Source organism: Cotesia glomerata, linkage group LG7, assembly GCF_020080835.1.
Source record: "Cotesia glomerata isolate CgM1 linkage group LG7, MPM_Cglom_v2.3, whole genome shotgun sequence".
NCBI classification, from domain to species: Eukaryota; Metazoa; Arthropoda; class Insecta; order Hymenoptera; family Braconidae; genus Cotesia; species Cotesia glomerata.
Window position 1 is genome coordinate 11,218,453 of NC_058164.1, and position 52,435 is coordinate 11,270,887.

Here is a 52,435-nt window from a genome sequence, read left to right on the forward strand (position 1 = left end):
AATTTTTCTTCTTGATCTGAAGAGAAAAATTCTTAAACTAAGAAATTTATATTAGTTTAAGTGAATTTTATTTAATTCAAAAATTTTTCGTCTTGATTCAATACAATGAATATCTTTAAAGTTGTAAAAATTTATTGTTTAACGAATATTTGTTAGCAAATGCTAAAATTAAAAATTTATTATTCAACCAAAACAATTACATATCGTCAAAATTGATATGGTCTTTAAAAAAATTAAAATTTAATAATTTACAGTTAAATTTTTAATATTGATAATTTTAAATATTAAAATTTAAAATGAAATATTGAAAATCCACAGAATGATGTACAAAGTCTAGAGTAATATAAGGACTTGACTTTTGCATTTTTTTAAATTAATAACCATGTGTAAAAAATAATTAATTTTCATCAAAACACAATATTAAATAACATAAATAAATATTAAACCATCACACTTCATCATTATATAGATTTAACTTATGCAAATGATGAGATGTACGGCAGCTCATCGGTCGTATAGTGTAGGGGTTAGGCCCTGAATAAAAAAAAGTATTGGAACAAAGAAAAAAGTATTGAAAAGTATCCCATAGAGGAAAGTACCACGGGGCCTAGCTTGGCCCAGCCTTGGCTCAACTATGTAAAACTCTGGGCCAAGCTTGTAAGCCAGGCTTGGCCCAGTCCTGGTTGAAGTCTGGGATGATAACGATGGGCCAAGCCTGGTTACCAGGACTGGCCCACGCCTGGTTACCAGGGCTGAGCCATAGTTAATTTTCAAGTCTGGCCCATGCCATTTGATAAAAAATGATAAAAAAGAATTATTGGAATGTTATTTTTTTATTTTATTTTGTAAGTAAAGTAAATTCAAACCTAACTGTTGCTAATTATAAGAAATAAAGTGTGAAAATCGTATCCGTTCTTCTAATCGAGATTCGAACCCGAGCCGCGCGCTTACCAGACCGATAACTAACCCCTACACTGTACGACCGATAAGTTGATGCACATCTTATGATTCTGATAAGCTAAATCTATATAGTGACGAAGTGTGACGGTTTATTATTTATATAATTTATGTTATTTAATATTGTGTTTCGATGAAAATTAACTATTTTTTACAAATGTTTATTATAGTTAAAAAAAATGAAACAGTCAAGTTGTTATATTCACAGATTCGGTAGAATCTGGCGCCAAGTTCCGTTCAAATCCGTTGTAAACGGAGCGCCAGACTACCGACTATGTTTACTGTAAGCAGAACGGTTTTTTGAGGCTGCGAAATTTTATTTAATTCTACGGTACTTTTTTTACCCAATTTGTTTATCATAACAGTAATTCATAATTTATTTCACCGTATTAATTAATTATATTCACTTATAACAATTTATTTACTTGAAATTATTAAATTTTATCAGCATATACTATAGCTCGCTCACAAATTTCGATCCTGACTTTTTAACTTCCCGCTAAGAAAATCGAAGATTTTCAAAAATCGGGAAGTTATTGTTTTCACCCCGTTTTGCAAAAATCGAGTTTTCATCAGATCTCGACGTTTGAAGGTCACAGGAAGCTTCCCTGACTATCCCCGCGAGGTTGTCACGGTGTCTGTATGTGTGTGTGTGTGTGTGTGTGTGTGTGTGTGTGTGTGTGTGTGTGTGAAAGTATGTGAACCGCTTATAACTTTTGAACGGCTCGACCGATTTCATCGCGGTTGGTGCCATTTGAAAGGGCTTGACCAAACTTAGATTTTGAAAACTATTTGGACCGATTCAGATCAATAGATTTTGAGAAATCTTAAAAAAACTGAAAAAAAATTTTTTTTCAAATGTGGATTTTTTGGAATAACTTTTAAACGGCTTAAAGGTTCAATTCCAAAAACTATTCCGCTCTTGAGTTTGAAAAACCACGTCGATCGCCACCAGTCCGGTCAAAATCGGTTGATTCGTTCGAGAGATATCGTGAACGAAAGAAAACCGAAAAAAGTGTTTTTTCGGAATAACTCCAAAATTCCTAGCGCGATCAATTCAAAATTTAAAATTCTTTGTGAGGCTTGAAAAATTGCGTCGAATGCTTCTAACCGCGTAAAAATCGGTTTATTCACTCAAAAGTTATTGCGGTTTAAAAATTCAAAAAATAGTGTCATCAAATCTCTATCAGACTTTGAGCTCGAAGAGCTTTAAAGCATAGGAAAGTAATCTCTTTGAGCTCGGAGAGCTCAAAATAACCCATAAATTGTATTCGAAGAGCTCAAAAACGTCATTGGTGCAATTTTAAGTGCCTAAGTATGGAATTAGCGGGAAGTTGCAGGGATGGCCTTCAGGGTCAACCGTTTTCCTAATTTTTTTTGATGGAGAAATGTCAGCGCCACAGACTAGATAAACTAAAAATGTGTAGTAATCCTCCTATAGATAAGCAACTACAGTTAAAAAAAGTAATTCACAGCTTACATTTACGGCCGCCAGGGTGCACTGGAATTACATCTACATAAACTGTAGCTTCAAGGGGATAGTTTGCAGTAAAAAATGCAGTCAACACGAGATTTAAGTTGGTACCAATTGTAAATTTTCATTATAATTACAAAAAATACTAAAATCCGAACAAAAACAGTTTCACTGCAAAAAAGTCGCGCCAAGTCCACGTTCATAAGACTATTAGGAAAAAAAAATTTTTTTTTTCTTTACAAAAAGATACAAAATAAAAAAATTAAAAAATCCAAGTAACCGATATGATTATTTATGATTTTCGGAAATTAAAAAAAATTTTATTGTAAATTTAAAAATTTTTAAAAAAATTTTAGAACGTACTTGGTGTGCGTCATTGTGTATTTCAATTTTTTTAAAGTCTTAGTAAATATATTTTACGAATTTCATTCAAAGTAAAATATTTTGCAACCACGCAACGGAAAATTTTTTTTTTCAGTTTAGGTTTCCCAATCTTGGCTTACCCTTGGGTAATCATTGTGGCCGTGACTGGGTGACCCAGTTCTGGCCCAGGCTCGGGTAATAATTGGGCCGACCAAGGCGTGGTTGCCCAGTCTTGGCCCAAGCTTGGGTCACCGATGAATCGCCAAGGCTAGGTTAGCCAGTCTTTGCATAAGCTTGGATAATTATTGGCATGGCCGAGGCTGGGTTAACCAGTCTTGGCCCACGCTTGGGTCGCCAATGAATGGCCAAGGCTGAGTTAGCCAGTCTTGGCCCAAGGTTGGGTAATCATTGGCATGGCCGAGGCTGGGTTAAACAGCCTGGCCCACGCATGGGCCGATACAGGTACGCCGAAGCTAGGTTTCCCAGTACTGGCCCAAGCCTGGCCCCTTTGTCAACTCTGGGGGTTTCCTGCATGGGATTGGATTGACTAGAAAACCAATACTTTTCAATATTTTTTTCTTTGTCTCAATACTTTTTTTTTTATCAGGGGGTATCGGTCTAGCAAGCGCGCGGCTCGGGTTCGAATCTCGGATAGGACGGATGCGATTTTCACTTTATTTCTATGATTAGCGAAAGTTAGGTTTAAATAAGAGTCAAACAGTCTGGATTTGCGTTAGCTCTACATCTAAAATCAAATAAAAAAAAAAGACGTTTAAATATTAATTTTTTTATTACTTCTTATCAAATAGCATGAGGCAGACTTGAAAATTGACTAGGGCACAGTCCTGGTAATCAGGCATGGGCCAGTCGTAGCAACTAAGGGAATTAAAATTAATTAATAAAAAAATAACAATAAAAGAGGACTCAGGGGTTCAAAATCGGATCTAATTTTTATTTTCATCAGGTCCGATTTTGAACCCTAAAGCGCCGAAAACGGAAATTTGTAGCGCTTGTGGGACCAAAACCGGACCTACTTAAACATGGAAACAGGCTCTAGTTTGAGCCCCTAAGTCCGAAATAGATCCGACTTTAGAAGGTTCTAAATGGGCTCTAAATTTCGACTCGGGTGATTCAACAATTGTAAAAAGTTCATTCAATTTCGTGAATGCCTTTCAGGCTGCACTACTGGCAAAAATTCTGAGTTTTTTCTTTGACAAAAATCAAGCTAAAAATTTTTTTTGGTGGGGCTATATTCCTTCAAGTGTCTAGATGAAACTATAATTTATTCAGATTTTTAAATTAATATTAAATGTTATAAGAAAATTATTTTGTGTTGCATACTTTGTTTGGCGGGGACGCCTAGGCACCGAAACGGCCGCGCGGAGCCTAACTTTCAACGTTAAATTAAAATTATAAATAATGGAGCTACAACTCCGGGAGTATAGACTTATTTAACCAAAATTTTCTCCTCTTTTAGGATCTTTTTTCAAATTTCAGATATCTTCAATATTTTTGAAGTTATAGCTAAATAACGGAGACTCCCTTTTAGTCTCTTCATTTTTTGTTAATAACAAATGAAATTTTTAATGGCGGATAAATTAAAAAATACCCATTTCGCAGAATTAAATTCTGAATCCAATGCACCAATCGCCATATTTTTAAGAGTGGAACGACGATTTTTCGCATAAAACTCACTTCTCGACTATACTATTTTGAATTCTGTCTTACCGAATTTAACAAAATATAACAGAATTGCGATTTTCAATTCAGTTGGATTTTGTTTAGCAGAATTCAACAGAATTGAACAGAATTTAAATTTTAATTCTTTTAAATTCTGTTTTACCGAATTTAACAGAATATAACAGAATTGATATTTTTAATTCAGTTGAATTCTGTTCTGCAGAATTCGACAGAATTGAACAGAATTAAAATTTTTAATCCTTTTGAATTCGGTTTTACCGAATTTAACAAAATATAACAGAATTAAAATTTTTAATTCGGTCGAATTCAGTTGTTTAATCAGGGCAGTGTACCTTATTGGCTTTCTATACCTTTCTATACCTTCATGCGCATGAAAAGCACATTCAAGAATGAATATATCAATAATCTATATATATATATAAGAGATTTCCACCTATATATTGACTCATCACGATATCTTTGAAACCATAAAGCGTAGAGACTTGAAATTTGGTAGGAATATTCCTTTCGCCGTGTAAAGGTCAGCTAAGAACGGATTTTACGAAATTCCACCTACAAGGGGGGTTGCGGGGGCGTTGACAATGGAAAATTCCCATTTTTAAACTATAGCTCCTATTGACTCCAAATTTGGCAGGAATCTCCTATATGTGATGTAGAAATGATCTAAGAGCGGATTTTATGACAATCTACTCCCAATATGGATTGCGGGGGTGGGCGTTAACAATGAAAATTTAAAATTTCCGAGCTATAGCTCCTAGAGAATCCTAATTTTGTATGAATTTTTTGTAAGTGATGTAAAAATAATTTATAAACGAATTTAACGATATCCTACTCCACAAGGGGTTGCGGGGGTGGGTGTTAATAATGAAAATTTTAAATTTCCGAGCTGTAGCTCCTATAGGCTCCAAATTTGGTAAGAATCTGCTCTATGTGATGTATAAATGATTCAAGAGTGGATTTAATGACAGCCTACTCCCAATACGGATTGTGGGGGTGGGTATTAACAATGACAATTTTTAATTTTCAAGCTATAGCTCCTACAGACTCCAATTAGGTAGGAATTTTCTCTAAGAGATGTAGAAATAATATACGAACGAATTTTAAGATACCTCACAGGAGTTTGCGGGGGTGGATGTTAACAATTAAAATTTTTAATTTCCAAGCTATAGCTCTTATAGACTCCAAATTTGGTAAGAATCTTCTTCTATGTGATGTAGAAATAATCTAAGAGCGGATTTTACGACGAATTACCCCCAATAAGGATTGCTGGGGTGGGCGTTGACCACAAAAAATCTTAATTTCCAAAATATAGCTTCTAAAAGGCGTAAATTTGGTAGGAATCTTTTATTTGTCATGTAGAGATCATCTCAAAACGGATTTCAATAAATTCTACTTCCGACAGGGGTTGCGGGGTGGGTGTTAGAATTTCAAATTTCCATTTCCAAACTGTAACTTCTACAAACTTGAAATTAGGTATGAATCTTTCATTTGTCATGAGATCATCTCAAAACGGATCCCAAAAAATTCTACTTCCGATAGGGATTGCGGGGGTGGGTGTTAAAATCTAAAATTTTAATTTCCAAACTGTAACTCCTGCAGATTCTAAATTTGGTAGGAATCTTCGTGTACGATGTCAATTTCAGCTGAGAATGGATTTTCTCGAATTCTAATCCCAAAAGGGATGGTGGGGGCGTTAACAATGAAAATTTCTCATTTCCAATCGATAGTTTTTATAGACTCGAAGTTTTGTTGAAATCTTTTATTTATAATGTAGAAATTATCTCGAATAGGATCTTACGAAATTCCTCCCCCACATAGAAGTGTGGGAGTAATAATTGTCAAAAAATTCATATTCTTTAAATACAGTTCCTACAAATATAAAATTTGATAGAATCTGAAGAGAAACAGGCAAATACCGGGATGGCCTCCAAGGTCAACGGATTTAAATATTTTTCTTTCTTAATAGTGATATTTTCTTACAACAATCGTCTCTTTGGCAGCGGCAAAAAAGTCGACTAAGAATTTTACATACATTTTTTTTTTGCTGATCACATAACCGATGAATTGTTCTTATTACGGGATCGCGAAAATGTAACAGATTAAAAGCATTGAATTTTCTAAACACATGAAATATAGAAAAAAAATTTGGCTACTCATTTTAAGAAAATTCGTAAAAAACAAGTACAAATAATTTTCTATGTATAATTGATGTTACGGAAGAAATTTTAATTAACAGCGAAATTCATCACAATTTAAGCTAGGCAGATTTCAACTTCACTTATAAGACCTGCAATTACTTTAACTAAAACTTACAATGCTCATTTAAAATTTTTTTTCTTCGTGTCAATTAATATTCATTTTTGGAAGAAAGCCACGGGAATGTTATAGTGATTGCACATTGAAAGTTACAATGAATTTTAGCTAGAATAATCATGTGGACAAAATATACAGACCAATTTGATGGAATTCGGAATATGTGCAAGTCAAAACAATCTTCCAATTAAATTTCAAATCTAGGCGATCTAAAAATACAATTCTATAAAGCGCCCAGCGGAGCGGGCGGGTAACAGCTAGTAGTGAAATAAATCATCTTTAAATTTTAGTGATAAGAATTTTATTTATTGATCTTTCGATAGTAAAAATTTTATCAATTTCTCACGGTCATTTCATCGGTTATACGTCACGAAATCCAGCAACATTATATCCGCGACGTTGTATCCATGACTACGTCATTGACTTGCCTATATGACAAATTTAAATACAATTTATTTGTTATTTATCGTAAGATGGACGGTGGCGTTTGCTCAGTCAGTATAATAAAACTCAATTTATATTTACCTCCCATTTTTACTCTAGCTTCTTCAATTGTTTTGCATATACAGTCGATGTCTTGGTTATTTTTAGGCACCAACGTGATTAGAGCCTGACGAGCTACATAAAATCAAGATAGTTATAATTACTTATATTTCATTAATTGTAATTAGAAAAATAAATAAACGATACGTGTTTCGTACATATACTTATTAAGAAAATAACTTCAGTCATTTTTAACATCTGGCTAACATCACTCACAGCGAAATCGAAACTTTTTTTCTTCGCCATTTTTGATCCAGACTATCAAGCTACAGACAAGTATTGAACATTGTATTCATACAAATAATAGATTTTCTCTAATAAATCAATAAAACAATTGATGTAAATGTTAGCTTACTCTGTAGTAAAGTAGAGTGTACCTATTCCAATATTTGTTATTTCATCGACTTGATTTTTTTTGTAATAATTAATTGAGATATTGTGGTATACATTGTCCCTAGATATATCAGTTGGAACTTGCAGGGAATGAATATTAGCCATCGTTGAAAATATAAATTTCGAAAATTTTTTGAGTATACAATAAAAATTAAATTATTTTTCAACTATATAATAGCTAAATAATTTGTTTAATCGAGGATCAATAGAATTTTTACTAGTTTTCATTCGATGTAAATTATAATCAACATTAAAAAAAAAAGAAAAACAAAAGAAACTAATTGTCTTACTGTTAATGTGGTCACTTGTCACTTGAAAATACTGATTGTAAGACATTATTCTATTGTTAGAAGTTACCATTTAATTACTTGCAGCCATCAACAAAAAAACAAGTAATTAGAAGCGCTCTATTTAGATATCCTAAAAAAATTTGATTCCATACAACAAGCATTGAAATTTATTGATAATTAATGTTTTCATCAGCATACATAAATGTGTATTCGATATTTAGGGCCAGTTTTTCAATCCGGGATAAAATTTTATCCGAGATAAAAGTACTGTCAATATAATAAAAAAAAAATAAATAAATAATTTAGCGACGTGATATTGCTCTCAGTTAGTTCTCCATGAATTTGGTCATTTATTTAAATAAAAAATAAGTATATCGTAAAAATAATAATAACCTCTCATTGTGTCATTTAAATTATTTGAAATTAATTAATTAATACAATTATAGATTAATAATAGATGTCAAACGCAAGATATGAGCTCGAAGAGCTCAAAAGCATAGAACAGCGACCGCTTTGAGCTCGGAGAGCTCAAAATAATACATAAATTGTAATTTGGAGTTCAAAGAGCTCGATAACGTTACAAGTGCAATTTCAAGCGCTTAGATATGGAATTAGCGGGAAGTTGCAGGGGTGGCCTTCAGGGTCATCTGTTTTCCTAATTTTTATTTTATTTATTTACAATCAGCAAGTCGTCACAGTTGGAGATTAATATTTCTGTGACATACGGCTAATGTTTATTTATTTTAATTAAAAATTAGTGACTGAATTCAGGGAGAACTACTCGTACGCAATATCACTGTGCTGAATTATTTATTTTTATTATTTTATTGGCAGTACTTTCTATCTCGGATAAAATTTTATCTCGGATTGAAAAACTGGCCCTTATTGTATCAATGGATTAAAATATCAGTTTAAACGATTTTCAATTGTTGTTATTATAAATTTTTAATGATTCCCTACTATATTCTCTTATTGAAACTTTTAATGGCACTGTTCATGGTGGTTATCGATTTAACCATGTCACACCTGTAAAGCTGTTATTCACTTACCTAGCATCGACCATCAGTATCTCGGTCATTATTCAAATAACAAAATTTATTTGTGGTGTTAAATTTGTTATTTTTTTGTTGTTAATTAGTTACTCGATTAGATTCCAAGCATTCATTAATTATGTCGGTCAATGCTGAATTCCATCAATGCTAACTTTACGGACGTCATTATGTCAGTCTGTAAACTAAACAATAATTTTATCTGAAAATATATATACAAATCATGATAATTCGCTGATAAAAATCAATGCTTGCCAAAGCGCTGATTTCAAAGATTTAATAACGGGATTACACTCATATGATGTTCTAAACGGTAATTCTAACTTTTAGTACTGTATCACTTTATATTATTTTTTTTCATATTGATTCTAAACCTGAAATTAAATCGTACATATTTTGTATCAATTAGTTTTAATACCTATATTTATATTATATCTATCAAGTAATACTACAAACAAGTTGTCTGTGCTAAATATTTAATCTCATAAGTAGGTAATCCTAAAGAAGTCATAAATAGACTTATACAACATTTATGTTATATTAAATAATAATGATAATCACACAATTTCGGAATTTTTTGAACTGTAGTAAGGTAAATAAATAAAGAAAGCAGAGCAACAATCAACTTGGAAATTCATGCATAAAAATTTTATTTAATCTTTTATATATGATGAGTAAATAAAAAAAGACCATATTAATGTTTATTAGAAATGTATTACTGAGAGTATATCTATCGCTTTATATTATTATTATTATTATTATTATTATTATTATTATTATAAATAATAAACAATGAAAATAATGAGAGTAAAAGTAAACAAAAATAAACTATTTCAATTCGGTTCGGCAGGTAAAATTAAATTGATAATTAAAATAAAAACAATTTTATACATTACTCTCGATTTCTAATGTGATATTAAAACATGAAATTTGATGTTTCATTTAGCAATAGCAAACCCGACACGGTTATTCTCCATATCAAATTCAGTGTAAAATCGACCGATGAAAACATCTCCAAGAATCCACAAGGGTCCATTTGGTGGTGGAATATCAATACCCATGAATCCACTGATGCAGATTGTTTTACCAAATTGACTTACCTATTACAAAATAATTCAACCACAGTAATTAATATATATATACATCTATATAAAAGTACTTATTATTAATTGTTTAATATTTATAAAAAAATTTCCAGCTATACCTTGAGTGTGTAATCTTCACCAGACAAAGAGAATTTCCGACCGCCAAAAACGAAATCAATTTTAGGTAATGAGGGAATCAAACTGCAATTAATCTATTGAAAAAATAGCGTCGATTGATTGATGATATTGTTTATTACTTATTTTATTAGTGGATTAATTAAACTATTTACCACAGCTTCACCACCAGGAAGAGGTAAACTACCGAGCGCTTTGTTAATTGCTTCAATTTCCTTTACTGGACCAGCAATCAAAGAGGTACCAGTGTCTGCAATAGCTTGACAACCGTTTTCACAAACAACTTGGTCTCCAATTTGTATTCTATAATTTTCTCATGAATTATGGAGATGCAATTTTTTTTTACATAATATTAGTTTTAGTATTATTATAGAAAGAATAACAAATACATACTTGTCCATTTTAAATTGCCAATAAGCTTGACGATCAACTGGTACATATGTAAAGTCACCCTCATAGTGATCAGGGTCAGATCCACCAAGAATCATCTCACCTCCAACGTTTGCCTGTGGATCTCTTAAATCCATTTTTTATAATTAAACAACTGAGATAGTTATATTCAAAAGTGATCTTTTTATTTTGAAATTAACTACCTATTCAAGTAGAAACTGAAAATCTTCTTAGAAATTAATCCTTGATTATACATGTTATTGAAAGGAGGCTTAACACCATCGACAGCTATTCGTTCATAAGCCATACCTAAAATACCATCGAATTTAGCAGCGACAAAAGCTAGTCCCGGTTCACTCATAGCTTCAGCAAATGTTTGATCTTTAATATCTATTCCAGCCAACTATAAAAAATTCAATATTATCAGATCACAATGAAAATATGCTCCTAGATGGACTATATAAAATATTCAATAAGTTTTTTTACAGTGACAACGTCTGTTGATAAGAATCCAGAGAGACTACCTGATCCATATCTGATAGCGAATTCAGTACCATTTTGTTTGTAAGTTTGTGATTTCTTGCTATCGTATTTATTGTGTAACACTGGGAAAAAAAAAAAAAAAAAAAAAAAAAAAAATGGAATAAACATAAAAAAAAAGGAAAATCATATATACTGATAGAAAAATTCGCTTGAATCAAGAGAAAAAATCTCGAACCAAAAAAATCATTTTGAAGTGTTTGATCAAAAAGTTTTTCTAGATTCAATTAAATTTTACTTGGTTCAAAATGATTTCTTTAGTTTAATATTTCTTTTTCTTGAATCAAGTTAATATCTTTATCAATATAGTTTATAATTAATAATATGACTAATATTTTTATTACTTACAACAAGCTATGTTGGTGTAATGACATTTCTTTGATGGAATCCATAGATTTGATGATCCAGTATCAAAAACAACGTTGAATTTTTGTGGTGGCTTGCCGATCGTGATTTCTCCATAGTATTGAGCGTCCATGTAGTTGGACAGTGGCTCTGGACTTCCATCATAAAAGCTGCTGGTATATCTTAAACGTACTTGATGAACCTCTGTTCCCACTTCTTTTAAAGTTGTTCTGACGCTTGGAATTTTATGCATAGGAATTCTATGAAAAATTATTCATTATTGATAGTCATTTTTTAACATGAAAAAAAAAATACGATCTAAATTATTATAAATAATCAATATAAATATATTATACAGCTAAACTTGAGTAAATGTTTTGTAATGAAATTAAAGAGCAGGAAATGTATACTAAAATCGATTAATTTGATTATAAATATTTTATGTCAGCAAATATACACTTGTTCATAAAATTAATTATTTTCAAAACAGTACTGTTAGTGTATTTATTTAAAAATGATAATCTTTTTATAAAGCTGATGATTCCTTACATTATTTAATTCGCATAAATGAAAAATTATGAGTCTGATAAGTTAAGAATGACCCTCTTTAATCAAAACAAAGGTCAACTTTATTAATGTAATACTATGTCTAAGATTTAATTAAATACGCGTATTTCATGATACTTTTTATAAATTATTTTTTTTAAAAATAGGAAATTTTTTTATTAATTGCTAATAGTAAATGTTTATCGAATTTTTATTTAATATCCAATTTATGAGAATGGAACAAAAATTAAAATGATTATATATTTATTAATAATTCAATTTAGTATGAAAAATGATGATTTTTAAGAAATGAATACTAGCAACAGTATCATGGATCAAAAATATTAAAAATTAGCTTACCTTAATAACGACGCATTTGATAATGTTAGAATAAAGGCAAGCCATGGCAACAGTCGCCACATTTTAACAAATTAAAATAATTCGGTATTTATAAAAAAGAGATAAATTCTTTTCAGAATTTTGATTGATGTAATAATATTATTGAATAATTTGTAGACAGCTGACTGTGTAGCTTGCAACTAAATGCAGAATGTTATTTTGTCGTAGTTATTATAACGGTTGAAGCGGAAGTACAGTAAATGGTCAAAGTTTTATTTACGTTTTTCGTTGAATCACTGTGCGATCATATGACTAGTCACCAACCAACCACAATATACTATACATTTCAAACGCTTTATCTTCTCATGTTATTAATATGTCTTTATTTGTAAAAACTTTTATTTTTATTTTATTTTCTCCGTTGTATTGAAAGTAAAAATAAAAATAAAAAAAATTATGTTTAGAAGTATATTTCTCTTTATTAAAAAAAATTTTTTTTATCAAATTATTTTTTTTTATACAAAAATTTTGTTCATTTAAAAATTTCATGTAGTTTTTACCCTTACACATTTCATTTTAACTTAAAAATTTTTATGAGTAATAAATAATAATATTTTAAGTAGTAGACATAATTTTTTGGTTTTATTACTGTAAAGATTACTTATCACATTAAAAAAAATGTACTTGGAGATAATTCAAGAGACTATTATGTGCAATTGTTTTAGAGTATTATTTAAAATCAATTAGTAATTCACAAAATAAACAACAAATTTTTGAATACCTGATAATAATACTAAAATTAACATGCTTTTAATAACTTTAAGAGTCTGGAATTAACAGACATTATAATAAAAAAAATAAAAAAAGAAATTCCACTTCTAGATATTTTAAAAAATGATTGATCTAACTTCAAAAAAGTTTTTTTTCGGTAATAATTTATAAGTATGAAAAATAAAAACAGTTGTCAGATATTTGCTAATAATTTCAGTTTCTCAATAAGTTTTAGGTTTTTTTTTTTTTTTTTTTTTTTTTTATAAAAAAAGTATCGTAAAAAATATTTGAAAAAAGGTCGACAAGTGGAAATTTAAAAAAAACTTTAAATGGAATTATTTAGAATATATATTTTTATAATTAATTTATTTTTTTAAAGAGATCAGAAAGTTGTTGGTCGATTTCGGTATCATATTTGATAATTTAAGTATTATGAAAGAAATCATTTGTTTGAGCATAAAATTTTTGATTTTTTTTTATATACTGTGTATAGATAATGTATATGTATATATATAGGTATATAATGTATAGCTATATATTATTTTACTTAAAAATATTTAAGATAAAATTGTATAAAAAATTCTTGGTTCGTTGAGAACACCATAAATATTTAAAAAATTTAAAATTTAATTTTACCAAGAGCAATGGTTCCATTTAAATGAAATTCAGCATAAAATTGCATTAAAAATGCACCTCCAATTTCCCAATAACCCAATCCACTCGTGTCCGGTATAAATGGTGATAAACATAACTGCATTCCATAATAAACCAACTAAAACATAAATAATAAAATTAAATGAACAATAATGAAAGTACAATAAACTTTCATAATAGATTAAAGATTAATGGCCCTACGTGCTGAATATAATACTTTGAGTCGATTTTAAATTCAGTTCCAGCTAGAATAAATGAAACGTGTGGTAATTTAGCAAATGATCGACAGTCAACCTGAAAAAATACAATGTAATAATTAAAATAAATCAATATATTTGATAATTGAATAACATAAAAACTGATGTCTAATTTAAGTGTATGTTACTTTCAAAAATTAACATCAATTTACCATGTATCTGTAAGGCCAAACTTTCATAATTTCTTTTGCACCCAATAAATTATTTATTTTCATTATATCAGCAGGTGGTCCAGATATTGTGTTAACGCTGGTATCAAATATAGCTTTGCATGATGAAGTACAAAATGGAAAAGTTTTGTTTGAGTTATCAATAACGAGTCTAAAATAATATCAATATAATTAAAGGAGATTGTTTAGTGATCAAATTAATTAAAATTATACTAAATACCGGTCAATTTTAATCATCCAATATTTTTTAGTAATTACAGGTAACCATATTAAGCTTCCATTAATTTTATCTCTTTCCATTTCACCAAGAATCAAACTGCCTGCTCTATCAGTAGATGAATCGCTGAAAAAAAATTCATTAATATTAAATTAATTAGTATCTTTTGATTTTTTTTTTTTTTTTTTTTAATACTACCGATTCAGATAAAATGTAAAAACTGGTTTTTTAACAATCTTTTGTCCTAGCATGTTGTAAAAAAATGGTTTTTGGCTGCACTCATTCAACGAAGAAAATCCAAGACCGATAATTCCATCAGCTTTTGTCATCAGAAATGGAATGTTAGACATATGAGTCATCTCGATAAACGATTGACCAACAACTTTGACATGCGAAAGCTGGAATATCAAATATATTATTAAATACTGTCTTATAATTACGCTATTTAATTAACTATATCAAATTTTGCATACATGAAAATCATCAATCGAAACTATGCCTCTCAAGCTTTCAGCTTTGCTTTCAATAACGCATTCAGTTCCATTTTCTTTAAACGTTGATGATTTGGAGCTGTCGTATCGATTATGAATCACTAAAAATTTATTTTATTAGAAACTTGATAAATTTAAACTTTACATATTTTTATAAAAAATTAAGTTACTGCAAGCAATTTCAAAAAGTCCACAGTGTTGAGATGGTACCCAGGAATCAGACCATGTTGTATCAAAAATGACTTTGAATGTTTGAGCTGGTTTTCCAATACTAATAATCCCATAGTATTCCGCCTAAAATAAGAATATCTATAATTTTGCTTAAAACATTAATTCTCAAGTAAAGTTTTTATAATATTCATACATTTAAAAATTTATATAAAGAAACAGTCTCATTAGTCCATTTATTTTTTGAAGCATTAATATGATTCAGAAGTTCATGTTTATCATGGGTCTTATCGCTGAATATATCAATTCTATAGATAAAAATAAAAAAGAAAATTATGTCCTGCTGATTATGATTCATAGAAGATAAAGAAATTATAAATCAAATTTCGACATAAATGTAAAATAATTTTCTATTATAATTAGAATAAAATGTTTTTACTTATGTTAGTTAATTAAAATAATTTACTTACACTATTGCCGCATTTATGTAGTTAAAAATAATTATAATTAATAAGTACTTAATCAAGTTAAACATGATGAATTAAATGTTTTGTTTACTTGTAGGTAATACTTGATCATCAACTTTATTTGAACTTATTTAACTATTATATTTGAACAAAAATCGAATTTACAAATAATAGCAGATTACTTGGGATTCCCACCAAACGAAACTTATGAATGAAAGTGATTCTCAATTCAATTACATATGAACCTTAGCAAAGAAAGTCTTTGGAGGAAGAGATGTACTTAGTTACCAACTGATGTGAAACGATGGTATCGCGTAAAAATATATAAAACGATTATAAAATTCATAAATTTTTCACTAAATTTAAATAATTTATTAAATAATTAGTTATTATAATCTAAAAAATGAAGAAAGAACTCAGAATTAGTTTTGAACACTTTTACTAAATTATACAAACTTTAATCTTAATTTATATAAAGTTGAACACAAAAGAAATAATTTATATCAAATTTATGATATTTTTATTACACATTTTTAAACTCCTGTAATATTATAATATTTATTTCGTCATGTTATAAGTCAAAAATATTATTAAGTCTGTAATCAAGTTATAGTTGCACATTGCACTGTTACGTTATAATTAATAAAATCAAAAATTTACTTTTTTTTCATGAAAGTTATAGTATATAATTGATTAATAAATAGAAAAAATATTATATTCGAAGAAATTATAAGAATTTATGACAACTTTTTTTCTTTTAAAATTTTCTAAGTTTTGAACCTACACATTCCACATTAAACAAGACAAACAACTATAAGTCAAAAATTTGACTGTCAAGGAAAGTCGATATATTTGTTTTTTCTTTTTTTATTCCTCAATACACCGTAGAATATTTTTGGACATTACTAATGAGTCAACATGAAACCTGGTCGTATGAATAAATATAGATATGATTCTACGGTGGATTGAAAATTTCAACTGAATAAAAAAAGAAAAATAAATAAATGTTCATCGGAAGTCAGCGATGCTAGTCTTACACAATTGTTACATAGATATTTGGTATTTTTTTTTACCAAATTGTGATACAGGAATGTATTTAGTCAACAGAAAAATAAGTTTTTTTTTTGCCGTTAATACCGTATAGTTATCTCTGAAAATGCTAAACACAATTTAACATTCTTTTTTTACTTAATTCGGCAATATCTCTAACGAGAATCGTATATTCCACAGCACCGCATTAAAATATTTCCGAATTACAAATATAGTACTTATAACATTATTTGCGTACTTATTTCTTATCGTAACAATATAACAGGTTAATGTGCATGGATTTGCATGTAAGAGAGGACGATGATGAAGAACGGTAATATAATACATATTCAGGTGGGATAATATAACACTATTTAACTTAATTAATATGAATATAATAATAATAATAATAATCCATAAAGGATGAGATTTTTTAATGTAATTTAACTGTTGTAATATATAATGGATAAAGAAAAAAAAAATTAACAATGTAATCCTTTCGTCTTCTCCTACTGCACACTGATGATTCTGTTTAAATTTAAATTCACGCTTAGATGGTGATAATGTCCACAGATTACGGTGTACAGATGATGTAAGTGAAATATTAGGCAGCAGTCTTGGAATCACCGTTGCTTTCAGCTTCAACAACAGGTTTGTCTTCAACTTTAGCCTTTTTTTCAGGAGTCACACCATCAGTAGCATCCACGGCTTCTTGGCCAGCAGTGGATTTCCTTTTTATGCAACATACCTCTTCTTCGACTGGTTTTACTGTAATCAAGGTTAAAAATAAAATTTTAATTATAAATAATCATTAAAGGCATTAAATATATTTTACTGCAAATGAATAAAATTATACCTGGAGAGTCACCATTTTCCGTCGACGCAACTTCTTTCTCATCGGCTTCTTTTTCTTCTGTTGATCCATTTGTTTTGGCATCATTGTCAGCTCCATTTTCAGTTTCCGATGATCTTGAATTTTCATTAACTTCCTCTTCGGTAACCTCCTTTTTTTTTTCTTCCTCCACTACTTTCTTCTCTGGGGAAGCAACAACTTTGGTTTCTCTATAATAATAATATTTAAAAAAAATTAGTCAGTTTGAAAAATAATTATTCATTTATTAATAAAATAACTTTAGCAAACTAAAAATAATGAATGACGTAAATTTTCCAAGAATGATATTCGATAATTATTTCGGTAGTCGTCACAGGTTTTATTTATTTTATTTTATATTTTTTTTTATTTAACGATATACTGACATCCCGCCAGACAAAAATTCCGTCTTTGAAGAAAAACATGTGCTGCCCTCTAAGTTAAACAACCTCATCCCCTCTTAGATGCTGACACTGACAAACTCATGGCATTTCAACGCGGTTTACCGCGCTCTTTCTCCTCAGCTCTCTGAATTTCCTTAACTTCATGCATCGTTTCGTTCTTTTTACTCAGTAAAACATAATAAATTTTCTTTATCCTCTACATATGATATTTTTACCTAACTAGAATTTACAATAGCAACTAAGCAGAGAAAAAAAAATTGAAGACAATTCCGGTGACTACGAAAGCGAGACGCCGGGTACTATGCTAGTGTGTAATGTGTATATGTATAGTTGAGTTTACGACAGCCGTAGGATTGTTTGATACTTCCACAACGTTGGAGAGCCAGTGGATCGATATTCCGGCCGTTCTCTTTTGGAAGTGACGCGCGTACAGTCATTATCAAAAGGCCGGTTTCTGTTTCGCTTGACTGTATGAATTCAACATTTTTATATACTGTATACTGACGATTGTACTTAGAGTTGAGTTTGTACACGACCTAAATCCAACAATTTACTGTCTACCCGCAGGAGAGTATTGGTATAATATATACGTATATAGATAAATTTTATAGCGTAAGCACCTTCAGGTAATCAACTTTCACAATAAATAGGAATACTAATATGACCCGGCGTCTAATATAACCATGATCTCATTTTTGTATAGAATAATAATATTAACAATTATAATGTAGCAAAATCAACTGTCATCTTTTTCCAATTGAGATAATACAAAGTAAAAAAATATGCGATACAAATTTTGTTTAAAAATTATCAAGAAGACAATTTGAAAGTTGCGTGGGACGATGGCAAAAAATAAGTCAAACGGCCGGCGTCCCCTAGCCCTCCTGCTCGAAGTATAATTCGTTACAGCGTCAGACGATGCTATTCAATTTTCAACATCAGTTAGTAAAAAATAAACAAAAATGATTACGGGTAATTGTTAATCTCAATTCAAAGATCATAAAAACAACTTTTATTTCTCATCAATTCACTTTTTAAACAATTTATTGACGAGCAAGGAAAGGATGAGATGCGCCGTCAAAACGCGTTTCCCGCTAAATTTTTCTTCGACTTAAAACAAACAATGATAATAACTATAATAATAATTAATAATAATTGATCAATAAAGAAAAAATAAATTAACAATAATAGAGGGTTGAACGGCGTTACTATCGTAGCGTGCTTTTTACTCGAGTCGGTTGCCATTTATTATATTTTTTATTAGTTAACTAAATATAGCTTTAATAAATGAATACTTACTTAGTTTCGACATCAGCCATGATGAATGTTGATCAATTAATCAGGAAGCACTTAGGTACACTTGAAATCCTTGAGATTAAATATATTTTTTGTTATAAAATATACTAAGTAGTACGTATAAATTTGTGAACGACACAAGAGAAGCGAAGCACCAGAGAAACACTTATGCTACCAACGCGCAAATGGCTGAGAGACTCGTTCTCAACCACTCTCAAACTCTCCACTCGGCGATTCGCTTCGCTTCAATTCCCCCTCTCTTGATTTACCTAGCCGGCCGGCAGCGGCCTTCAAACAGTTTTCTTTCCCGCTCGTTTACAGATGGCGCTCTTATTCATCAATCTTTTACACGTACACACTTGCTTGTGTGTAGGGTTAACGTTTCTTATACACATAAGCATTTATTGTATTTATATACGGTTATACAAATTTAACCCAATTCAATGTTAAATTTTTTATTTTATTCAATCGTAAATTGACTACTAGATATTTAAATCTTTATTTGAAAAAAAATAAACAAAAAAAACAAGAATTTTATTTGAATTTAACAAAAAAATATCTACGTTAGATAGGCGCTTTTTCTTTGATTTTTTTCATTTATTTGTAGATGTGTATCTCCACAAATACTTAGAAGCCGCTTGTATTATATAGTGTCGTCAAAGTCGGTAGTAATGCGAGCAGGTCCGTACCTTTAATCTATTTCTCCTTTTTCATTCAGTTTTTTTTTACGAACAAACTACGTAAACATTTTTAGAATTTTATTATATATATATATATATATATATATATATATATATATATATATATATATATATATATATATATATATATATATATATATATATACATATATATATATACATATATATTTTATTTCATTAATACAAGCTAATAAATTTTCTTTTGTTGATCTAGAAATTTCATACTATGTAGAGCGCGACAAAAATTTTTTTGTATGTATTCTTGATACTTGTGAGTAGACTAAAAAATATATATGCATGTATGAGGATATATATATATTTATTCAAAATTGTTCGTGCAATATTTTCAAGATAAAGTATGCAATCTAGGTAGTACATTTAGAATGTTCTAGAACCTTTACGTTTGGCCTCGTTTCCGGCGCATGGATATACTAAAAGGTGCGCAATATCAGGTCTTTTCCATCATATATATATATATGTGTGTGTGTGTGTGTATGTATATGTTTTTTACCAAAATTAATTAACTAATGGCTCATTAAATTTTTATCATCAATAAATTGAAGATAAAAGTTTGATTGATTCGTTGAAATTTTTTAAACAAGAAAAAAAACCCATTTAATAATTTATTAATTTAAAAAAGAATCAGAAAAAAATAACGCCGAGCTTCTTTATCAATTTTTTATGAGGGTGTTCTAAATAATCGCATTTTCCATCATAATATTGTATTTGTAGTATGTTTTTAAGTATTTACGCATGCGTTAGATCAATTGGTTATAGATGAATTTATTTGATGAAACATTTAAAAATGACTGAGAAACAATTTTTTACTTTGCATAAAAATTAATAAAGCACTTTGTTTATTTTAATATATGATTTTTTTATTTACAATATTTAAGTGTAAACATTTTGTAGATGGGGATAGAGGTGATGGTTTCATTGAATGACTGAGAGATTTTTTTTTCGTTAATGTACTTTTTTTATTTTACGGAGCACGCGCCGGCAGTCATCGTGTAATACACGAGCACGTTTTACTCGAGCGGGAACAGCTGCCGGCGAAACCGTCGCAGGTGAAGATATGCTGGGCAGATGTACCGTTTTTAGGGAAGACCACAAGTCACCACACTTACTCCACTATGGGCTAGTAGTAGTGTAGGTAAACGATGTGAGGAGAGGAATTAGATAGTTGGGTTGCTTATTAAAAAAAAAAAAAAAATAAATAAATAAAGTAATTATAGATTCGTCTTTTTTAAAGAATTACATTTACAATTAATTGGAGTTAGAAATAAGCTTTTTCCAGCCGTTAAAATATGATAAAAAAATGTTATTAAGTACACCTATTAACATATTAGTCTAATGAGTTTGATAAAAAATAATCTAATTCTAAGAAATTTTTAATTTTTGAGAAAAAATATTTTTTTTTTAATTTGAAGTTTAGTTATTATTTTTTTTTCGTAATGATATATTTATAAATAAAGTTCGGAATATTTCAACCCATGATAATGATATTTAGATTTTTTTTTAAATAATCACATTTTTTTTTAATTTTATCAAAAATAGAAAAATTACAAAAGAAAAAAATTTTTTTAACTGCAAATTTTTCGATTAAAAAATATTTGTAGAGAAAAGATTCAAATAAATAAAACATTGACGTTTCTTTAAATGCTTTAAAACTAATTAACTAATATAATTTTGACTATTTTTACGGGAAGTATCATAAAAGCGTTGCAAAATAAAATAATTTTAGAAAAAAAATATTAAATATGTACATTTTCCTATATTTTATTACTGAAAATACGGGGGACCCTGTATTCCCCACTTCCAAATAATTACCTTAGTATTTTATCAGAAATTTTTTTAAGTTAAGAGAATATGGAGAAGCTCTATGACGTTGTTATTGAAAATCGATTTATCCTCGTCGTCATGATGAAAATAATTGAGGTCAAGTGTGGAGAGTAAATTAATATTTGAATAATTACTTATTTATTTAATTATTATTATTATTTTTTAATTATTAAGGCGGTTAGACACGACATATATAGCTTGAGCTATTGCTTTCCTTTTTGCTCGCTATTGCTGCCTTTCTCTCGGATTATCATTAGCTCACTTTTACTCATGATTATTTTGTGAATAAAAATTCTTTCCATTGAGATATTGATCAAACCCTTCGTCAAAATATTTTTTTTTAAATAATTTACAAAAAGCGATTCATGTAAACAAAAGTTTTTAGTTTTTTTAGATTTTAGCAGATTCGGTGAGACAATTTAAAATAAGAGTGTTTGCCTAAATTTTACTATGAGCTGCACGTCAAAAGTTCATTTTTGAATAACTTATTACTCGAAAACTCCTTATCAGATTTAAGAAAACAAATTATTTTATATGTATATATATATATATATATATTTAATAATAACTAACATTTCAAAAATTCAACCTTTTATCTTTACGTTGCTTCAATGTGCGATTTACCTTAATTGAGTTACATAGTGTATGATAAATTTATGATAAAGGAAAAATATTTTAATGTCACGTATATAAAACTATCCTATTCATATCTATAGAATGGAATGGATAGTGCGTTTTCACAATTTTATTAGCGAAACATATATGAAACCGAACGTTATTTCGACGGTACTAATATATAACTTAACCTACATCTTCGTCTTTTACTAACAGTATATTTAGCGCATGCGACAAGTTTTTTACTCTTCTTGGCTACTCATCAATTTTTCTTAACTTTCAGTACTTCATTGGAATCGCTTTCAATTTTAAACTCGTATAATACGATAACTCATACAATATCATATTACGACTATGTCACATTGGCTTTTTCTATGTAGGTATCTGTTACATATGTGACAATTCTCTATCTCTAGGAATGTAAATAGTTCATTGATCTACAGTAATGTTTTTTTTTTTGTTTGAAAAGATGGTCATAAAATATTTTATTAACGTTCTGCTCAGTTATTTTAAATTACACACTTGTAGCTATTTTGGATGTACGTAATTGAAGTACAGAGGAAGTAGAACGAAACTCTGATATACTAGATATACAGGTGGTTCCAAAAGTTTTAATAAGTTTAAAATTTAATCATGTTTCAGATCAATAATTTTAATTACTAATAAACGTCAAGTTTTTGTTTTTTTTTTTTTTTTTTACAATAAATCAGTAATCACTTGTTACTTTTATAAACGTGACTATCGTTTATAATAGTAACGGTTCGTTTTTCTCTATCTAAATTTAATGTTGACCATTTTTACATCAGGTCATATTTCTCCGGTTAGCATATTATTTTTTTTTTTAATTTTGTTTCGAGTCATTTAATTTAATCAGTAAATTATAAGAAAGTGTCGGCTGTGGTAGTTTTTAACACTATGTACCAGTATGACGGGCAAATAAATACGTGATGATAATAAATTTGTCTGCAATCGTACAGGTGGTCAATGATAACGATATTGAATTTAATAGCGTTATTTCTGTGTTCTGCTATCTTAGTCCTCAGGGCGGAGAGGAGAAAATCTATTGTTTGAATTCACAAAACCACGCTTCTATTTAAATCGTTTATTAACCAAATGTAGAATATGTATACACAACTTTACTTATTTTTGATAGTCTATATCTATGCAACTAATTGAAAATGTCCACAAAAATTGATAAGAAATTTTGCAGGCTAAAAAAAAATGATGAGAAATCATAAAAATCTACGATGAGTATGTATGAGATTTTTTTAGCAATATTTATTATATATGAAAATTTTTCTGTACTTACTTTGTTAAAAATCATTGATTTTTAAACCAAAGAATTGTTCGTTTTTTAAACCAAAGAATTGTTCGTTTTGATTTTGTATTTTAAAAATAGGCTGATAATTAAAACGAAACTAAATGATAAGATTAAAAACAATTAAATACACTCGTCATTTTAACTATAACTAATAGCACAAGATATATATAAAATGAATAATCTATTTAGGAAAATATATAAAAAAAATAGGTTTTAGGTAAGTGTTTTTTTTTTCCAGATTACAAAAGTATAAATTGATGTTTCAATATCGAGAGATTAATAACCAGAGTAATGATTGATTTATTGACAAATTATAATTAGTTTCTCATTAATGATGATGTAAGTCTATAAAAAAATCTTATCGATTTTTCAGATTATTGATTTCTTATAATAATTATAAAAAATTAAATAACAAAAAAAAAGCAGCGAGTCTTTATATTTATACATAAATTCTTGGAATAAAACAGTTTATGAGTCAGTTAGTTAACAAAAACTTTATTCGCATATTAATATAGATTCTATATTTAAATCTCTATCAATTTATTGAAAACAATACCATTGTGAAGTTTTCATAAGTTTTTTTATATAACAATAATTATTAATGAACTGAGATCTTGGAGATTACAATAAAGTGAATGAGATACGAGAAATTGAGATCGAAAGTCTTAACGTCCCGCTAAGAAAATCGAAGATTTTCAAAAATCGGGAATTTATTGTTTTTACCCCGTTTCGCAAAAATCGAGTTTTCATCAGATCTCGACGTTTGAAGGTCATAGGAAGCTTCCCTGACTACTCCCGCAAGGTTGTCACTGTGTGTGTGTGTGTTTTTTTTTTTTTAACTTAGGGGGGGGAATCCCTTTTACGGATTCCAGGCATAGCTGTTCGGCCTGGATATGTGGCGACTCGACGCAGCGTCATACTAAAACTCGACACTAACGCCCTTACCCACTAAACCCTAAACCCCTTTTCCTTCTTTCCTCTAATCCCTCATGGAAACCGCCGTCAGGCATTACTTCGTGAAGGGAGGATCTAGCTACTGCTCTTCCTTCTGGTGGCTAAGGTGTTAACTACCTTCCTTCTATCTTCTGCTATTTGCTCTTTTTCTTTCGGTGGAACGCAAGTCTTTAAGGACTTCTGTTGCAAACGTGTTGGTAGCGTTCCAGGCAGCTTCTGATGACAACATTGCTTCCACTAGTGAATCTGGTTGCATTCTCTGGTTCAGGATCCTCTCCAGTTCTTCACGCTGTGGATCGAAACGAGGACATACAAAGAAGACGTGCTCCGCGTCTTCAGCAACTCCTGGGCAGGACGGGCACTCCGAAGAGTCATCGTGCGTAAAGCGGTGTAGATACTCTCGAAAACACCCATGTCCCGACAACATCTGCGTAAGATAGTAATTGACCTCACCGTGATTCCGGTTAAGCCAAATGTCGATCCGAGGTATAAGACGGTGCGTCCACCTACCCTTCTCTGCAGCATCCCATTGTAGTTGCCATCGGCCTATGCTCTTCTGCCGTTCTTCAATTCTAAGTTCTTCAGGGATCAGTGCAGTTGACCTTTTTCGTTGGTAAAGGGCCCGTCTTTCCTCTGCTAGAACTCTAAGAGGTAGGGTTCCAGCAATGACGCACACTGCTTCTTCTGATATAGTGCGGAAGGCACTAGCTACTCGTAGGGCACTCAGTCGATATACTGGTCCAGCCTTTCTCCATGATTCTTGCGTCTTTAATGCGTCGGCCCAAATGGATATTCCGTAAGTGAGCACCGATGTGACTACTGATGACAATAATAGCCTCCTGCTCTGTTTTGGGCCTCCGACGTTCGGCATCAGTCGTGCGAGACTAGCCCTCACTACTGACGCTTTGGCACTGACATGTTCCACTTGCTGCTTGAAGTTGAGTCGGGCATCAAGCATCACTCCCAAATATCGGATATAAGGTTGTGATGTGATTTTTTGTTCGCCGACTTTCAGCTTAATGGTCTCTACCACTTTTCTGCTGGTAATAAGTACTGCCTCAGTCTTGTGTTGCGCCAGTTGCAGGTTCACTGCGTCCATCCACCGGTTAACGTGCTCAAAAGTGAGATCGAACATATGATTTATCTCGTCAAGGTGTTTGGCAACGATCACTACGGCTACGTCATCTGCATATGCTACGAGTTTGACGTTTCTTGGCAGAGTTAGTCTTAATAGACCGTCATACATAATGTTCCACAGGAGCGGGCCTAGAACTGAACCTTGTGGTACCCCTCCAGTAATATCATACTCCCTCGGACCGTTCTTCGTGTCATACTTCAGGACCCTGTTTTCAAAGTAGCTTGCTACGATCTTAAGCAGGTATTCTGGTACATTCTTCTCTTGGAGGGCCTGCATAATGCATTTCCAATTGGTGGAGTTGAAGGCGTTTCTGATGTCTAGTGTCGCCACCAGGCAATACTTCTTCGTTCCACCTTTCCATCTGGTTCCTGCGATTGCTTCCTTGGCCGTATCAACAACCTGTTTGATTGCGTCCAGGGTTGATCGTCCTTTCCGGAAACCATACTGATTGTCTGCCAGGAGTGGGTCGACTACTGCTTCAATTCTCTGGTGAATTATGCGCTCAAATATCTTACCCGCCGTATCTAGCATGCAAAGTGGTCGGTAAGATGACGGTTCTTCTAGTGGTTTCTTCCCTTTAGGTAATAGTACCAATCGTTGCTGTTTCCACTTACGAGGAAAAGTCCCCTCCTTGAGGCATGCATTATAAGCGTCGAGGAATAATGTTGGAGCTGCCTTTATGATGGTTTTCAAGGCTATATTAGGGATTCCGTCCAATCCCGGCGCTTTATTATTCCCTACACGGTTACAGGCCTCCAGCAGTTCTTCTTCAGTGACAGGTGGAATGTCGTCCAGTTCGCCTGGCGCCAACTGGTAATCGAAGTTGCGTTGCTGTGGGAACAGTGCAGTGACGATTTTCTGAAGAAGTTGAGGACACGTAGGTGATGGCATTTGTTGTTTTTTCAGGTGGGTCATAACCACCTTATAAGGCCTACCCCACACGTCTTTATCCACCTCGTATATAAGCTCTTTCCAGCATCTTCTTTTGCTCTCTTTGATGACTTTATTCAGTCCACGACGCGCCTTTTTGTACTCTGCGATCAGCTCCACTGAGTTGAGCCGTTGATAGCCGCTCTGGGATATACTTCTCTTTCTATGACACTCTTTACGGAGGACGCTGATGTGGTCGTTCCACCAATGCACCGAAGGTCTCGAATTTATGCCACGTTTACGAGGCATACTGGCATCACAAGCATGTGTTACTCTCCTCATCAGGTCCTTAGTATGTTGTTCTGCACATCCAGTGTTGATCGGATCACCATCGAGGGCTATTAGCAATGCTTCTGGGTCAAAAGATTTCACCTTCCAACCAACGATGTTAGACTGCTAGATTGGTCTCTTGAGGTTCTAGTCGTTTGATATTTCCCAGAATATCGCATGATGGTCGCTGGAAGTGTAGATGTCCAACACTTTCCAGTTGTAGTCACCTCTAGCAAGGCTATTACTGACAAAAGTGAGGTCTACAATTGAGCTTGCGTCACCTTTGGTGTAGGTCGGCGTATCACCACTGTTGAGCGAAACTACATCTAGTGTAGTAAAGGCCTCTAGTAGTGCTTTCCCTCGTGCGTTGGTATGTTTGCTGCCCCAGTCAACTGCCCAGGAGTTGAAGTCTCCAGCTATCGCTACTGGATGGTATTGCTTCGCATCTTCAGTTAGTCGATCCAAGAAATCAGTGAAGTCAACAATGGAGAGGCTAGGTGGTGCGTAGCAGCTATAGATACGGATGCCCTCTACTGATACTGCTACAAAGCCGGCATTGCTGTTGTCGACTGCATTTTGGAAAGGGAGCTTGCCACATGACCAGATGACAGCTTTGGATGTGCTATCAGATTCCCAGGGTTGGGTACTCAGGTGTTTATATAGCTCTGCTATTAGTACCAAGTCAAGCTTTAATTCTCGCACGGATTGCATGAGCAGGTCATGCGCTGCCTCACAATGGTTGAGATTGAGCTGTAGTATCCTCATGGTTGTTTGTTCGTCAACTTCTGGAGCGCCTCCTGAAATACCGGGCACCTGTGGGTGCCGGCATGGTGAGCCACGTCCTTTGCTCCTTGCTGCTCAGCACATATTGCACACTTGGCAGGATTTTTACAGTCAGAGATACGGTGCCCTTCTTGTCCACATCTGATGCAGAGTTTAGACCGGTCTACTTGGCTTTTACATTGGGACCCAACATGTCCGAAGTGCCAGCATTTAAAGCATTGGACTGGTCTTCTAGTTGCTCTTATTCGGCAATTGACCCAGCCAATCCTTATTTTGCCGTCTCCTTCCAGTAGCTGTTGTGCTCCAGCTGCTGGTAGTGTCACTGTAGCCGTTTGCGTACCTCTGTAGGCCTTACGGATCTTGATAGCCTCAAGTGGTATTTCGCAAGTTTCTCCGCTTATAACTTTTGAACGGCTCATCCGATTTTATCGCGGTTGGTGCCATTTGAAAGGGCTTGGCCAAACTTAGATTTTTAATATAATTTGGACCGATTCGGATCAGTAGATTTTGAGAAATCTTAAAAAAACTAAAAAAAAAAATTTTTTCTAATGTGGTTTTTTTTGGATAACTTTTAAACGGCTCCACCGATCGATTCCAAAAACTAATGAGCTCTAGACAATAAAAAACCACGTCGATCGCCACCAAGCTGGTCGAAATCGGTTAATTCGTTCGAGAGATATCGTGAACGAAAGAAAACCGAAAAGTGTTTTTTCGAATTTATTCCGAAATTTCTAGTTCGATCAATTAAAACCTGAAAATTCTTTATGAGGCTGATAAAACTGCGTCGAATGCTGCCAACCGCGTGAAAATCGGTTGATCCATTCAAAAGTTATTGCAGTTTGAAAATTCCAAAAGTACTGTTCTATGAACTTTATATCAGACTTTTGAGCTCGAAGAGCTCAAATGCATAGAAATACTATCTCTTTGAGCTCAGCGAGCTAAAAATATCACATAAATTATATTTTGAGCTCAAAAATCTCAAAAACGTCATAAGCACAATTTTAAGCGCCCAGGTATGGAATTAGCGGGAAGTTGCAGGGATGGTGAACCTTTAGGGTGAACCGTTTTACTAATTTTTTTTTTCATCTTCCAATCTCCCCTTACTTTATTGAGCTTTTGAAATTTTAGTCAAATATAATAGTATGACTGAATAATCCGGTTAAATTCTTGCTGTCCAATCGATGGTTAAAAGATATCTACGGTCGTAATCTGATCTCAGATAGCCATCGTTGATGATAACGCCATAAAATCTAAAACCGGAATTTGTAGTGAATTTGAGGAAAAAAGTTGGAGGAGCTAAGATTGTAGTGAAGTTGGATGTAAATTTCTACGCATTTTGAATATGTACAAGTTATTACAGTGAAATTATACAAAAGATACTACCCTGATAGCCAGCGTTTTCTTAGAAAGTAAGTTGACTTCTAGCAGTTACGGTTAACTTAACATTAAGTTGGCGGTAATTCTTCACTGAATAACAGTTGTAAGCAAATTGACGAAAATCTAAGACCCCAATTTGAATCGATAGATTGACAGCAAGTTTCAGTTAAGGTGGCTATCTAGGTATATATCGTACGACAAGCCAGTTTCCTTCAACATGTATTTAATTACCAGCCATAGATCTTAACAGGCGAGACCATCTTTTTCTCGCTTTGCTCTCACGGAGTTCAACGGAACTATCTCTGTCGCACTCCCAACAGCAGAGCAATTGCAGTTTCGATTGGTTTCACGAAACGAATGAAATTTTTGAAAAAAACGCTTTGTGGTGAAATAGTTTATTAAATTATCTATTATCTCTAAAAACGTTTTTTCAAAATTTCCATTCGTTTCGCTAAGCCGATTGAAACTGCAATCACTGGTCTCGGCTGTTAATCAAATTGTATTCAAATGTTGCTCAGCAAAAACTTGGCGTCAAATTGACTCCAAACTACTGATGACTAACTAAACTTAAATTTCAGCTAGTATGCGCAAGAGAGAAATAAGAAATAATAAGATATAAATTCATTGTTACGAACTGCGATAAGATTTGGAGCCTTATCCGAATATTAAATTCAAATTTGAAAAGTCTGGAGAAGGAGTGAATACTTCTAATTGACATTAATCATTGGATAGCAAGATTTTCACTGCAACTTTGATTGTTGGAGCATATGTAGTTAGATAATTCATGGCAATTTGACGACAAGTTCTACCTTTTCCACTGTTGTTGGCAAGTTGCGTACAATTTCAACTGAAAAATAGAAAGAAATCTACTGCCGCAACTTGAAAGTAATCTAAAGTCGAACATATAAACATGACCGAGTACAATTATTTTCGTTTTTCACTTTGAAATATTTTTTTTATACGTGCTGTAATGCACCTAGTGCATCCAGCAGGTGACGCTACCTGTTATTAGAGCGCTATCTATTATGAGAGCACGAATTCAAATGAAATATTCAAATTAATAAATATTAAATGATTAAAATTAGTTAAATTTTATATTCGAAGTAAATATTCAAATCATTTATTTAATGCTTTTACTCTTACCAGTTGTAATAATAAACATCTTTTAGTTAAATCTGTTTTATTTACAAAAGAAAATAAAATAAAATAAAAAAACATATTTCGGTACAAAAGGACATTGTAACCGAATTCTCAGAACCCATAAAAAGTACTTGAATAATTCAAGGACTATTTCTCGCCACATGGAACTTAAAACCCTATGAGGAAAAGTCGTAAAAGACAAGTGTGAAATTCAATAGATGCTTGTTCTAAAGTAACAAAGAATAATACAAAACCATATCTAACTAAACAAAAATAAGATTGTTAAATAACATTTACTGTTAAAATCTAACTTTATATAATATTGTAGTTAAGCAAAATTAAGTTAAAATAATTAATAATTATTATTTTGTATTTAATTTATAATTAATAATTATTATTTAATTAATTTACGATTAATTTATTATTGAATCATTATTTAATTATTATTTAATTTATAATTAAAAGATAATGTCTATTCTTTTATACATGATAATAATTAAATTGACTTATAATTTTATTAGAAAATCCGATTGTAAAATAATAGAAATAATATTTAATTCAAGTTATTAATTAGTCAAACTCAAACATTAATCCAACATATTATAAACAATATAATATATATATTTTCATGTTATAGTTTATTATAATTTTTATTGTAATTTAATTTCAAGTTAATTATAAGTTAATTTTTATTATAAATAGATCTTAAAAGGGTCTGTTAAATTAATAAAAATAGTTAAATAAACATAATGACGGTATTGCTAAAAGTGTATATTAGTGAAGTCTAACTTTCAGGCCGATAGGCTGAAATAAATACATATAGATATAGAGAAAATACATGTTAGTATATAAGGATTATTTATATGTAGTAGAAAATGTGTGTGCTTATGTATTCCTTAGAGTGGATGTATGTATGGAAGTTATGGTGGGAGAAGAACGGAGTTTGAAGCTCTTCGGAAAAACTATGTAACGACACTTCTCACCGAGAGCTTAGATTGCTAAGATCACGTCATTGTAAACCTCAATTTTATATTTTGAAGCTTCTTAATATTTTGTCAACTTGAATAATAAATTGAAACCAACTAAATAATTTTGATCAAAATTAAATAACGTCTAAATAGAATTCTTTTATTTAAAATGATTCCTTTCCCGTGCTGAAACCGAGTATTTTAATACTCCCGGGTGAAAAAACTACAGTAAGTAAAGTTTTCAATAAATAAAAATAACATCCACTAGATGGAAGCATAACATGCTTCAGGGTTACAAAGGGGTTGGCGCGCCATCTGTGCGTCTAAATCCAAATCTTTCTTACTAAACGGCATGAAATTCACCGGTTGATTATGACCATCTGAACAACTCGCAGTAGCAGCTTCCTAATCAATCTTATCATCCTTGGATTCTTTAGTCGACAAATTCTTCATCGCTGCTACAATATCTTCTTCTTCTTCTTCTTCTTCTTCTTCATTAGCTAGTGCTAGTCCAGTTGCTCGGTACAAACAAGTAATTATCTGATTAACTCTTAATGGTCCAATTTGTGCAGGATCGATTGGTCTGATGGTATTTTCTCCTCCTTCCAGATTTGCATTCGCCAGATTAGCTGATTTTTTCCCTTTAGCGCCATCAGCTGATCTTGGACCGCTATCTTGGGAACCCTGGGCACAAAAGCCATCTGGTTCAACCTTAGATTCTTCATCAACTTTAACAACTTGGATGACTTCTTCATCAGAACTGATCTTCTTACTACCACTGCTGTCATCATCATTGCAATTTTCTTCACACTCAACACCACTTCTTTCCCTCAGGTATTTTTTAGTCGATTTGATCTCCTGCTCGGTCAGCTTCGTAGTAGTCATCGCTTCTTCAAGGTACCCCAGAATCTTGAAGGAATTCGCCGGGTTGCTGATGTAGTAGCTCCTCTGCCAGAACTCCAATTCTATTTCGTGTATGTTCTTCACGAAGATTTTGTGGACCCAGACACGCCAAGAACGCTTTACTGGCTTATCGGATCTTTGGAGAGATTTGCAGAAGGCAATCCAGGTGTCGTTCTTGCCTTTTGGCGTTTTTTCTTTGTTCAAATTTGAGGTTAAACATATGAGTGCTCATTTAAACAACTGCGAAAGTCCTGGCCCTACTTATAAGTTACTATCGAGATGTTGCTGAGTACTATCTGACATAACTCTGAGTATAACGTAGATATTACTGGATGCTATTTAGATAATACTTGGTACTAGCTGAAATTTTTTTTTACTACTGATATCACTTAGCACTATCTGGCTTAATAGCCAGTACTATCTTGTTCTCTCCATGTAGTTAGCTTAGAAGTAGAAAAAACAAAAGTTTTTTTCTATATTATAATCTCAAATATCTTTTTTAAAATGAACAAAGGTTCATTTCTATAGCTATAACAGCTTTCGAGATATTAAAAAAAAATAATTATTTTTCAGGCCTGATCATACATGAACAGGTCTGATCAGGTCGGATTTCAGGCCTGATCAGTCCTGATCATTTTTTCCCGGGAAAGTTAAAAAATTGGAAAAATAGTAAAATTTTTAATAATTGAAGAAAAATTTTTTAGTTTTTTTTTTGGCAAATCTTCGTTTTATGATGAAAAAAAATTTTTGACCAAATTTCGACCAAATTGAAAGGGATCGATTCCAAATATTGGTCGAGTTGAGATGGAATGACGTAACAAATATTGAGTTCCCAACCATTCAGTTTCAATTCTTATATATGCCTGCAGTTTTAAGGCATGTGAAGTATACTGGTATGAACATTTACTCTCAAATGTACTAAATTCTGTTGCTGTCATATTACCCATTTGAATAATAATATGCCAAGTTTTATATCTCAATCAGAATCCTAAAATATAAAATCTATGACTGAACTTAAAATATAAAATCTAGAACTGATCGATCAGTTTAGTATCGACACTTATCGAAAAAATGAACCTTGATTATTGAAAGGCCGAGTTATCGCAATAGTATAGTGTGCTAAGGGATGAATGAAAACGATTTCAGATGATGGAGAGGGGATGCAACAAAACCATCAAGAATATTTTAGTCAGAATACAAAATAATAGGGCTGTACAATTTGGCCGGTTAGGCCGGCTAAAAAAGTTAGCTAAGTTAATTAGCCAGTTAGCTGGCCAGCTTAGCTAATTTAACCGATTAGCCGAATTAACTTAGCTAATTAGCCAAAGGATTAACCTGTTAACCTAGCTTAACTCAGCTAATTAGCCAACTACTAAGCCGGTTGAATAGCTAATTTTTCATATGATTTTTGTTGTATACTGAGGTGCGTATAAGTATTGAAATTAATGTTAACCTCGTTTTTTTGGGAAAAAATCATGAAGAACAACAGAAAAAACGAGAGTAAAGTAATTTAATGACCTATGAATTAATTTTTTTTTTTTAAATAGAAAACAGTAATAGAATAATTTATTAATATGTACAATCGAACACCTCACAAAACCAATGGTTTTGTATCACCATTAAATAAACTCAATGCAAAGATTAGCACACATATGAATAAAATTAGAAGGTTTGGATGTTTAGCTTATGTTAAACTTCCAATATCAGAAAATAAATTTTCTGAAAGAGCAATAAGATCCATACTGGTAGGTTACTCACGTACTGGTTATGTATTGTGGGAGCCGATCTCTGGAAAATTCTTAAATTCAAGATATGTCAGATTTAATGAAAAACTAGTTTATAAGGATATTTACAAAACAAAAGATTTAGAAGTTGAAGATACTCCAACAATTGAAAAACAAAAAGATGTAGAAGTAGATGATAATTCAATTGATCGAAAAATAGATTCAGAATCTTCTGATGCAAATATTCCTGTAACAAGAGACTCTAAAGATGAACTAGTTAATTCAGACAAATCTAAAAAGCGTAAATTAGATGAAAATGTATCAACTGATACCAAATTTAAGAAGTTGAGAGCTTCAAAAAGAAAACCAAAACCCAAGATAGATGATAACTTCGTTTATGCCAAAACAATAAAAAAGTTCACGATTCTAGATGAAGAAGATTTTATAGATGCTATGCTTTCTTCTATCAACAAGGATCCCAGTAATTACAAAGAGTGTTTACTGCGGGAAGACTGTGTTGATTGGCTAAAAGCAGTTAAAGAAGAATTAAAATCAATAGATGATAATAAAGTCTACAAACTAGTAAAAAGACCTGTAGATACTAATGTAGTGAACTCTAGATGGGTTTTTAAAACCAAAATTGGCAAAACTGGAGAAACCATCTATAAAGCTAGAGTGGTTGTAAGAGGTTTTCTAGATGTAAACGAGTATGAGTTGAAAGAAACCTATGCTCCAGTCTCAAGACTTCCAGTAATCAGATTAGCACTAGCAATCATAAATAAACTTGATTTAGACGCAAGACAAATGGATGTCAAAACTGCCTTTCTGTATGGAACTCTAGAAAAAGCAATTTTTATGGAGATTCCAGAAGGCTATGATTGCAGTGATAAAATCAGAGAAAAGATGGTCTGGAAGCTTGAAAAATCTCTTTATGGATTGAGGATCAGTCCTAAGAGATGGAACAAAAAGTTCACTGAAGAAGCACTGAAATTAGGTTTGGAGAATGATCTAAATGAGCCATGCTTATTTACTTGGAGAAAAGATGGAAAAATTGCCATCGTAATCCTATACGTAGATGATATGATTGCAGCTAGCAATGTACCCGAAAAATTAGATGAAATTATATAAATCATTTCAGTAACGTTTTCGAAATGAAAATTTTGGGAGAACCGGAGAATTTTCTTGGAATGAAAATTCACCGTGATAGAAGTTAACGTGAAATGTCGATTACATAGCCTGAGTACACTGAAAAGATCCTAGAACGTTTTGATCTGATAGAATGTAATGCTCAAGACACACCCATGATAACTAGACAAGTCAAAAACAAAAAGAATAAAAACATAGGAAAATTAGATGATTCCAATGTTCCAACTAATGCACCTTATAGAGAGGCTATAGTGAGTCTGTTGTATCTTGCTGGTGCAACCAGACCAGATATAGCATATGCTGTAAATTTATTGTCTAGAAGACAGAATAATCCAACCAAAGGAGATTGGTCTGAAGTCAAGTCTTCGAGCTCAAAAATATAATTTTTGTGTCAAAAGTCTGATAGAAGTTTAATAAAACACTATTTTTTGAATTTTCAAACCACAATAACTTTTGAATGAATGAACCGATTTTCACGCGGTTAGCGGCATTCCACGCAGTTTTTCAAATTCTAAGATTGATCAGACCGGAAATTTCAGAGTAATTCGAAAAAAACACTTTTTTTCGATTTCTTTCGTCAACGATAACTCACGAACGAATCAACCGATTTTGACCAGCTTGGTGGCGATCGACGTGGTTTTTTGATGTTAAGAGCTGAATAGTTTTTGGAATCGATCGGTCGAGCCGTTTGAAAGTTATTAAAAAAAAACCGCATTTGAAAAAATTTTTTTTCGCAGTTTTTTTAAGATTTCTCAAAATCTATCGGTCTGAAACGGTCCAACTTGTATTCAAAATCTAAGTTAAGTTGAACCCTTTCGAATGGCGCCAATCACGATCAAATCGGTCAAGCCGTTCAAAAGTTATAAGCGGTTCACATACTTTCACACACACACACACACACACACACACACACACACACACACACACACACACACACACACACACACACACACACACACACACACTCGGGGCAGAAGAGATACTGCTACCGGGCGCGTCTCCCCGAGCGGATGGGAGAACGCTCGCTGTCCTTGGATGACACTTAATCTCTTAGTTGATGAGGTACAGCGGGTAGGAGCCAAGCAAAATAACCAAACAAAATACGCTCCCGTGGACAAAACTCCCCTTTAATGGGTTGGTCGCACTAACTGACCTAACAAGACGATCGTTCTCTGCTGTGACCCACTGGGAGTGACCGGAACCTGTATCGTAGTTTCCGACGATGCAGGCCACGGCTGATATGAGCTTGCTCTACCGAGGTGTAAGTTGCAGCAGTGGATCAGGAGCCAGCCACTTCGGGCCTTGATCAGGAAGTACGCAGTGAGTGTTAGAGATCGGAATCTTCACCGCTCCGAGCGAGTCTAGTCCGTCCGTGTATTCCGGGACTGGCTAAGTGTCGGCTAGGCCTCAGGGAACTGGGGTAGGAGTACTATCTCCGAGGGTACACCCGTTCCTAGTTATGGCAACCCGCTCCACTCCGTACGATGCGCTGGTAAATCAAAAAAGAATGAGTAAGTTACAGGAAACAAACATGAATAGAAACGGGCTTCATGCTCAACAAGCAGCGATTGAAGCAAGCGCTGACATGAAGAGAACGCAAGCGTTGGAGCGCCTTGAGAAGCTAACCATTGAGCTGCAAGAGTTTGTCCAAACTAAGGTCAATATCCACAAGGAGATAAAGACCAAGACAACCGGTGTGGTCAATGCTCTTGGAAGATTCAAGAAACTGGATGAGGAATGGCAGTCATCACGACGCCGCATGGAAACTGAAAATGAGACGGAAGAAGCAATGGACACTGAAGCCGACGGTGACGGTGAATCTGCTGCTGAGGACAAGGGTGAAACTGACACAAGGTCTGGAAAGAGAAAGGACCGAGATTCGCCAGAGTCAACCGACAAAGTCACAAAGAAGAAGGACTTGAAAAAAAGCCCTCTCCAACGACTGGCAGGGCAGGGCGACGAACCCAAGAAGACGACTGACTGGGAAAAAGTACAGTCTAAGAAGGAGAAGAGAAGGCTAGCTAGAGAGCAACTCTCAAAACAGCCGCCGAAGGAGCCCAGGCCAGAGCCTAAGCAGAAAAAACCACGCAAATGGATCAGACCCGACGCACTGATCATCCGCCCGGCCGAGAAAACAAAGTATGCCGAGATTCTGCGTCGTATAAAGCAGGACGTCCCAGATGAGCAGGTTCGTTCAACTGTGGATAAGATCAACAAGACCAGAAGTGGGGACTTGTTGATCACGATTTCGAGGAAGAGCACTGACAAAGGCCAAGGTCTGCAAAAGACGATCGCGGACATCCTTAAGGAGGAGGCCAAGGTGATTTGCAAGGGGCCACAGGAGACCATCGAGATCCGAGATGTCGATGACGACACGACGAAAGAGCATATTCAGACCGCTCTAAAGAGGGAAGCTGGAGAAAGTTGTGAAATCCCACTAGAGGCAATCAAGATCCGTAAAGCCTTTAGGGGTACACAGACAGCCACAGTGTCACTACCAGCAGCTGCAGCACAAAAGTTACTGGAGGGAAACTGCAAAATAAGGATAGGCTGGTCTAATTGCCGAATGAGAGCAACGAAGAGACCCATACAATGCTTCAAATGCTGGCACTTTGGGCACTTCGGATCGCAGTGCAAAAGCGAAGTCGACCGGTCTAAACTCTGCATAAGGTGCGGAAAAGAAGGACACAAAATTGCTGATTGTAAAAATCCAGCTAAATGTGCACTGTGCTTTGAACGGCACGGCGTAGAAAAGGCGGCTCACCATGCAGGCACGAACAGATGCCCCATCTTCCAAGAAGCGCTCCAGAAGATAACGAAGCCAAGAACATGAAGATAGTGCAGCTCAACCTCAATCATTGTGAGGCTGCGCATGACCTGCTCATGCAAACTGTGCGCGAATTAGAGGCAGATGTAGCACTTATAAGTGAGCCTTATAGACATCTGAGTAACCAACCCTGGGAATCTGACAGCACTAACAAAGCCGTCATCTGGTCCTGCGGTAAATGTCCTTTTCAGAGAACAGTCAACAATAAAGAAGCTGGCTTCGTAGCAGCATGGGTAGATGGCATCCGCTTCTACAGTTGCTATGCACCACCTAGTCTCTCTAATGACCATTTTGAAGACTTCCTTGATCGGCTAACTGAGGACGCAAGAAAACACTTTCCCGTGGCAATAGCTGGTGACTTCAATTCCTGGGCAACAGACTGGGGCAGCAAGTTCACTAATACACGTGGAAAAGCACTTCTCGAGGCAATGGCCACTCTGGACGTGATCCTTCTTAATACCGGTGACACGCCAACGTATACTAAAGGAGAGGCAAACTCAACTGTCGACCATACATTTGTCAGCAGTTGCTTAGCTCGAAGAGGTTTTTCTTGGAAAGTATTGAACATCTATACAGCCAGCGACCATAGTGCGATACTATGGGAAATATCAACTGGCCAGAAACTAACAAGAGACAACAGGAGCGCTAGCGCGGTTGGGTGGAAAGTTAAGTCTCTCGACCCCACTGCTTTAGTAGTAGCCTTAGACTGCAATCCGATCATCGTAGAAACTGCTGAAGAGAAGACCAAGGACCTAATGAGAAGAGTCACCCAGGCTTGCGACGCTAGTATGTCTCGGAAACGTCGCATAAATTCAAGACCTTCAATGCACTGGTGGAACGATCACATTAGCATTCTACGCTCAAAGTGTCTTAAAAAAAGAAGAAAGTCTCAGCGTGGCTACAGACGATCTAACTCCGCAGAGCTGTTGGCAGAGTATAAAAAGGCCCGTCGAGAACTGAACAGAGCCATCAAAGAAAGCAAAAGACGTTGCTGGAAGGAACTGGTCGCAGAAGTTGAGAAAGATCCATGGGGCAGACCGTATAAGGTGGTTATGACCCACTTGAAATGCCAACCAATGCCATCACCTACGTGTCCACAACTCCTAGAGAAGATTGTTATTACGTTGTTTCCCCAACAGCTGGTATTCACCTGCAAGTTGGAGCAGCTCAATTCTGAAGATATCCCAACTATCACGTTGGACGAGTTGATAGAGGCAGGAAATCGAGTAGGGAATAATGAGGCGCCGGGATTGGACGGAATTCCTAATATTGCTCTGAAATCAATCCTTAGGGCAGCACCAACATTATTCCTGGACGTTTACGATACATGCCTGAAGGAAGGGACTTTTCCCCAGAAGTGGAAACAGCAACGGCTAGTGTTACTTTCGAAGGGGAAAAAGCCGCTGGAAGAACCGTCATCCTACCGACCACTCTGCATGTTAGACACGGCCGGCAAGATATTCGAGCGCATAATTCATCAGAGAATAGAGGCTTTAGTCGATCCACTCCTAGCAGAGAACCAGTTTGGTTTCCGAAAAGGACGGTTAACTCTGGATGCTATCAAATTGGTTGTTGATATAGCCAAGGATGCAATCGCCGGAACGAGATGGAAAGGTGGAAAGAAGAAATACTGCTTGGTGGCTGCTTTGGACATCAAGAATGCCTTCAACTCCGCTAACTGGGACTGCGTTATGCGGGCTCTAGAAGAAAAAAACATACCAGGATACCTTCGCAGAATAGTAGCGAGCTACTTCACGAACAGGCTCCTGAAATATGACACGACGAATGGTACGGAAGTGTACGAAATCTCCAGAGGAGTGCCACAGGGATCAGTCTTAGGTCCTCTGCTATGGAACATCATGTATGATGGCCTCCTGAGAATAGCATTGCCTACGGGAGTCAAACTTGTAGCATATGCGGATGACGTAGCTGTCGTGATTGTCGCAAAGCACCTCGAAGAGATAGAAATGGCATTTGATATTACATTCAGACGAGTCAATTTGTGGATGGACATGATGAACTTGCAACTAGCCAAGCATAAAACCGAGGCAGTGCTCATCACCAGCAGAAAAACGGTAGAAACCATCAAGTTGAGAGTCGGAGAACAAGAAATCACATCACAACCATTTATCCGTTATCTGGGAGTGATGCTGGATGCACGACTCAACTTCAAACAGCAGGTGGAACATGTCAGTGCCAAAGCGTCAGTAGTGAGAGCTAGTCTCGCACGGCTGATGCCTAACATCGGAGGCCCAATGCAGAGCAGGAGGCTACTATTGTCATCAGTAGTCACATCAGTGCTCACTTACGGAATATCCATTTGGGCTGATGCACTGGAAACCCAAGAATCATGGAGAAAAGCTGGACCAATATACCGACTGAGTGCCCTACGAGTAGCTAGTGCCTTCCGCACTATATCAGAAGAAGCAGTGTGCGTCATTGCTGGAACCCTACCTCTTAGAGTTCTAGCAGAGGAAAGACGGGCCTTTTACCAACGAAAAAGGTCAACTGCACTGATCCCTGAAGAACTTAGAATTGAAGAACGGCAGAAGAGCATAGGCCGATGGCAACTACAATGGGATGCTGCAGAGAAGGGTAGGTGGACGCACCGTCTTATACCTCGGATCGACATTTGGCTTAACCGGAATCACGGTGAGGTCAATTACTATCTTACGCAGATGTTGTCGGGACATGAGTGTTTTCGAGAGTATCTACACCGCTTTAAGCACGATGACTCTTCGGAGTGCCCGTCCTACCCAGGAGCTGCTGAAGACGCGGAGCACGTCTTCTTTGTATGTCCTCGTTTCGATCCACAGCGTGAAGAACTGGAGAGGATCCTGAACCAGAGAATGCAACCAGATTCACTAGTAGAAGCAATGTTGTCATCAGAAGCTGCCTGGAACGCTACCAACACTTTTGCAACAGAAGTCCTTAAAGACTTGCGTTCCACCGAAAGAAAAAGAGCAAATAGCAGAAGATAGAAGGAAGGTAGTTAACACCTTAGCCACCAGAAGGAAGAGCAGTAGCTAGATCCTCCCTTCATGAAGTAATGCCTGACGGCGGTTTCCATGAGGGATTAGAGGAAAGAAGGAAAAGGGGTTTAGGGTTTAGTGGGTAAGGGCGTTAGTGTCGAGTTTTAGTATGACGCTGCGTCGAGTCGCCACATATCCAGGTCAAACAGCTATGCCTAGAATCCGTGAAAAGGATTCCCCCCCTAAAAAAAAAAAAAAAAAAAAAAAAACACACACACACACAGTGACAACCTCGCGGGAGTAGTCAGGGAAGCTTCCTATGACCTCAAAACGTCGAGATCTGATGAAAACTCGATTTTCGAAAAAACAGGGTAAAAACAATAACTTCCCGATTTTTGAAAATTTTCAATTTTCTTAGCGGGAAGTTAAAAATTTTCCTGTCCGTCATGTATGAAACCCTGAAAACTCTGAAAACACTCTAACTTTCGAAAAAATGCATCAATTGAATTAAATTTTTTTTTTTTAATTCTTGAGGATAATTGTAGGTAACTGAATGCGAATGGTTAGGTAATTCATGTACAATTAATAAAATAAAAAAGCAAGAAGATTGTATATCTATATATATTAAGGTGCTTTTTTTTTTCAACTATTCTTTTTTTTTCAGTTCCATTGTGAAATTTTGCTGCAAGTACCCAAAAAAAAATACCCTGAAAGTTTAGGCCCTTAATATTAATATTAAGACCTCGACCCAGGCTTTTAAAGATTTCCCCTTAAAAAAACACAGAAATTTTGATTTTTTTATGTTTAAATTTCTATAGCTCAGTGGCATTTCATAGCATTGCTTCGACCGTGGACGGGTTTTTTCAGAATCGAATGCTCTACAAAAGTGTCCATTGCGGCCAAGCTGTAACTCGAATCGGCGAGGTAGTACAGGCCTCTAAACTTGATTTTTCCATGAAATTCGCGTTTTTTCGCATTTATCTCGTGAATGGCAAGAGCTACAGAAAAAATGTGAATGACAAATTTGTAGAGCATTCAATTTCCTATAAAAAATGTCCTAAGCACCAAGTCGCTAAAATCAATATTTTCGGAGATATTTAATAATATTTTAAAAAGATATTTTTTATAATTTGACGCAATTTTCGATAAACATTTTAAATTACTCAAAATTCAGCACTATTCGAGTCGAAATAGAGCCGAAATAGAGCTTCCTAGTCCGAAATAGAACCCATTTAGAGCCCAGTAGTCCGAATAGCACCGACATTGGACCTACAGGTCCGACTTTTAATCGAGAGGTCCGATTTTAAACCCTCAAGTCCGATACAGAATTGAAATCATTATTTTTACCATTTATTTATTTATCAGTGAACTTGTTAATTAATTTTTTTTTTTTATTTAGATAACATTTACAAGAGAATTTTTTTAAGTTGTGTCGTAAAGGAGAAGCTAATCAATCGTACTTTATTTATTTATTAAGATTTGTACCCGTTAATTAATTCGTATTTTCAAACTGACAGCTCTCAGAGGTATATCAGCGAATAAATTCATTACTTATATTTTTCCAGAGACGTACATAAAATTTTTAGAAATTACATATAAAAATTCGTCATTGAAAAAAAAAAATTTATTTTCAAATTAATATTATTAATTTTAATAATTTTTTTTATTTTTTAGTATAGGCGATCCAGTCCATAAACAAATTACTAATGAACATTATACAACACTCATGATCCTGCTGCGATAATTGTATGCAAACCTTACAACGTTATACTTGAAAGTGTCAAATACAGAACACTACGGAAACAATACTCGACAGACATAAAGCGGACGAGAGAAAGCAGCTGGCGGGACTTCGTTACGAAGAAAGGTAATCAAGAAAAGTGGGGTCCTATTTACAGAACCTGCGCAGAAAAAGTTAGAGTCAAAAGTGCAATGCGCACGCTAAATCGTAACGGAGCATCCACGGAAAACTTTAAGGAAACAGCCAGGTGTTTTCTCGAGACGCATATTGTAGACGATGACCAGGACAACGAAACCCCCGGTCAGGAAAAGATTAGAGCCAACACAATTTTACTACCTGACACCGCGGACGCCGAACCGTTCACCCGCGCGGGTGGACAAGGTCTTAAAAACACTGAAAAACAAGAAGGCCCCGGGGCCGGACTTGATAGAAAACGAGGTAGTTAAACGCGCAGGAGTTATCCTTCGCGAACAGTTTTTAGAGCTATATAATGCTTGCCTGGCGCTAAGAGCATTCCCAAAAGAGTGGAAGAAGGGGGCAATCATAATGTTAGTTAAAAGCACCGACAAAAACGCAAATGACCCTAAATCTTACCGGCCAATTTGCCTCCTTTCGGGTTTAGGTAAGGTGTTCGAGAAGCTCATAAAAGAGCGACTTACCACCACAGTCTTAGCGGAGGGGAACATTTCGAGCCGACAGTTTGGCTTCACAGCCAAAAAGTCGACGGAAGATGCAATTGTGGAGATGCGCCGATTGGTAGACTCTTCAGAGAAGAGACTGGTGGTCGGACTTCTCTTCGATATCTCTGGCGCTTTTGACAACGTGTGGTGGCCGTTAGTACTCGAGGGCCTCAAGGCCAGAGGCTGCCCTAGCAACATTTACGCGGTAATTCGGAATTACTTTGAGGACAGATCGGTCGCGCTGTCATGGGGTTTTGGTAGCGAGTCGAAAACGCCAACGCGAGGGTGCCCGCAAGGATCAGTGCTAGGACCATTATTTTGGAACATCATGTTCGACGATCTCCTTAAGAGACTCGAACTGACAGAACACAGGAATAAATTTGTTGCGTTTGCTGACGATTTGCTCGTCCTAGTAGAAGGCTCTTCGAGAAAAGAAATAGAGCATAATAGTCAAATAGTAGTAGATAATATACTGGAATGGTGCTGTTCCGCAAAGCTCGAGCTGTCGAAGTCGAAGACTGAAGCCATCTTCCTCAAGAACGAATTTGTACATCGCGGTCCACGTAAGGACAAAAAGAGCCCGTACCCCTATGGAGCAAAAGGACGACAGAGAAAGCCCAAATACGATAACAAACCGCCAAAAATAATGATAGGAGACTCCAAAGTCAAATTCAAATCGAGCGTTAGATACTTAGGGGTACACTTCGACGAGGGCCTCAAAGTGAAAAATCACATTAAAACAAGGCGCGCGAAACTAAGTAGGGTATTCGGGCGCATGCGGCGTATTGCGCGGGCAGAATGGGGATTGCGATACCCAGCTATGTCCACCATATACAAGGGTTTCTTTATGCCTGTCGTCACATATGCGGCGGCAGCTTGGAGTGACCGTTGCGATAGGGAGGACTGGAGACATCTTCGAGCACTTCAGCGTCAAGCGCTGATAACAACAACTACTGCCTACAGGACAGTTTCGCTTGAGGGGATTTGCGTAGTCGCGGGGGCAGTGCCCATTCAGCTCGTAATAGACGAACGGTGCGCGCGATACAGCCTCCGTATCGGCAAACAGGCTACCCTTGGAAACGTCACCGTGCAGCCAGATGCGGAGGATCGCCTTGTCACCCTTAGAACTGAAACCATACGTCGGTGGCAAGAACAATGGGATACATCAGAGAACGGCCGCGAAACTAAAGTCTTCTTTCCAGACGTAGCAGAGCGTCTAACAAACAAATGGATCAGCCCTAACTTCTGGCTGACCCAAATCCTAACCGGCCACGGTTGCTTTAGAGAATACCAATACAAGTACGAACATACGGATAGTAGATTCTGCGACGAGTGTAGGGAGAATGGGTTAGGAGAAAGGGTCGACAACGTGGAGCACTTAATGCTTGAATGCCATGAGTACGAGCCTCAACGTGAGGTGCTCAAGGACATATGGGGTGGGAACGCGGAGTGGGCGAGCGTTGCGCGTGCGATTGCCACATCCCAAAGTAACTTCAAGCTTTTAAAAGGTTTCAGTAAAGTAGTAATGTGTTGCAAACTCCAAACCCAGCTAGCTAATGAAAACGCGACTAGGGACGAGACTCAACAGACATCCACCTAGGTAGAGTCGGAGCGCCTAGGCACAAGCGATATGCTCCACACAATTGTGAGGACAGTATAAAGCTTTGGATGACTGACGTAGAATAAGCTAGGGAAAATGTCTACAAATAACACAAGTGCCCGGGCACCCTACACACGCAAACACTTACACGTAAAATCAAACGTTACACACAACACATCACACAAACAACATGGTCTTCAATCGACTCCGCCTCCCCGTGGTCCCCGCTGGATACTGCTCATATCCTGTGGGTACATCTCGATGTGCCTACGGGGAATGAGTTGCCAGAGGAGTCGATGAGAGTTGCACACACTTACAATTATACGCAACTCTTGCAGCTGTTCAATGAATGTGTATAAACACAAGAGAACGGCGGTTTTTCCTTGCCCGCGAACTGGGCTGTGTTCTCGTTATGGTGGGAGTAGGACAAATATACGTGCGTGTATAGCTCTTTTGAGCCCAGGAAACGGCCTCTTCGGAGGTAGGCGAAAGCCTCGCCATATATTCTTCTATACTTGAAAGTAAAGAGATTTTAAAAAATTTTTTAAATATTTTGTAAAATTCTTTAATGCTTTTTAAAATGTTGAAAATTTAGTAATTATATAGAAGTGGGGCTCGCATGTTTTTTGAGGATAAAAAATCGAAAAATTAATATTTTTCGGAATTTTTTTTTCTTCAAATTGTTCATCTCCGCGGCGGATTTATGATAAAAATTTAACTTTAGCTCAAAATCATCCCTTAAGCTAAGGTAATTGAATTTGAAAAGTAAAAAATAAAAATTTTGACTTTTGATCAAGAATTTGATGGTTAAACACTAAAATTTCGTTGAATTTAAACTTTGCATCTTGTTACGCATTAAAAACTAAACAATTAAAAAAAAAATTTCCAAAAATATTAATTTCATTTTTTTTTTAAATTATTCCATTTTCGATTAAATTTAAGAAAAAAAATAAATCATTTGGTTGAAAACAATTTCTCATAGTGATTTCATGATTTGAAAAAACCTGAGTCCCACTTCTATATAATTACGGAAAATTTTTGAAAATTCTTTAAATTATTTTAAAATTTTTAAAAATTCTTTAAAGCTCTTTAAAATTTAAGAAAATATTTTAAAATCTTATTTAAAATTTTTTACAGCTTTTTAAAATTACCGAAAAGGTACATTTAGATTTTGTAAAAATTAATAAATACTTATTTCAATTTTTACGAAATATTTTTAACTTCCCGATTTTCGAAAATTTTCAATTTTCTTAGTGGGGAGTTAAAAAAAATTCTTTTGAATTTAATTAATTATAGTACGTAGCTTTACTAGTATAGTAGTAACGATGATTGACAACATTTCTAACTTGTCACCTATATTTCCATACAGTCAATAATTCATATTCAAAAAAAATTAATTCACGTACTATCGTTCGTAGTAGCGTAATCGGTTAAGCATCGGCTTCGCGTCTGTAGGGTCGTGTGTACGAATCTTTGTTAGGGCGTATTTAATTTATTTCTTCTGGCTAGGTAGGCGAGTGTTTAAGTTGTAACAATACTTTTCCCCAAAATTTAACTAAATTCGACCGATGGCGGAGATATCGGCTGGGTAGGGTATTTTACGCTCGCCCTTTTAAACATATAATAAATTAACCCGGAAACCCCTCAGGCTGGGTTAGTGCACATTTGGACGCCAGATAATTTTATCCAAAAATTACCAAAAATAATAAAAATTCCAGGGGCCGCGCCGGACGATCAATCAACGATTCGAGTTAATGCGGATGAAAAGCGCAGGTTGCAGTACAATTAAAATAAAATTAGGGTAAAATACAGAGTAAGAAACAATAAGTGATTAAATCTGTGTAATATTCCGAAAGATCCTGCTAAAATAAAGGACGGACGACAGGGAAGTAATCTGGGAAGTAACTTACATAAAATAAATCATTAATGAATCAGAAAATATTAACAAAAATAAATTATTTATTTATAAACGGTGTTACTTAAAACTAAATCTGCTTTCCAAATAACAGAGTAAATCCTTTATGGAACAAATATAATAGATTTCAAACAATTAAACCAATATAAACGATAATTTTAGCTATGAGCTTTTCAATATTATTTACAAACGTAATAATAATTAATGTAAGTGTAATACTTTAACTAGTAATTGCTGGTCATTTCAGGGACCCACACGAGGCTTTCGGGATAGGTACAAGTATTCCCTTAAAATAACCCTTACTCGCTACGGGATCGACCCGATAAATCGATAGTGAATTTAATTAAACGATAAAAGAATAAATTATTTAAGCCAGGAGACAGCGGTGTGCGGATATTAATCGATCTCAACTTGTGAGTACTCACCAAAAAGGAAACTCAACCCAAGGCACCAAATCCACACTCCTTACAATAGCGGAGGTCCCGCGTGTATACCTCACACCAAGCGGGCCACCGCGTGTCTGCTCAATTTTTTCACCGTAAACCGTTCGAGGCCTCGTGTTCGACAACAAGGGCCTCTCTAGCCATTTTCCCTAAGTCAATGAACTCTTTGCTCGCGATCGATATTGTAGGGCCTCACCTGTGCGAGTAAAGGCTATGATTTATCACTCATAGTAAAATTAGGTACTATATGACAATGATTTACGGCAATGCACACAAATAATAATAATAATAATAATAAATTATAAATAATTCATTATAAATGTCTGAAATAAAGATAAAATTAATTCTTAAATTAATAACCATAATATTAGAAATTTCAAATATAAATAATACTAATAATATTAAATTCAATAAAGAAATTAATGAATAAATATAAAATAATAAATTCAGAGACACACCGAGTGTGGATCTGTTGCCAAATTTAGGCGCAGGGAGGGACGCACACAGGGAATAAAAACCCTGTGACACCCCCCTGCCAGACAATGGTTAATTTTGTAAAAATTAATCATGGGCGAAAACAAACGCGACCTCACAAGCCGCATGATCAATTACCACGCTCACCCGTGTCTCCAGCTCAAAAAGAACAATTAACTATAATATAAACTATTATTGTATCTACTTAAATCATAATTTAACCCTCCTCGCGATAAAGTATAAGGATAATTGCAAGGCACAGGGTAACAATCTATTCTATGATTACGCGCAAACCCTCGCGACACGTCGCTCTTACAATAACACGGAGCTTCCCAACGCGAGCCTACGAAATGATTTGCTAATTCGTATTGAACGCCGAACCTATTCTCCTGCACATACCTTTGAGGCTTTATTTTGTTGTGCACATAACGATTATACGCAGGGTCATATGCGTACGGAGATGGACGGCCATCTCTCTCTCTTAGACCCACCTGGTCAGGATACTCGACGCAAGTCCCATGTCTTCTAGTCAGTCTAGTCTCTACCGCAGACTTCGACCACGCAGACCCAAACGCTGACTCACCCGAGCCATTAGCACGTTTATTCGTATTACCTCGTGTGCTTTGAGAAAACTCGGCGACGCTGCTCGCAACCAAAGACGCTTTTGATGTCTTACTTTTCTTGGAGGGTCGTCTTCTCCTACGATGTTTCCTCTTTTTAACAACTTCTGACTTGGCATCACTCGTGCCGTCTTTTTGGTCGCTTGAATCTGAACTGACTGTCGATGTGTTAAACCCACTCGACGCGTTTCCACCATTTGTGCATTCCGTAGTTAAATTATGTACAGCCTCATCGATGGTCATTGTGCTGTTGCTGGGTTTCTTCAAATTATTAGAAAACTTCCTGCGACGTCGCTTGAATACACGATTATTTAAGTCCTTGAGAGGCGCTGAATCTCCAATAGGAACCTTGGATTCACAATCGACCCCTGAGTCACATTGACTTTCTAACTTCTGGTCATTTTCCTCTCGGCTTGTGTTCTCTCGATTGTTTACTCTCGTCGTCATCTTATCCATTATAATTTGCTGAAGTTTGGTGAAGCAATTCTCTATCTTCGACTCCAACTTTCGTACAGCGACATCCAAATATCGTCGTGTCACGAATTGATCCGTAGCCGACTCAAAATTTACAGATTCACCATCATTGTCCATCGGCGGGCCAGCAGTATTACTCGCATGATCCAGCACCACTCCATCCACTGTGAACTCGGGTCATTCACGAGTTCATCTTTGTGCGCTGAATACGAGCCATCACTGTTCAACACCTCCTCCTCTGAGATACTCGGGTAAGTCACGAGCTCTCGTTGAAGTGTTACGTCCAGTGACTCAAAACTCTCATGCTTCGAAAAACCTCTACTGGAAGCCAACTCTTGGATTAGGCGACTGCTTGAACTTAAAATTTCGTCGACGCGTTCAATTAAATCCTGACAAGAACTTTGGATCGACGATTGACTTGTTTGGTTAATATCGACGACGATTTCGATAAATTTTCCTGTTTCAGCGATTTCAGACCTCTCCGAGAGCAACATTGATTCTAGATCATCACCAGGGGGACTCACTTCATCCACAGTAGGATTCCAATGCACTCCTGGCACTTTATATTTGTACTCTAGGTGACGAATCAAACGGTCTTGAAGTGTGTCTAAATCTCCTTTCGATGATAAGCCTAAGCCACAAAGAAAAAGTCTCAACTGACTTGTTGGCAATTCCAGGCCAGTCATCAACCAGGTTTGGTCCATCGCAAAGAAACGATTTGTAAACAAACAAAATTAATAATGACAATAATCAAAAATTCATAACGTAGTAGTAATGCTTCAATCACTTTTTACCTGAGTGTCCGCTATGTATTTACAACGAACAATATAAATTAAATCGCGACGGTGATTTACTTGACCGAATATTTAATCCGAATCCAAATACTTATTTTAAATGACAATTTATTAATTGAAAAGTATTTCCGGATTAAATAAATATGAAGATTATTTTCAGTGACGACGATAATAATAATAATCCGCCGGGACTGCAAGGCGAACAGTAGAATGACAGACTAATGGAGAACGGCAAGCCAGCCAGTCCCGCGTGACGTCATCGACCAAAACTTTACGTCGACGAGCAGACCGTGCTCGCTGAAATCTTCAAGTTGAGAGTACAAATTTCTTGTACTCGATAAAATTAAATAATTTTACTCGGCGACTTAGAATTGTATTCAACGATGTACAATTATTATTTTTATTTCGAAATTCTAATCGGTTCCACAGTGGATGGAGTGGTGCTGGATCATGCGAGTAATACTGCTGGCCCGCCGATGGACAATGATGGTGAATCTGTAAATTTTGAGTCGGCTACGGATCAATTCGTGACACGACGATATTTGGATGTCGCTGTACGAAACTTGGAGTCGAAGATAGAGAATTGCTTCACCAAACTTCAGCAAATTATAATGGATAAGATGACGACGAGAGTAAACAATCGAGAGAACACAAGCCGAGAGGAAAATGACCAGAAGTTAGAAAGTCAATGTGACTCAGGGGTCGATTGTGAATCCAAGGTTCCTATTGGAGATTCAGCGCCTCTCAAGGACTTAAATAATCGTGTATTCAAGCGACGTCGCAGGAAGTTTTCTAATAATTTGAAGAAACCCAGCAACAGCACAATGACCATCGATGAGGCTGTACATAATTTAACTACGGAATGCACAAATGGTGGAAACGCGTCGAGTGGGTTTAACACATCGACAGTCAGTTCAGATTCAAGCGACCAAAAAGACGGCACGAGTGATGCCAAGTCAGAAGTTGTTAAAAGAGGAAACATCGTAGGAGAAGACGACCCTCCAAGAAAAGTAAGACATCAAAAGCGTCTTTGGTTGCGAGCAGCGTCGCCGAGTTTTCTCAAAGCACACGAGGTAATACGAATAAACGTGCTAATGGCTCGGGTGAGTCAGCGTTTGGGTCTGCGTGGTCGAAGTCTGCGGTAGAGACTAGACTGACTAGAAGACATGGGACTTGCGTCGAGTATCCTGACCAGGTGGGTCTAAGAGAGAGAGATGGCCGTCCATCTCCGTACGCATATGACCCTGCGTATAATCGTTATGTGCACAACAAAATAAAGCCTCAAAGGTATGTGCAGGAGAATAGGTTCGGCGTTCAATACGAATTAGCAAATCATTTCGTAGGCTCGCGTTGGGAAGCTCCGTGTTATTGTAAGAGCGACGTGTCGCGAGGGTTTGCGCGTAATCATAGAATAGATTGTTACCCTGTGCCTTGCAATTATCCTTATACTTTATCGCGAGGAGGGTTAAATTATGATTTAAGTAGATACAATAATAGTTTATATTATAGTTAATTGTTCTTTTTGAGCTGGAGACACGGGTGAGCGTGGTAATTGATCATGCGGCTTGTGAGGTCGCGTTTGTTTTCGCCCATGATTAATTCTTACAAAATTAACCATTGTCTGGCAGGGGGGTGTCACAGGGTTTTTATTCCCTGTGTGCGTCCCTCCCTGCGCCTAAATTTGGCAACAGATCCACACTCGGTGTGTCTCTGAATTTATTATTTTATATTTATTCATTAATTTCTTTATTGAATTTAATATTATTAGTATTATTTATATTTGAAATTTCTAATATTATGGTTATTAATTTAAGAATTAATTTTATCTTTATTTCAGACATTTATAATTTATTATTATTATTATTATTATTTGTGTGCATTGCCGTAAATCATTGTCATATAGTACCTAATTTTACTATGAGTGATAAATCATAGCCTTTACTCGCACAGGTGAGGCCCTACAATATCGATCGCGAGCAAAGAGTTCATTGACTTAGGGAAAATGGCTACCCGGGAAAAAATGATCAGACCTGACCATGCCTGTTCATGTATGATCAGGCCTGAAGTTAGACCTGATTATACCTGTTTATGTATGATCAGGCCTGAAATTAGACATGATCATGCCTGTCTATGCCTGCTCATGTCTGAAGTGTCAAATACGCTCAGGCCTGTTCATGTCTGATCAGACCTGTTCATGTCTGACGGGTTAGATACGCTCAGGTTTGATCAGGCCTGTTCATGCCTTTTCATGTCTGATCAGATCTGTTCATGTCTGAAGCGTCAAATACGTTCAGGTCTGATCATTCCTGAACAGGCCTGTTCATGTCTAAAGGGTTAAATACGCTCAGGTCTGATCATGCCTGTTCAGTTCTGATCAGGCCTGTCCATACCTGTTCATGCCTGAAGGGTTAAATACGCTCAGGTCTGATCAGGCCTGTTCATGTCTGAAGCGTTTACGCTAAGGTCTGATCAGGCCTGTTCATGTCTGATCAGGCCTGTCCATGTCTGTTCATGTCTGAAGGGTTAAATACGCTCATGTCTGTTCATGTCTGATCAGGCCTGTCCATGTCTATAAAAGTTAATTAAATTTACCCTACGGTAGGTTTTTAATGATAATCAAAATACTTTTATTTATTGAATAATAAATATACCGTTTATTGATAATTTACAAATTTATTAATCGAAATTAATGTACATACACTGAACATATTCAAAAATTTTTTCTTAGCATATTTGGTCCTTAGCATGAATAGGTATGGACATCAGGTATGATCGGGCCTGAGCGTATTTAACGCTTGAGATATGAACAGACATGGACAGGCATG

The 52,435-nt window shown here is 35.0% G+C and overlaps 3 protein-coding genes and 3 long non-coding RNA genes across 8 annotated transcripts; 1 reads left to right on the top strand and 5 right to left on the bottom strand.

Annotated features, from left to right (window-relative positions):
- Positions 1-7,149: 7,149 nt before the first annotated feature.
- LOC123269981 lies at positions 7,150-9,629 on the bottom strand. 2 transcript variants are annotated; one of them, XR_006510511.1, is made up of 4 exons: positions 7,707-7,904; positions 7,510-7,617; positions 7,334-7,426; positions 7,150-7,236 (listed from the first exon to the last, which is right to left on the bottom strand). It is a non-coding gene; the product is annotated as an uncharacterized LOC123269981 (long non-coding RNA). The 2 variants fall into 2 exon arrangements; XR_006510512.1 differs by lacking the exons at positions 7,510-7,617; positions 7,707-7,904 and adding an exon at positions 9,084-9,629.
- A 148-nt stretch (positions 9,630-9,777) lies between these two features.
- LOC123269961 (lysosomal aspartic protease-like) lies at positions 9,778-12,747 on the bottom strand. The gene is made up of 8 exons (XM_044735917.1): positions 12,485-12,747; positions 11,582-11,838; positions 11,180-11,298; positions 10,897-11,096; positions 10,697-10,819; positions 10,459-10,606; positions 10,288-10,380; positions 9,778-10,183 (listed from the first exon to the last, which is right to left on the bottom strand). The coding sequence occupies exons 1-8, from the start codon at positions 12,544-12,546 to the stop codon at positions 10,022-10,024; spliced, it is 1,164 nt and encodes a 387-aa protein (XP_044591852.1). The 5' UTR covers positions 12,547-12,747; the 3' UTR covers positions 9,778-10,021.
- A 1,091-nt stretch (positions 12,748-13,838) lies between these two features.
- On the bottom strand, positions 13,839-15,993 carry LOC123269962 (lysosomal aspartic protease-like). Its single transcript, XM_044735918.1, has 9 exons — positions 15,662-15,993; positions 15,388-15,499; positions 15,194-15,317; positions 15,006-15,124; positions 14,731-14,930; positions 14,536-14,658; positions 14,298-14,466; positions 14,090-14,182; positions 13,839-14,006 (listed from the first exon to the last, which is right to left on the bottom strand). Exons 1-9 carry the CDS (start codon positions 15,724-15,726, stop codon positions 13,854-13,856), a joined length of 1,158 nt encoding a protein of 385 aa, XP_044591853.1. The 5' UTR covers positions 15,727-15,993; the 3' UTR covers positions 13,839-13,853.
- An 87-nt stretch (positions 15,994-16,080) lies between these two features.
- On the bottom strand, positions 16,081-19,468 carry LOC123269975. The gene is made up of 3 exons (XM_044735934.1): positions 19,262-19,468; positions 17,544-17,749; positions 16,081-17,455 (listed from the first exon to the last, which is right to left on the bottom strand). Exons 1-3 carry the CDS (start codon positions 19,279-19,281, stop codon positions 17,292-17,294), a joined length of 390 nt encoding a protein of 129 aa, XP_044591869.1. The 5' UTR covers positions 19,282-19,468; the 3' UTR covers positions 16,081-17,291.
- Positions 19,469-19,598: 130 nt separating this feature from the next.
- On the top strand, positions 19,599-21,311 carry LOC123269977. Of its 2 annotated transcripts, none has more exons than XR_006510507.1 (4): positions 19,599-19,998; positions 20,174-20,455; positions 20,872-21,112; positions 21,195-21,311. It is a non-coding gene; the product is annotated as an uncharacterized LOC123269977 (long non-coding RNA). The 2 variants fall into 2 exon arrangements; XR_006510508.1 differs by having other exon boundaries at positions 19,599-19,939.
- Positions 21,312-21,825: 514 nt separating this feature from the next.
- LOC123269978 lies at positions 21,826-23,615 on the bottom strand. Its single transcript, XR_006510509.1, has 2 exons — positions 22,391-23,615; positions 21,826-22,303 (listed from the first exon to the last, which is right to left on the bottom strand). It is a non-coding gene; the product is annotated as an uncharacterized LOC123269978 (long non-coding RNA).
- Between the last annotated feature and the right edge of the window lie 28,820 nt (positions 23,616-52,435).

Excerpts from the sequence above, each read along its gene's own strand:
- LOC123269961 (XM_044735917.1), bottom strand. The coding sequence starts at position 12,546 with ATGTGGCGACTGTTGCCATGGCTTGCCTTTATTCTAACATTATCAAAT. Across the intron at positions 11,299-11,581 it reads TTACACCAACATAGCTTGTT|TGTTACACAATAAATACGAT; the intron begins GTAAGTAATAAA and ends TTTTTTTCCCAG. Across the intron at positions 10,184-10,287 it reads GTGAAGATTACACACTCAAG|GTAAGTCAATTTGGTAAAAC; the intron begins GTATAGCTGGAA and ends ATTTTGTAATAG.
- LOC123269962 (XM_044735918.1), bottom strand. The coding sequence starts at position 15,726 with ATGTTTAACTTGATTAAGTACTTATTAATTATAATTATTTTTAACTAC. Across the intron at positions 15,500-15,661 it reads TACATAAATGCGGCAATAGT|AATTGATATATTCAGCGATA; the intron begins GTAAGTAAATTA and ends TTTTATCTATAG. Across the intron at positions 15,318-15,387 it reads CTTTATATAAATTTTTAAAT|GCGGAATACTATGGGATTAT; the intron begins GTATGAATATTA and ends TTCTTATTTTAG.
- LOC123269975 (XM_044735934.1), bottom strand. The coding sequence starts at position 19,281 with ATGGCTGATGTCGAAACTAA. Across the intron at positions 17,750-19,261 it reads ATGGCTGATGTCGAAACTAA|AGAAACCAAAGTTGTTGCTT; the intron begins GTAAGTATTCAT and ends TTATTATTATAG. Across the intron at positions 17,456-17,543 it reads GGAAAATGGTGACTCTCCAG|TAAAACCAGTCGAAGAAGAG; the intron begins GTATAATTTTAT and ends CCTTGATTACAG.